This window comes from Nomascus leucogenys, chromosome 25 (genome assembly GCF_006542625.1).
Source record: "Nomascus leucogenys isolate Asia chromosome 25, Asia_NLE_v1, whole genome shotgun sequence".
NCBI classification, from domain to species: Eukaryota; Metazoa; Chordata; class Mammalia; order Primates; family Hylobatidae; genus Nomascus; species Nomascus leucogenys.
In genome coordinates this window covers 12,351,339-12,423,427 of record NC_044405.1, presented here as the reverse complement: position 1 = coordinate 12,423,427, position 72,089 = coordinate 12,351,339, and the positions used below count along the sequence as shown (strand labels likewise).

The 72,089-nt window shown below is 38.2% G+C and overlaps 1 protein-coding gene across 1 annotated transcript; it reads left to right on the top strand.

The window, feature by feature from the left end:
• Positions 1 to 14,951: 14,951 nt before the first annotated feature.
• On the top strand, positions 14,952 to 64,674 carry ADAMTS5 (ADAM metallopeptidase with thrombospondin type 1 motif 5). The gene is made up of 9 exons (XM_003263811.3): positions 14,952 to 14,999; positions 15,308 to 17,155; positions 27,670 to 27,802; positions 38,974 to 39,141; positions 47,841 to 48,124; positions 49,540 to 49,723; positions 50,449 to 50,624; positions 52,557 to 52,732; positions 57,977 to 64,674. Exons 2-9 carry the CDS (start codon positions 16,052 to 16,054, stop codon positions 58,548 to 58,550), a joined length of 2,799 nt encoding a protein of 932 aa, XP_003263859.2. The 5' UTR covers positions 14,952 to 14,999; positions 15,308 to 16,051; the 3' UTR covers positions 58,551 to 64,674.
• Positions 64,675 to 72,089: the final 7,415 nt, after the last annotated feature.

Below are 72,089 nucleotides of genomic sequence, written 5' to 3'. Positions count from 1 at the left end.
CAACTTGTCCAGGAGTTTTCACTTTTTAAAGTTAAATCCTTTCTAGATATTGCCACACATTACTTGACAATTTTCTGTCTCTTCTCTTTTCATTATTAAAGCTTTAAAAGCTCACTAGTTCTTTCTGTCCGTCCAATTGGATCTGAATCAGGCCTTCATTTTCCCTCATTTTATTTTCGTATATTTACATTTCAGTTTCACTAAAAAGCCTTCTGGGCCCCTCATAACTCTCTTTTTATTCCTTCCTAAATTTCCCGCAACATTAGCCACCACCTCCCCCCATTTTCTCAGTGTGATTTTCTCATGATTTGACTAAGGTTTTTAAAAAGGAAGACAGTAGAGATGAAGTGTCATTTTTATCATATCATATGTCGGGTACATACTATCCACATTAATTATCAGTGATGTAGTTAATCTCGATCCCCTGGCAAGGTGGTGTTGGCAGGATTTTTCTATTGCAAAGACACTTTTCTCCCCTTCCACACTGTATTCATTGGAAGCAAGTTATTAAGTGTAACCCATTTTCAAGAGACAGAGAGCTAAGCACTAACTCCTTAAGAAAGGGAGTGTTGACATGTTATGTAGTATTCTTCTGTATGGAAGATTTGTATCCTTTCTTTTATTTGTTTAATAATGTGTTCATATCAATATGGACTTATAGATGTTTATTTATTTTTTGCTTTGAATTACAATCCTATACTACCTCATTTATTTTGCTCTTCAAATTGTTCCATCTTTGGCCATTAGAAGCTTTTTCAGGATAGCTTCTTTATTAAAGCTCATAATTTCTCCCATCTTATTACCTTGAACAAAATAAAAAAAGGCACACAAGCTCGGCTGTTTTACCTTTATGTCAAAATTCAATATATTTATCAACATATTTTATCAATTTTGCATTCATCATCTTCCCTCTGTGCTGACCTTCCTTCTTGCCAAATTTTATTTTTTAAAAATTCCTTTATAAAGGCCTTTTAATTGTTGGTAAAATTTCTTAGTTCTGAAAAATGTTTAAAGAATATTTTGCCTTCATTTTTGAAAAATAATATAGCTGGGTATAAAAATATAAGTTTAAATTTTCAGTCCTTTAAAGATATGAATATACTGTTTTCTGTTATCTACTTTTGCTGACAAAAGAAATTTGCCTAAAATATATTAATCTGGATTTCCCTTCAATCTAGAAGCCACTAAGATAAATGAATTATCCCTCTTTTTAGTAAAATTCAACACAATGAGTCTAAATTAAAATTATTTTTATTCATTTTTCATTCAGAGTAAAGTTTTGATCTAATGAATTCCGGAAAATTATCAAATATTTTCTATTCATATATGCTTTTCTATCATTCCTTTCATTCCCTTATTCTATAGTTACCCTCCTTATTAACCTATACACCTTTTACCTGGCCTTTTGTGTCTCTATTACGAAGAACTTTAGATGAAGGTATCTTCCTCCAAAACACTAATTCCCTTCAACTGTATGCACCATTTATGGAATCCATTAAAATAGTTTTATATTTTTTAAATATATATTTTTTACTTTCAAGATTTCAAGTTTATTCCTTTTTATACTTCCTCTTACTTTTTTTTGTTTGTTTGTTTGTTTGTTTTTGAGACGGAGTCTCACTCTGTCACCCAGGCTGGAGTGCAGTGGCACTATCTCGGCTCACTGCAAGCTCTGCCTCCTGGGTTCATGCCATTCTCCTGCCTCAGCCTCCTGCGTAGCTGGGACTACAGGCACCCGCCACCACGCCCGGCTAATTTTTTGTATTTTTAGTAGAGACAGGGTTTTACCGTGTTAGCCAGGATGGTCTCAATCTCCTGACCTCGTGATCCGCCTGCCTCAGCCTCCCAAAGTGCTGGGATTACAGGCATGAGCCACCACACCTGGCCCTCTTGCTTTTTATTTTACCTTAATTTTACCTAATATTCTATTCTTTTTAATCAAACTTATTTCTTCATTTATCTCTTCAAACATCCTCAGAAACTTAAAATTTTTGTCAACCTCCACTGAAATTATATTTATATTTTGAATTTTGATTTTGTTGGCTGTAATTTTAGCATTTGATTTCTGGGTAATATCATTTGTGCACGTAGATGGGAATTTTTTTTTAATTTTCCTCTGTACTTACCCATCTCTGTTTAGCATTCATTAGCTCTAACAGCCTAATACTTCATGATTTCAGTGTTCCTGCCAGAGGAGACACTAGGGATATCACAGATGTATTCACTAGTGCACCAGGTTTCTTGGTTCAGTTTATGGTTTCTGAGCTTGGTTCTGTTACTGACCCGGACCATAGCTTGCTACCAAACATTGTTGCAGGTAACAGTTAGTTGCCATTTTCCTAAGCCTGCTACTATAATCTAGGGATCAGTAGTAAGATTTAAGTTTGAGCTTTAAGTAATGAGACAGACTTTGGGTCTCCATTTATTGTGATATAGTTGGGTTTTTTTATTTTTTATTCCTTTATTTTTATTTTTTATTTTTATTTTTTTTGCCTCTATTAGCACACAGGGGCCAAACACTTAGATGCCATTGCCTGCTTATCACAGAGTCCAGAAAGCCTCTCACCTCATAACTTTGAGTTTCTGTTTCTGATCTAAAGAGATAGGCTTTAGAGAATGCGTTTTTCTATTTTTCTCTTTTCATATTTTATGTTGCCCATATTCATTGCCTGTTTGAGTAGAGGGATGTAAACATGCATAAATATAAATTTAAAATATAAGTTTATATATTTTTAATTGTAACTTAGATGTAAAAGTATAAACTTTATGTGCTTTGTAGATCCTAGCTGTTAGTATCTAATCTTGTAAAAATATTTACAGTCTATTTCTTTTCAAAGTAAAAGAATAATTGGTCTGGGTACCATGGCTCACACGCATAATCCCAGCAGTTTGGGAGTCCAAGGCAGGAAGATCACTTGAGCCTAGGAGTTCCAAACCAGCTTGGGGCAACATAATGAGACCCCATCTCTACAACAAAATAAAAAAAAAAATAGGCAGATGTGGTGGCATGTGCTTGTAGTCCCAGCTATTCTGGAGGCTAAGGTGGGAGGATCGCTTGAGCCCAGGAGGTCAAAGCTGCAGTGAGCTGTAATTGCACCACTACACTCCAGCCTGAGTAACAGAGTGAGACCTTGTCTCAGAAAAAAAGAAAAAGAATAATTGAACCAATATTAAGTTCTAGACTATTTTTCTACATCCAATAGCAGCATATAATGGGTACATACACTGACTGGGCTAAGCATTGTACAGAAGACATTTGCTAGGTTTAGAGATATGTGGGAATAGTAAATTATCACAGTCTTCTCCCTTTCTGAACCAACTTAGAAACAGGATACAGATCAAAATATAATTGGTAAAGCTTAATTGAAGGATGGCTTTAACTTGATTCTCTATCCTTCTGACTTCCTTGGTTAGCCTTGGGACCTACTATGGGAAGAGCACGACATTTAGCAGGTTTGCTACATGAAACTTTAAGCACAGAGGAACCATCCCACCCTCCATCTACGTCGACACACAAAAAGGCCACATATGCCCAGTGATTTTTGCCAAATTAATTACATTCAACTGGGAACTGTAGGCCAACATTTGTCTACCTTTTCATTCCACCAAAGTGGAAAAAGTTGATCCACCTTTTCCCTGGGGAGAAGTCAGTAAGCAATGAAAACAAAGTGACAGCATCCTTCTATTTACTAATGTATACAATAATTATCTGGAAGTTGTGTGAAACTGCTAATCCACTAGGTCTGGGGTCTAGCTTGAGATTTTGCATTTCTAACCAGCTCTAAGTCATGCAGATGCTGGTTTTGAGTAGCGAGTTTCTAGAGCAAGATTTGTGAAGCTTTTTCAGGAGAGCCCCAAGATTCAAAAAAAAAAAAGTTCTTATAATAATACAAAGATATTACAGTGGAGTTTCCTGGAGAGTACATGTGATTTTAAAATGATTAAATACAGGAGAAGATATTAGAATCTTCTTTAAAGAAACTTGTCAATATGTAAAACAACACCATTTGTTTCACTGATTTTTTTTGTTTTGAAGAATATGATAACTTATCATGAAAATGTTACCTACATTAGCATATAATAGTTGTGATATTGTTAACAAATATTTATTTTTTTAGTTGTAATTTCTATTGTGGTAAATATTAGTAGACAGAACCTACATAAACAAATGTTTTGGGGGTCCTTGAGAATTTTTAAAGGGATAAAAGGGCCCCAAAATATTTGAGATTCACTGCTTTCTAGAGTATGGAAGTTTGTTTCTCCTTGGTCAATAGACATCTAAAGAAAGAGAAAGTATGCTCTTCTACTCTTACAGATACGTAAAGAAAATATTGAGAACTCACATGTTTTAAAATACCACCTTAGCTCAACGTACTTGTGGACATTTTTGAAGGAAAAAAAATTTTTGGCTGTGTCTCATGCAATTTTTAATGGAATGTCAATAAACATTCAGCGAGTTCCTATTCAAGTTCCTTAATATTGGGAAATGGCATCACAGGAAAACAAGTGAGTCTTAATCCCAAAATATGCTGCATTGCCACAAAAGTAGATGAGTCAATTTATCCTTGGCTTCCTTAAATCATCGTGTTTTCTTACCCATCTCATGGGTGAATAGTTGGGAAAGTATTTTCTTCTAACATAGGCCAGTATTTTCTTTATTAAACATATTATTTCTCTTCTATGAGTTTCTTCCCGTCAAGAGAACACATGTGGGGCAGTAAGTCAAATAATGCATTTGTTGACCTCACATGTGGCAAAAACTATAAAATGTTTCTGGAAGTTTAAAAGCAACATTTATTACAGGTGTGCCTAGTTTAGCTGCCTACAACTTGCCTTCACCACCTGTAGCTTTGTTGAAATGTTTGCACTCTTGACTCCCTTTCTTCAACCTCATTTTAATGGAAACTAACAGATGTGTCTTTTCATGTGTAATAACACATTTGGCCATTTTACAGCTTCTCCCAAGCATTTATTGATAAGTGAATTCTGCAACGGATGAACTGCCTGGAGGGGCTATCTCATCTACCACTTTTCTTCTACCTGAGGGCAGCATAATTGAGATTATTCCCTTGGTAGATTTGAGCCATTACTGAATTCCCTTTTTAAATCTATCTGTTCTACTTTCTGTCTTAAAACACAACTGTCTTGCACTTATTTATGTTCTCATCACTTCCACCACCAATAATAACAGCTAACCTTTTTAGGAGGAGCATCTCTCTAAAAGAAACAGAGTTGTGGCTTCAGCTTTTGTTTTAATCTCTTTACCTTAGCTGCTTGCTATGTAACAATGAGTATTCAAACCAAGACAAACAAACCAACAAAACCCAGAACAAGAAATACCATGCAACTGCATAGGCTGATCACATTTCAAATTATGAATTGCTGTGTACTATCCATCTAAGTTCTTCAGGAAACCACTCAGAGATTGAAAATATGAATACCATATACATTAATCCTAAGGGTCAAATATTACTTTATGTGATGGGAAAGATGAGAGTCATTGATTCTTCCCTCAAGTTAAAAGCAACCAATACCATTTGTAACTACCTGTATTAGTCCGTTCTCACACTGCTATAAAGATATTACCTGAGACTGAGTATCTTATGAAGGAAAGAGGTTTAATTGACTCACAGCTCCGCATGGCTGGGGAGGCCTCAGGAAATTTGCAATCACAAGTTTGCAATCACAAGAAGGCCAAGTTGAAGCAAGGCCCATCTTTCATGGCAGCAGGAGAGAGGAACAGCAAAGTAAGCCACACACTTTTAAACCATCAGATCTTCTGAGAACTCACTCACGATCAAAAGAACACCACGAAGGAAACTGCCCCATGATCCAATCACCTCCCACCAAGTCCCTCCCTCAACACATGGGGATTACAATTCGGATTACAATTCAAGATGAGATTTGGATGGGGACACAGCCAAACCATATGATACCTGAGTTTTCTTCGCGGTATGGAGCTCTAGAACACAAAAGTTTCTATTAAACTGCGTTATAGATAGTCATGATTGCTTTCTTAAACTATAATTCTTTTTCTTTAACTTAAACCAAGATTTTTAAAAAATTATACATATATAATATATATGTATATGTATACATGTATATATTATGTATATGTATACGTATACGTATATATTAGGTATACGTATACGTATATATTAGGTATACGTATACGTATATATTAGGTATATGTATACGTATATATTATGTATCTGTATATGTATACGTATATATTACCTATATGTATATGTATATATTACGTATATGTATATGTATATGTATATGTATATGTATACATATATATTATGTATATGTATATATATACACATAGTTTTCTCTCTCCTCACCTAAACTCTATGGGACTATATGAAATTGATTTAATTGAAATCAATTAAGCCAATGTTTGTCAAAAAATTGTAAAGTCTGATGTTGTGCTAGGCACTGGAGGCATGTGTAGATGGAGTCCTCATGCTCTGTGTGATGGCAGCCTGGCATGTGACAGGAGCAACAGAAAAATAAGCACACAAATGGCTTTAACACTATCAGGGACTATAAACACAAAAGGACATGAATGGAAAGGATGCACTGTTTTTTAAAATTCTTCTCTATATGTAGTCCACATGGAAGTTGTGCATCTTTATACACCTTTTTGGATTTTCTACTTATTTGCATCAGACTTTTCTCCAGCCTTAGTAAATGAAATGTCTTAAACTTCTTTATTCCTCACAGCCTTAGTGATTCTCTTCCAAAAACTTCTATCAGAACAAAGTCAGAGGTAATCTCTGAGGCAAATTTAAGTGAAAATGAAAGAGTTAAAACAAAACCCTTAACTGCTATAGTGGGTAATTTAAAATAACAATAATACATTTATTATTTATTTGCCATGTACTAGGTATTTCACACATAATGAAATTCTTCACCTTGCTAACCTTCATAAAAACCCAATGAGGCATGCGTTATAATTGTCACTCTTTTGCAGATGAGGAAAAAAGTACACAAAGTATCTAAATAACTTCCCCAGGATCCCAGATAGTGCCTAGGCTAGAACATAAACTCAGGCCTTCTGGCTGCTTGTTTTGGCAGGGTGTGCTCAACCACACAGAAAATTAGCACATAGTGAATGTTCTCCTTCCATGCCTTGTCGTTTGGTAGAGGAATTTTGTTATGATATTCAGCTAGACAGTTAGCTCTAACTGTGTAAGAGCCACAGTGATTCGTATTTTTCTATACTGCAAGGTCACGCAGTGAGATGAGGAAGGCTAGCCAAACATTTCTTCAGAATAAACACTGGAGGAAGGTTAATGTCCTTACATTCCGGGATTTTACAGATAATTCCGGTATTTAGTAAGACTAAGCAAGCTTAGAATAATAGAATTACAATGGAAGTCTTGGTTTTGATTAATTATGAATGTAAACATTTTGTATTTAGTATACCCACCCAGATAAAAGGCATTGACAATTTTTACATAGACCAGCAGGTAAGTGACATTCATAGGTAAGTGACAGAACAGAAAAACAGGAACCACAATAATAGAATAAATGTTGCACACTTATTAGTTACCTAAGACTACAATTTTCAGGCATAATGTAAGAGATAAGCTTGTTAGTTAACATCACACCAATAACTATACACAGTTTTAACTCAACATCTTAATATTAAGTATTCATTCTTATGCTCTTTGATACCAAAAATATTTAGATTATCTAATATATGCAAAGGACTGAGATAGTGGCTAGACATAACAAGCCAGGACAAAGCAGGATGTTAACCAGGTTATTTCTGTTTTAGGTGACAGAATCCCTGATTACACTTACTTAAACAAAAGTAAGAATTTTAGTAACATTATTGGATTCGAGGATTCTAATGATTTATCTTCCCTTTTTCTCTCCTCTCTTTTTTACTTTCTCCTGCCTTCTCCCTTTCTCATCTCTGTTCAACTTCATTCTTAGACTTTTCCCATTTGGTGGGATCTCTGAGATAAAATGGCAATCAACAGAGACTGGCTAGATGTTTCCCCCTCCTTCTTCTTCTTGGCTCACTACTGGTTTGTATTTTTCAGCTTCCCACTACCATCTTTACATCTGGGTGGGGCCATGGGCTATTACTGCCATATGGACTATATTTCTGCCAATGGACCAGAAGTATGCTACTTCTAGGAAGAGGCAAGCAAGGGAGAGTGTGCCTTCTCTAGTATCTCTCTCTCTCTTTTTTCTCTTTCTGCATCAGCCTTGGAGGTAGCTGAGGGGAAGGACTACAGGATGGAGCAAGCTTGAGCTCTTACTGCATGGATCGCTACTGTGCTGGCCATCAACTCACAAGGGACAGTGACAGGAGCAAAGAATACACTTTATGTGAAACCACTGAGAATTTAAAGGTATTTGTTACAGCAGTTCGACTTTCCTTCTTAATACATGATCCTTAGATTGTCTGATCCCAGAGAAAAAGTGCTTTCAGCTAATGGTTTGAGCAAATGTCCAGTGGGCAGAGTTCTTCCCAGAACCATCAGCTCTGGCCAGATGTACGGGGCACTCTGACTTGTCAGGCTTGGTATCCAGCATCCAGATCTGAAGGAAAGCAGTCAGCTTTATTCAAACGTGTGGATTGACTTTCCTTGGAAAGGTGTGTTTTTATTATCAGAGAAAAGGATGGTAAAGAAGAGCAACAAGAAAAATATCAGTAACCACCCACATACATAAGTTTTAAAAATAGTTAACATATGTGTTTTGCATATTTTACATGTGTCCATGTATGCCTCCAATTTGCTAGCTACTGAAATAGAAACTGGAGATACCATGGTGAGGAAGACAAGCATGGTCCCTGGTTTCACAGAATATACATTCTATTGGAAAGACAGAAAGAAAAAGAGGAAGAAAAGAAAAGAATGTGGAAAGAAGAAAGAGACATTAGCCAAAAATAATTCTGAGACATTATTATCCTTAGCATGCAAAAAGTTTACTCATGTAGGAGGGACCCAACCATTAGCCTCCTGCCAACAATCAAAAGCAAAAATGAAATTTATGATAGAAAAGAGGGGAAAAAAATCTCATAATCTCAAGACATTGTTTTGTATTTTTTGGAAGGTAAACTGATTGGCTGGAAACTAGCAGAGACTCTAATCAGGTTACTTTCCTCTTTAATGCTCTGAAGACTAGCAATTTGTTAAAGTTATTTATGGATTCTCTGAAACGTCTGTGGAGTTTAGCTATACAACATATGTAAGAGGCTTTCTCTGTGTCATACTGGCCAGTTTCCCTATGTTAACACCTCTACCTTTCTTAGATTCAATCTGCACCATTTTCCTCATTTGAATTTTCTAAAAGAAAGGAAGACACCTACTAAGCTAATAGATGAATGAAATAATTGCCTATTTGATTAAGGCTTATCAGAAATAAGTGTGAGTTTGAGCTGCAAAAAAACAAGCTAGAGATTATATAGTTAATTATAAATGTAAATTTAGTAATTTATAGCCAGCTGTCGATAATGAACTCTATAATGTCAAAAATCAGAATAACTTTTTCAGTTGCAGTTCAAAAGTCACCTGAAACATTTGGAACCAAAATAACATGGGCCATGGAGGGTCTGATAAACTTTCTGGGCAGATCTGGTGGGAATTTATCTGAGAAGATGATTTTGAACAAGGGCTTGAGTCTCACAAATGAGGACACTACAGCTGAATCCTTTCCTCTCCACCCCCATTCTGAAAAGATTCTGATGCTCCACCTCCTTGAAGGATGGAGGAGTCTTGTTTTATCACTAACATAAACTGGAAAGGGTATAGATGGATTGGAAGAGGGTCCTGAAATAAGAAAAAGAGAGGAGCAAAAGTGGTAGTCTGGCTCTTGGAAAGAACCACACTAGAAGCTATGGGCAAGAGTTCATTCCCTGAATAGTAAATCAGTCAAGGCCCACTTCCTCTTCTCCTGCTGCCTCAAGCTCACGTGCTCATATTTTCAAAGGTCAGAGGTGGCAATCTTTTTGGGACCCTAGGGCATAGTGATGAAGGAGAAGTTTCCAAAAGGTCCAGGTTGGGCCAGCTGGAAGGAGAAAAGGGGGAGAGTTGATGGTGAGTTCCTGGAAGAGGGTTCCTTCCTGGGACTTAGAATCAAATCTTCATTCAGCCAGTAAGTGACAGAGCATTGTCACTTCCTGTTTCCAACTTGATTTAAAAGAGTAAGAAGCAGAGATGTAGGAATAGCAACACCTCCTAAGTCAAATAAAGTGAGAAAAAACTGTCATGTATTTACTTGAACCCAGGTCTAGGAGTGTAACACAGATAACTGCTCTTCCACTTGTTAGTCCCTGGCTAGGAAAGGTGTGTATGAGAGAGGTATGTAACAGTGTATGGAGAGTCTGAAAAAAGATACTGTATATTTTCTTCCACTGACCACATAAGCAACTTGCAATGACCCCAACATCATGGGTAGGAGATAATTACACTGATCAAGAAGCTACAGTTCCCATTTCCCTACTTGCGAGGGGTGAGACTGTAACCAACTGATATTTATCAGCTTTGTGTGAACTTACTTCTAGTTCTTACCTTAGTTACCAGAAGAATGTATTTAACATGGAGAGACCAAATAGTTTTGAGGAAGACTATAAGATTCTAGAGCTTGAGAAAGGTGATGTTAAGATACAATCTTAACTGTAAATATATATATATATATATATATAATTATAGAACCGAGAAACAACGCCTACTACAATTACAGCTACTACTCATTAAGTAATTTGAAAACTTTGCTTGAAATTTGCCATTATGAAGGAAAGGAAAGAAAACCTCAAATGTTTCAAATTACTTTCTGCTGGAAATTCCTGATTTTCCATGTGTTTCTAGTAAGGTTTGATTTTTGATGATTTTTGGAAAATAAAGAAAAAATAGAACTCAAGTAACTCATAAAAGCAAGTAATATGTGCATAATTGTGTGAGAAAAGCTAAAACAACATTTCACAGCTGGTCAGCATAAAAAATGACTTGTCGGTTTTACTTTACAGATAACACCTGTATGTCTTAAATAATACATATGTATATTATTCATTCGAAGACTTCTATATAGTATAAAAATACTGTATATAAAAAATGAAAATCTGGCTTTTCTAGAAATATATTTTCTATAATATCAAGTAAAACAGATTCTAAAGCATATGTTATCCATCACAATAGACAGATTGTTTTGTAATATGTCCTAATCAGATAGCAGAGAAGATGGTTTCGAGTTTTATCAGGCATTCAGTAAGGTTTCCTGAGGGGGGAAATAAAAGAATCTCTACAATACAGGTCTCTAGAAAGTTTTCTTCATGAAGGCAGAGGATGGTTGGTTTAATCCCCTCTTCTATTATCTGAGATCTAACCAGGATTTCTATCAAGCCATCAGTGCAGCCTAGAGGGAAACATGAGTTCAAGTGAGTATGTGTGTGGCACATGCATGCTGACATGTGTTGTGTGTACTAATGCATATGAGATTGGGTACACATGCATTAGTGCATCAGGGTCCATGTTCTGCCATTGTAAATATCAGAGGGGATGGACAGTGGGAAAAAGAGCTGGGAAAGGAGGGAAGAAGGACTGTCTAAGTGAAGTTTCACCCTCTAAAAATGAAGAGTTCATATCAAAGCTAGAATCACTCCTAAAGTGTAACCTTTGGTTTTGAAGCAAAGCCCTCTAAAAACGATAATTTGCAAAGAGAGTGTCACAAAAGGAAAAAGCTCACCCAGTGTCTTTAAGGCATTCGTTAATGGTCCCACGCAGTAGTGGAGCTTAGTAGTGGAGATCTTGCCCACAGAATCCACACACCCTGCTACCACCAAGGTGCTGATTCTAAAAGGGTTTCCAATTCAGCAGGCCTAGGGTAGGGATCTTGATGTGGGAAAGAAAAACGTAGAGTTGAGAGACTGTAATTCTTCTACATGGGAGGTAGGGAGCAGGTGTTTGGCTGGAAGGGAATATTTTACTGTCAGGTATTTCCTCACTCTTACCATTAAAATCATAGTTTGGGGTGGGGGGTAGGAAATGACACTTTAGCAAATGGAAATTTGAGAAAATACTACTTAAAAGAGTATACAAATTATGGAGTGGAGCTATATTGGAAATACAGGGCTCAGAGCACCTGCAGGAGTAATTCTCTTGCTTTTTCTCCCTCTATATTTGTATTTTCCAGTTTGTATTCTGTGCATCTATTATACAAATGGCTCCATCTCTAAACTGTGAGTTTCCTCCAAACATTACTCATGACTTATTCATCTTCTCATGCCTCCAGAGAGCCTCATAAAGCACTTTGCAGTAGGACCTTGATAGATATTTGTTAAACTGGATACATTGTAAGAAGTGTTGTAGAATGAGCCCAAATTAGGAGCTGGGAGATTTGAGTTTCAGGACATTTGGCCACTAGTGGACTTTTTTATCCACAGACAAGCCATTTTGGCCTCTAGGTCTCAGCTTTTCACTGTTAGATGGAGGAAGTTGCCCTACCTGAGCTCCAAGATAAATTATAACATTCTGGAGTGGTAAGTCAGTCTTCCTTTTGGGAAATGTAAAATCATCTATCAATGGTATTTGTGATCATATACTCTATAAATTCAGTGGAAATTTCTCATTAAATATGCACAAATAAAACTGTTACTTGGAATAAGTAGCAGTTAGTCTGCTTAAACATGATTGCTAATATATTTTTTTTACTGTAAAAATAAAAACTTCAGCTACTTTTATCCAGTGTAAATTACTTCCTTAGAGTGACAGATAGTAATTTTTTCCACAACATAGCAGCTCATCCTAATCCACTAGTGTAATGTTTTAAAAATACTACCAAATGAAGCTTCTGAAGTGTCCAAGTTACTTTCTAAAAAAAAAATTATATCCAAGTAGAAATTTTCTGAGATTTAAGAATTTACTCATTGTATTCATAAGATTTAGTATTTATTTCCTTGTGAATATGTAGCTCTAGTGAATATTCTGTGCTTGATATTCAAGTTTGGAACTTTATCTGTGTCTATCCTGTTCTCCCCATGTATTTTTAAATATTTGAATAAACTGTGTACGAATGTCACTATATAATTAAACTTAAAGGCATAATATTCAGATTCAGGATTCAGCACAGAGTTTGTGAAAGAGGAGAAAAGCTTCATTAAGAAGAAAATTCAAGCTGGCACTGTGTCTCATGCCTGCAATCACAGGTAATCAGGAGGCTGAGGTGGGAGAATCCCTGGAGGTTATGAGTTTAAGACCACCAAAGAAAAGAGAATCTGTTGGAATTTCCTGAAATCCTAAATAACAAATCTGTCTGTGAATGAAAATAATTGCAATGAACAAATTTTAACCACTGTCACCTAAAATGCCTGTCTATTAAAATGATTCTTTGACATGAACAATGACGAAATTGTTAAATTTATTGAATCAAGGTTGTATTAGAAATGGTGTTTAGTGCCAAATATTGGACTCTTTTTCACTGTAACTGGTTAAAAAGATAAAGTTTGCTATTTGTAGGTGCAAAGCAAGGACCACAAAAGAGAATGGCTAAGGCAAGGCTCAAAGGCCTTGGTGGGATAGAGGAGATGGCTGGAACCTCCTATTCTGACCCATCCAGCTGTTAGCATTGGCCTGGGGCAACTGGCCACTGAGAGGCTGAGGCATTGTGGAATTATAAAGCAATGGCCTTCAGCAATAGTAACTTCCTCCCCGGTCCTGATGTATTTCAGAATCCATCAGGGGCTGTTGGGTGTCCCTAAGGCCCCAGTGATCTCTTAATTTATGAGTTAAAACAAGATGTTACATAGGCCCCTCCCAAGACTCCAGAGGGTGTTCCAGGCACAGGGCAATGGGTATTGTTGCTGGGCAATTCTGAAATTCCTTCCAGAGGATTACTGCCACTCTGAGAACCTCCATCCAGCCCTGGACCCTCATGGTTCCCTCCCAGAGAAAGTGATCAGCTTGGGGCCCCATTAAGGCACCCGCCCTGCTATCCCCAGCATAGCCAAAGTGAAACGTAGAAAAAGATGGAAATGTACAAATTACACCACATTCATTTTTCACTGGTGCATTAGTTAATTAGCCTGAAGAATAATTTGGGGATGGAGGGAGCTCTTACCCCTACAGTAGGAGGTAGACCTTCTAACCATAAGTCGTCGGGTTTTCCTTTTCCCTTCTTAGAATGATAATTAGAGGAAACGAAGAGGTCAGAGGAAACGAGTAGCAGTGATAATGTCACCCGCGTACTAATAAGCACCAATCTTCCTTCCGCCAAAAGTATTCTTTTTCTTCTAAAAGGAATTTCTGGGAATGAAGGTAGGTCAAGGCCTATGGCGATAAGTGGTTGCTTTAGAAGAGACAAAAATAGATATAGGAATTTATTATTAAATTATCATTTAAGCAAAAAAATAAAAAATAAAAGTGTGAGCGCGAAATTTTAAAATCTTTCGGAAAAAAAAAAATGAGCGGAATTCCCTTTAAGAGTTAACTCTTTCCCGCCCTGCCTTTTTAGAGCAAAGGAAGTTCTAGAGGGCTGGGATTAAGGGACAGATTGTGGACCCTGACGAAAGGCGTGCTGGCGAAAGCTGGGAGCCCGCCGTTCGCACACAAAGCTGCGGAGTTCCCAAGCGGCGGGCGTTCTCGCCCCGGGGTACCGCAGCGCGCCAGGAAGCGCCCTGGGCTGTCTGGCTGCCCAGCCGCTCTGCTGGTGGCCGGGAGAAGTTAGTCACCCGGAGCCCGAATCCAGCGAGCGTCAAAGCATGAAGAGGCTGAAGAATGGGAAGGGAGGACACCGGGTGCCGGGACGGAGGGGAGGAAGCAAAGGAAACGCGGTGGTTAGGGGACGCACGGGAAGCTGAAAAGCTCTGGCTGGTGGATGGAGTTGCACGGTCTGCGAGGCCAGAGCGCACGGGTGTGCAAAGGGGAAAAACTTGCGGCAGGAACTTCCCACCGAGGGCGAGAAAAGCAGGCAAGAAGGAGGCAGGGAGAGACTTGAAACGTCTCAATAACTTTAACCAAAACACCCGTTCAGGAGATGAGGTAAGCCAAGGTTAGCCAACCCCAATTGGTTGTGAAATATCAGACAGACCCGGAGCCGCTGTGGCTTTAAAAGTGGCCAAGGAAATCTGTTTTTCTTGCCCCATTAGTTTTTTTTTCCCCTCGTCCCCCCTTCCACCTCGCCGGGTCCCAGTCCCTTCCTCCTACTTCGTCTCCCTTTCCTCGATCACCCTCCTCTTTTGCCCTCCCCCATCTGATTAGGCGCGGACTGGGAAGGGTGGGAGTGGTGGGGGAAGCTCTCCCTTTAAGAGGCAGCGTGCAGTGACGAATTGTTGAAATTGCCATTGCAGGATGGCATGCCGCTATAAATTCATTGTTCCACCTCCTCGCATCTTCACAGCGCTCGCGCTGCTCTCGGCGCTCGCAGCGGCCGACTGGGGATGACGGCGGGCAGGAAGACACCGCAGCTGAAGGGACACAGACACGCCGCTTCACCAGCTCGCCTCAGGCTGCCCCCTGCATTTTCGTTTTAATTTTTATGGTTTTTTTCCCCTCTCTTTCTTCCCTTCCTCCTGGTCCCAGCAGAGCCAAGGAAACCCACAAAATAAGAAAGGAAGTGGGCCCCGGAGCTTGGAACCTCCGCAGCCGGCTTGTCCAGCGCAGCGCGGGGGCGGGAGGCTGCGCGCACCAGTTGCCAGCCGGCTGCGCGGTACCTTGCCTTACTTTTCTTGAAACAGCGATCGTGCCTGCATTTGGTGGTCTTTTTGTTTTTGGTTTTTTTCCTTTTCCCGTATTTGCTGAATCTCCACTATCCGACTTTTTTTTAAAATCTTTTCTTTCTTTCTTTTTTTTCCTCCTCCTCTTTCTGGAGCACGAATCCAAACATTTTCCCAAGCAACAAAGAAAAGTTCGCACGCTGGCACCGCAGCCGGGACAGGCTGGCGCTGCTGCCGGGCCCCCCTCCCTCCGACACTTGACTCAATCCTGCAAGCAAGTGTGTGTGTGTCCCCATCCCCCGCCCCGTTAACTTCATAGCAAATAACAAATACCCATAAAGTCCCAGTCGCGCAGCCCCTCCCCGCGGGCAGCGCACTATGCTGCTCGGGTGGGCGTCCCTGCTGCTGTGCGCGTTCCGCCTGCCCCTGGCCGCAGCCGGCCCCGCCGCGGCACCTGCCCAGGATAAAGCCGGGCAGCCTCCGACTGCTGCAGCAGCCGCCCAGCCCCGCCGGCGGCAGGGGGAGGAGGTGCAGGAGCGGGCCGAGCCTCCCGGCCACCCGCACCCCCTGGCGCAGCGGCGCAGGAGCAAGGGGCTCGTGCAGAACATCGACCAACTCTACTCCGGCGGCGGCAAGGTGGGCTACCTCGTCTACGCGGGCGGCCGGAGGTTCCTCTTGGACCTGGAGCGAGATGGTTCGGTGGGCATTGCTGGCTTCGTGCCCGCAGGAGGCGGGACGAGTGCGCCCTGGCGCCACCGGAGCCACTGCTTCTATCGGGGCACAGTGGACGGTAGTCCCCGCTCTCTGGCTGTCTTTGACCTCTGTGGGGGTCTCGACGGCTTCTTCGCGGTCAAGCACGCGCGCTACACCCTAAAGCCGCTGCTGCGCGGACCCTGGGCGGAGGAGGAAACGGGGCGCGTGTATGGGGATGGCTCCGCACGGATCCTGCACGTCTACACCCGCGAGGGCTTCAGCTTCGAGGCCCTGCCGCCGCGCGCCAGCTGCGAAACCCCCGCGTCCACGTCGGAGCCCCACGAGCATCCTCCGGCACACAGCAACCCGAGCGGACGCGCAGCACTGGCCTCACAGCTCTTGGACCAGTCCGCTCTCTCGCCTGCTGGGGGCTCAGGACCGCAGACGTGGTGGCGGCGGCGGCGCCGCTCCATCTCCCGGGCCCGCCAGGTGGAGCTGCTTCTGGTGGCTGACGCGTCCATGGCGCGGTTGTATGGCCGGGGCCTGCAGCATTACTTGCTGACCCTGGCCTCCATCGCCAATAGGCTGTACAGCCATGCTAGCATCGAGAACCACATCCGCCTGGCCGTGGTGAAGGTGGTGGTGCTAGGCGACAAGGACAAGAGCCTGGAGGTGAGCAAGAACGCGGCCACCACACTCAAGAACTTTTGCAAGTGGCAGCACCAACACAACCAGCTGGGAGATGACCATGAGGAGCACTACGACGCGGCTATCCTGTTTACTCGGGAGGTAGGTCCAGCCGGGATGCGGGGGTCCCAGCGCTGGGATCAAGAGGTAGGTGGAAGGGGATCTTGCTGGTGGCTTTGCTTCTCCCTCAAACCTCCTGCAGCTGTGGATGTGTTTAACTACTTCTTGCAGGAAATCCAACCAGCCTTCAACTCTGCTCCTGTATTCACGTTAGCCCCGCAGAAATTTTTGCCTTAAATGCCAAGACTTGCTTAGGTAATGATAAAGACTCAGTAGTGCTGCCTGTCATCTAGTCTGAGGTGTTGTGGCATAGGAACGTAAACATAAGAAGGCACTAGGATGCTTGGGGAAATGATACAGTTAAATGGGGAAAAGAAAGGAAAACAAAGTGGCCTTTGGGATCATGGGTCTTCTTCTTTCCAGTGAAAATAAAATATAACCTTGTCCAACCTAATGGAAAGGGCTGGATGGTTCATTCACGGTAGTCACTGTTATCCGATGACCGTCTTTTGTAAGTGTCCACACCTTTTTACTAGAACCCCTTCTGTTACACAGAGGACGGGACAACTTTCTCAAGGACTCTCTTTTTCCAGGGATTCCTAATGTTCTTACATGTCCACCTTGGAATCTCAGTTCCTAGGAAGGAAGGAATGTGGGCGGGCCAGCAGGGTATAGAGACCCAATCAGATGAGAGGACAAACTTGTGAGGTTCCTTAACAACTCCTTTGCTTAGTAGACCAGTGCGTCGCAAGCACTGCCCAGGCCAACTCCGCCGCCTAGGGAGGGTCACATCCCGTTTGAGTGTTTGGGTTTTGGATGAATATGTTTCCGAAGCCCCAGTGCAGGAGATCTGGGCGAAGAGTCAAGACAGAAGGAAGAAATGTTTTCCCAGCATTTCCCCCTTTTAAGAAAGATGGTTATGGGGAAGGAAAGAAATGGATCTTTAAGGCTCAGAGGCTCTGGGAGGAATGCAGTATCTATTTATACAGTATTTGACCAGCATGTTAGTGTGACATTTACGCAAAAAGTCTGGGTTGGTTTGGGACCTGGCTTGCGCATAGTTCTAAGCCTCAGTTGTCACAACTCGACTCTGATTGGCAGTTTTAAGTTGTGCCTCTTAAATGCCTGGTAAGAATTGACTTCTAAAGCTCATTCTTTAAGTATTTGAGACCCATCCAGAATAGATTAAGGATTACAGGCTTTGAAGTATTATGTAAAATCGTGGTATGAAATGAAGCAAACAGAACAAGGATAGGAAATTAAATGATGGATTGCAGGAGACTTTAGAATCACACAGCTTCACTACCTAATTCTTCTATTTTTACTAAGGCACCCCTGGTATGAAGGAAAAGTGTTGATAAATTTGGAGTAGAGAAACACTTGTGGTTCATAGGGTGGACATTCATGTAAACCACATGTAAACAAAGATGCTGGAGGGTGGCAGTTTAGGGAGAGCCAAGCAGCGCTCAGTGCTGTGCACAATGGAAAACTTTTTTTTTTCCTCATTAAGTGATTTTCTGGAAGCTATCCTTTAATGCCTCTGCACAACATTAGTCTTTGAAGCGGTAGAACATTCATTTGTAGCCTTCTCTGCAAAATGAAGTTCTGTAAAACTATCCATTTCTTGTTTGGTTTCCAAGCTCCTTTTTTTTTTTTTTTTTTTTTTTTTTTTTTTTTTTGGTAAGCAACTTTCCATGTCTGGGGTTCCTTGCTCTGCTACATCACAAGAGGATGCCAAGAAGGAGGCTTTGGAGAGTTTATGGAAGGAGGTTCTCTAAAGCAAGAGGAAGAAATACTTTCGTAAGCATACTGCGCCAAGGAGTGGGTCATTTTAGTAGTTCACTTTCATTTTTAAACACACATCCACATTTCATAATTTTAAAATAAATAAAAATTAATAGAAGGTCTGTTACTTCCTACCTCCTGCCCCATAACGTTCGTAATTGTTTCCCAGAAAACAGGAAACTACTCAGTGCTTCTCAATGATTTGTCAATTACTTTTTCTGAATTTGTTTTTTGTCTGGATAGTTAACTGTCCCTATTTTTCCGAAGCCTGAAACTTAACAGCATATTTTAAATAGATAAAAAGCAAGGGACAAAAAAATTAATGGTCCATCTTAATTTTTGTCGGTATTATAAGGACATGCATTTTTCAAACTAGTCTACACATGGAAAATATTTCACATGGGCCCTCTCTGGTCTCCTTGCCAAGCAGAAGCATACTTTTAGGAAAGCAAATTTCATTTGTGGTTGGCCCTGTAGTATATACATCTAACTTCACAAGAAGCAAATGTTTGAAATGCATGTGTATTTTCAATAGATGCGCCCAATTTAAAAGAGTGTTACTAATTAGGGGGCTGAAAAAAATATTTCAAGGCATTTATGCAGCATTCATTTGAGAGTATTTCACAGTGCAAAGTTAATCTCTGCCTAATACTTCAGAGCACGAAAAAAAAAGAAGGCTGGAGGAGAGATGATCTGAGGTCTTCCATCTCATGAAAATCAGATATCTTAAGGCCTGAAGAAAAACTTGCAGAGCTATTTCCTTTTCAATGAGAAATACCCAGAGTTGGCACCAAGATTCTACTTTTACAACTCTGTTTTGAATGTAAGAAGTGCGTTGCTTAGCAGCCAGACGCCAAGCCATGAAATCCATGTTTTGATGGGCTCTGAGTCCTGTTCAAATTAGGGGAAGTCCAGATGTCTTCTCCTAAATTGCTTGTTTTTTAGGCATGAAGCGAATATATGAGGATATGGTTTATACCTCTGTTTACTAGCTGAGGCCACCTTGAAAGTTGCATCTGGAAGTCAGCAGAATAGAGCTAGTAACCTATTTATCAAACAAACACACTTCACTGTCAGGACTGTACCCAGCACTCCAGTACTATTCTAATTAGAGAGAGTTAGCACCAGTCAATTTCCTGGCATAGAAGCTGTTTTCATTCTGAAATGGCACTAATGCTGGAATTCACACCACTTCTGCCATCAAACAGTAGAAATCCAATCTCCCTAGGATTTAACTTTGCTTTCCAGAATCCATTCCTTATTCTGGGCGTCCTCTTTTATTTCAAGATAATTTCTTCAAAGACAAACTCTTACAGTCGTTTTTTTTAGACCATTTGCTCTTTAGAAACAGCCTACCTGCTTGATAACAAAATAGGAAATTGTTTAATATCCCTCCACCCTTTCATGAAAGCAGCAAAAACCTTACTCTTTCATAGATTGAAACATTGAATTAAAATTGAACCAACTAAGAAATTGTGCAATATAAAAAGCTAATTCCCTTTCATTAACTATCACTATGCCAGTTGATAGATCACTGTCTCAGCTAAAACTCTCTACATTCTGCCTTACATTGCTGGGGCCGGGTCCCCCAACACAGCATTTATCCTTTACCACGTGGCTCCTGGCTTGATTCTGACAACAGGGGGCAGTAGAGGAAGACCAGAAGTTTGGAAGAGGGAGAGGGATGTGCGTTTTCTTATTGGTTTGCCGCCTGGACTAATTCAGTCACATATTTGAGTCGAAATCTCATTTAAAGTCAAAAGTGAACCCTTGTCAAGGAATCAGAGCCTATAGGTCAATCCTAATCAATAAAAGGATAAATAACTCAGAAATGGGGAGACTGGTAGCAGACTAAGCAGCTCTAATTAACATTTTTACAATAAACTGTGAGGGATATTATGAAAAGTCTAAAATCTGTGCAGTATCTGCCTACATGCAGCTCCTATGTGTGAGACTCATGTAGGCAGTTTAAGGTAATACCTGCTCCCTGCCCACTAGGCGTATCCCCAGCAGAGAGGAAACAGATACATGTGGAAATCGCACTAATGTTAGGAAAACTGATAAATCCCATACTGATATATAAACAAAGTCTGTGAAAGGAAAAGGAAGGTAACAGTTAATTCTGCCTATGGGCCTTTCTATAGGTCTCACTGCAAATATAGAATTGAATTGGTCCTCAAAGGATGGATAGATTGGATTTAGATTCAGCCAGCTGTTATTGGGCATTTCTTATGTACAATCCATGGCCACAAACTATTTTACAATTAATCATTTCAACAATCTGTAACCATTGTATAATTATCTTGACAGAATTCATATGAAGAGAAACAAAGATAAACTTCTTAGAGTAACAGCTAACAAACGGCAGACAGAGAAGAGAGTCCTGTCTAGTGCACTCTAAACTAAAAGCATTATCACTAATTTATTCAAACCTTTAATATGCTCCTCGTAGGCAGAGAGGGATTCAGAGATTTAAAAAGTAGCCCCTTACTTAAGAATCTATTCCTGGAAACAGAAAGGGAAGTGGTCATTGCTGCACAGCATGATGACTCTTACAGTAGATGTATTTGTAAGGTATTATGGAAGTGCATTAGAAGATTGCTCACTCCATCTGAGTTCAATTTTGAAGAAAGAGTGGGAGTTAGCCAGATACATGAGGAGGAGATAGGCATTGCAGACATCAGCAAACCATCATGTTCAATGGGAAATGGTAATAGATTAGTTTGGAGAAGATAATAACAACCCAACTATGGAAAAACAAAACTATACACTATGTCTACTAGTCTGCTCAGGCCACCGTAACAGAATATTGTACAATGGGTGGCTTTAACAACCGAAGTATGTCTTCTCACAGTTCTGGAGGCCGGAAAGTCCAAGACCAAGGTTGCAGCCAATTTGATTTCTAGTGAGGGCTCTCTTCCTGCCCTGTAAATGGCCACCCTCTCACTGTGTACTCACAAAGCCTTTCCACTGCCTGCAAGTAGAAACAGAGTGAACACTCTTGGGTATCACTTCTTCTAAGGACACTAATCCTATCTGATTAGAGTCCTGTCCTCATGACCTCATTTAACCTCATTTACCTCCTTATAGGCCCTATCTCCAAATAGATGAACTTGGAGAGGACACGATTCAGTCTACTCCACCATGCCGACAAGTTTTAATTGTAAATTAAGTGCAATGGCAATCATTGAAAAGAACATTAGTAGGAAGACAGCAATGATCAGAGGTGTGTTCTGAAATGAACCTTCTGGTCTAAGTAGTGGAATGGATCCTGGGTGAGCAGGCTGTTTCAGAAATCTTCAAGAGGAGGCTCAAGGTGGTCTAAACTAAAGCAGTGGCACTAGGAATTGAGAGGCATAGATTGGGTCAAGAAATGTTAGGAAGAGGTGGATGTGAGTAAAAATTGTTTGTAGCAGAAGGAATGTCTTGGGCTGAGCTTCCGAGGCCAAAATGTTTATGAGATATGCACAAAATAGTGGACAGAATGGAGCAGGAAGGTACAGTGGAGGCAGACAGAAAGACTGAGGCTGTATTGTGCCAGGTTTTGAATGCCAGGCTAAGGCTGACATGAAGGACTGGAGGAATCTAATAAGATCTGTGCTCTAAGAAGGTGACTGACTGGAGCATATAGATAGGGAAGTTACAGGACGAAAAGGGACCAGTTAGAAGTCTCAGGTTATAATTCAGGCAGGAAGTAACAATGGAAAAAAATGAGAAATAGAAGACAACTACAGTGACTTACAGTGGCTAATGAGATGTGACAGGTGAGAGAAGGAGGTGAGTTAATGATGTCACCAGGTTTCTTATCCAGTGCTTCCATTTTCTTGTTTTCTGGAATGTCTTTCACAGTGTATTTTATATATTTAGTATACCTCTAAATTATCTAGTTTTTCCAACACAGCATAGAGATAAAACCAGGATATTCTGTATTTGCTGCAAGAAAGAAATTTGCTTAACCAAGTGTAGATCATGAATACAAAAGATAAGATTAATGTCAAGAATAACGTATGTGATGATTTAACAAAACCATGCTGAAGTAAGTTCAGGATTCTGAGTGTTTAGATATAGGTTTGAGTTTCATCTTCAGTATGGACAAGCTTGAGATTTGGAGCATTTAATGCCCCTGAGCTTTAATTTCTTTATAAATTGGAATGCTTTTAGTTAATATCAAGACATGCATAGCTGAAACAAACCCTAGAGATGACCTGGACCAAACTCCTGATGTTAATGATGAAGGAACTTTGTCTCAAAGCACGTAAATGATTTACACAGTGCTTCTTACTAACAGCGTTGAATTAAAAAGCAATTTACCTTCCATTCACTCTCTAACCAGCTTCCATTTCTGTTTACCAAAATGACTCCATCAACCATCTAGTCCCCCGCTCCCTGTCTCCAACTTGCTCCGTCTCTTCTTCCCCTTCTTACCTCACATTTGTCAGAGAAAGCTTCCTGACTTGGAACTCTGGGTCCAGACTCTCTTTCCAGCTTCCCTGCTAGCCCTCCGCTCAACAGATCCTGCGTTCCAGCCAAAATAAACTTCTTGTCATTCCCAAAAGACTCTGCCTTTTCCCATTCCATTATGTTTCCACTAGTCTTTCCTTGCCAGAGTATCCTTCCTCCCAGGCTATCAGATGCACTCACTTCCGTGGAGACACCTTTATTGATTCCCTCAAGGAGAATTCATCAATGCCTCTTCTGTTCTCCCTCAACAATCTGTTCATTATGGAAGTCACAGTTTGCTTTGTTCTTGACATAACTGTTTTGCTCCTTAGAGCCTGATGTTCCTTAAAGCTCATGCTCAGATCTTATTTCATCTATTTACCACAGTGTCAGCACTTCCACAGTGTCTGGCAGATTGTGGGCACACAATAATTGTTTTAGGAATAAACATATCTGGATCTCTGGGCCCCTAACCCATCTGGGCTCTGTGTGTTTGGTATCCCTTAGGTGTATCAAGAGACAAGGATAGAGATTGTATAAAATGGGTCATCGTAATGGTTGGCCTAACAGTTCCAATTAATGTAGTCTCTACTGAAGTCTAAAATTAAAACCCCTATTATTGGGGATTGCTGGATAGGTAGCCAGAAAGGCCAAGGACTTCTCAAGAATCAGATCCACAGAACAAATACGCAGGTGTGTGTGTGTGTGTGTGTGTGTATGTGTGGGTGTGTGCGTGGGTGTGTGTAAGTAATACTTATGACTAAAACATGTACCACACCAGATTAATTCTTCTATCACTAATCTCTCTTCAATAAGAATTGTATGGACAGATGGGTAGATATCTGAAACCTAGTTAAACTCTCTTTCATGCTCTTCCCTTGAGCTCCATGCTTGCCCTTACCAAGGGGTAAGATCTATAGAAACAGAAGTTGCTATTATTTAACTCCTGTATAAGGTGTTCTTCCTTAATTTCAGCTGCTGTTGCTGCAGCTGTGATGGTATCTACCTGTATCAGCATTGGTGTTGCCTCTGGCTCCCTCCCTCAGCATATTTGCACTGCATGTGAAAACAATCTCTCAGTCAAGACAAGAAATCCTATGAGTCCTGTGATTTGTCCACCTTAGGACATTTGTGTCTGACTGGTTCATTTTCACCACCCAGTACTGCCCACTGGGATTTTCAAAGTTCACACTATCTTCTGAGCATCTGCTTCTCAAGGCAGCATCCTTTACTGGCTCCCTGTCTCCCATCCCATCCCCAAGAAGTGCCCAGTAGATCTTGGGTATTATTACGGCTTCAAAATTCTGTGATAAATCACAAGCTTGGCCATATTTATAGTCTTCTAAAAGGTCATACCTGGTGAATGGTCACAGTGTCAATGACCTTCCTCTCAAATCTCTGCTGGTGGTGCAGACCACCATGAATACACTTCTGAGTTAGATACAATGTCTCAGTCTTGTATCCTGGCCAGCACCATACCACAAAACCACTAGATAAATCTCTGCAACCTTTGCAACCTTTATATTTTACTAACTCTTCCATTGCATTACTCTCCACACAGTGGTGATAAGATATTGATCCTGCATAAAACAAGCCTGATTTGATATGACAAAGATATCACTTACCTTCAGATCTACACTGAGCAACCAGATAAGCTTTTGTCAGAACTTTTAATTCGTTTACCTCTTACATGGTATTGTATGTGATTCACATCTCTCCAGTATCTCCTGCTTCCAGGTCTGGATTATATCTATCTATCTATCTATCTATCTATAGATACACACACATATACGTGTATCACGTATATGTGTGTATACATACACATATATAATAGCAAATGTGTATATATGTATACACATATACACATATACTATTGCCCCAATAATATCTTTACTCCTGCTCAGAATTTACGAATTTAAGAAAATGTTCTATAAACTTCAAAGAAGGTTACACCTATAAATGTTGTTAGAAATCATCAACAGAAAGTAGACATGAATGTGAGATGCTGTATTCTTAACAATTTGATGCACATTAGTTTTAATTCATTGAAACAAACGTTGTTCACAAAGAAATTCAGATGTTCATTATAAGCCTTGAGGCTGAAACTGTAACTGTTTGCCAAGATTTGAAATTGTGTGAGTGAAACGGAAAGGTTGCCAGTTTACATAATTATAGCTACAGAAATATATAGTGTGGCTGAGTAGTCAAGGAGTTTAATCAGTGTGGTTAAAAAAAATAACAAGTGCTTCTGTTCACAATTTTGTCACATTTCCGTGGCAAAAGGCCAAATGCATTTAATCCCATTCAAGGATGACAAGGAGGGTTGATGGCCTCTAATGAGCAATTGATTAGCAGTAAACAGAGAGATATTAAGAATCTAGTTTACTCTCTATCGAGAACAAGAGGGTCATTTCCCTTTGCTGTGGCTCTTCATCTTAGCTTATTTGTAGGGTAAGAAGGGAAAATATAATTCTTGGATTTTATTATTCAAAGATAAATACCCCAAATTGCGATATAAACATAAATCTTGTTTTAAAAAAATGTATGCAGATATAACCTAGAGTGTCTAGCAGCTCCCTTAAGGCATGACCTAGGTTTTTGGTCCTAGAGATAGTGAAATGATTGTGGGGGAGGGGCTTAATGTCTTGTGCTATATTATTATCTCAAAGACTGATTATTATGCAAAAGTGTGTTCCAATTTCAATTTGAAAAACTACTAATTTGTACTCAACAGCTGTAATTTGGCATCCCATGGGATGACATGTGAGGATATATAGGAAACGTCGGAAGGCTGTTGGTTTTGTGACATGATTAACCAAGGCTACTTGGCTGAGATTTCCAGTGTCTAAAGCTACAGTAACGTGGTGGCCACACTGTAACTAATCTCAGCTGGGAACTCATAATAAACAGAACACAATGAGGACCTGAGCATATAGTAAGAGAAGAGAATACAGCTGAGTTTTTAAATACTCTTCACCTTGGTAGGATTTTTATGCAGCAATATAGCAAAGGGTTAGAAGAGTATGTTGCCATTGAGTATGTAGCATTGGTTATGCAGTCACACTGCCTTGTACTGGTTGTCTGGAGCCTGCTGAGGTCCTGCTGGCATACAGCATATTAAAGATGTGGGAGCACTATAATGTATCTGACTGTAGGTCACAATTCAACTCAATGAAACAAATGTTTGCTGAGTTCCTACTATATAAGCTGGAGAATATGGAAGTTGGGCATATAAAGATGATTGCTGTATAATGGAAACATGTATTATTTTAACTAATAAACAGTTGTCTTTACAATAATTAATATATTTTTAAAACTTTTCCTTTTGGAGTTCCTAACTTACGGCTTACTAGAAACATGATCTTGCTCTTTGGGAATATAAATGAGCACGTTGTTAGTAAATTTTCATGGAAAATTGTGGTCAAGCACAAGAAATGCTAATGTCCATTAATACTCAAATAGCATTTAAAGGGAAAGTTTATCATTATGAATCTGTCAGGTCAAAAAGTTGCAGCTTATATTTTCTCTTTATGTTTCATATCTTAAGAGGCTTGTTGATGTCCCTTTCATCTAAATTGATCATTTTTCACCATTATTGGGGTGGAATCATGTTCCTATTTGAGAATCTCTTAAAAGATTATATGACATCTATGAAAAGCTATGACTTTTTACCAGAAAAATGCATATATTCATGTATACACAATTAATATATGACATATATTTTCTGCAGATTGGTCAGGTTGAGAAATGCTACATTAAATGTTATGAGTAAGAATGTACAGATTTCAGAAGACACAATCTATGAAATTACAGCTCATTTGGGGAGTAAAAGATGACCTTTCCTCAGATTATGAATTAAAATTTAGTTTTCTATCCAAATTTCTAATAAATTTGTACTCTGCTGCAGATGTCTGGCTACAGTTTGCCCCTGTAATAGAAAACAAATTATGAGGCCAGATTTTGATAAATTTAGCATGAATTTCCATCAGAATTTTAGGACTTTCCTAAGCATGACCATATGGGAAAGTGATCGGAGACGTATATGCATTATGGCTTTGTTACAGCTGCGGGTGCTATTGTAATAGACAAGTTAACAGTCCTAAGACATCTTTTTAAATGTAATTGAGTTCCATTATCCTTCTGTGTTTCTGGGTCCCAGAGCAGTTTAGAAGAGTCTCTGCCTTGAGTTTCCCTTTGGAACGTTTCCAGAGAGGAACAGGTGATATCATAAACACATCCCCGTTACCATTTGGGGTAAGCAAGTGGCTCTATGTGGCAGCTCCTGCTGGACGTAAATTGATTGCAATGATTTCTTTCTTTCTCCCGGGCAGGATTTATGTGGGCATCATTCATGTGACACCCTGGGAATGGCAGACGTTGGGACCATATGTTCTCCAGAGCGCAGCTGTGCTGTGATTGAAGACGATGGCCTCCATGCAGCTTTCACTGTGGCTCACGAAATCGGTATGCAGCGCCTTTTCTTTTCCCTCACCAAATCAAACACTTGTAACAGCTGCAATAGGAACCAAAATACTTAGCAATTAATTCCAGATTTCTCCTGGTTCAGATGTACCACGGGGGATTAAATTTGTTTATATTTACACTTTTAAGGTTAACTAATATGAGCGAGAGAGAAGGCAAAGTCAGCAACACGGTGGTGGATGTTTTCTTCTGACGGTGTCATTTAAAAGTTCAAGAGGAATTTGCTACTGCTACTGCCTTCCTTCTATCTTTTTAAGCATCCCTAAATGACCCCTGGATGAAATTTGTCACAGGCAACTTTGGTATGCAGAGATGTCCTTCTTAGAAGTTACTGCAGACAGTATTGGCTCATCCAGGGCTAATCAGTTTGCACAGAAATTTAACATGTTTTACTTCATTGTCAGTGATAATTGTAGGCTCTTGTCAAAGGTCATCAATGGCTTATGGTAAATATTTCTGTCTGGTTCTTAATAGCAAGGAAAGGAAGCCAAGCCTGACACTCAACAGGGTTTGCTTTAAAATGTCACTTACCTAATTTGTTTGTTATAAGAAATACATCTAAATCCTACGTCTATAAATACAGGACTGAGTTGATTGCTAAAAAATATTTCCAAAATAAAGAATATTTGCTTCCTAATGATTGACCTAGGTTACTAGGTGTATGAGAAATTGGCTTAGTACATTTAGGACTAGATGTTGGAATTAGACACAATTTTTTATGTCTAATTTTTTTCTGTCTAATTCCAACATCTAGTCCTAAATAAGCTCAATTTTTGCTAAATTACGTTCTACCTATGTCACATTGGTCTAATTACTTAAACTCACTGAGCTCCAGTTTTCATATCTGAAACATAGGGATAATAGTGCCTATTTCAGGGAGTTGTTTTGGGGAACAAATTGGGTGGAGTTTAGATAGTAGATGTTATTTATATCCACATGTACTTATGTTTTGCTTTTTAGCTAAATAGTTCATTTGCTTTTGAAATGTGTGTATCAACTCAGCATCACCTTTTTGGGAGCAAAGCATGGTTTGATAATTATTGTACCTTTTGCCATCTATAGCAAAAAAGATTTTGATTTAAACAGATTTTGATTTTTAAGGTTAAAATTATAACTTTTAAATGGGAATTAAAACTACTTTTTTACATTCCTAATAGGCAGAGAATATTTTCACAAAGCATCCATTTCTAACTGCTATGTTTTCTTTGGGGAGTTAAATAACTTCTAATCCAAGGTACAGTGTAATTGCATAATTCACAATATTGCCCCAGTAAAACAGAATTCAGTAGTTAAATGTCAATTCTTAAGTATGGCATTAATGTTCCTGACACGTTTCTTACCCCCTAAGCAGAAAAACACAAACATAAAACCTAAACGTAAATAATTATCCAATAGCATCACTGAGAATAATTCAGTGTTTTATTGATTAGGCGTCTTTGGCTTCAGCAGTCAAAGATCTGAGCGGAGTCCCAGCTCTGTCTCTGGGCTCTCTGTTTTATCTCAGACAAGTGATTTAGATACTTTGAGTCTCCACTTCTTCCCTATAATGTGGGCTAATGAGGAGGCATGGCTGTCTTCTCAGCTGCACGAAAAGAACTGGTCAGCCTGAAAGCGTCTTTATAACACATGCCATTTAGGCTGCAGGGTAGGGATTATGTCTCTCATTTATGCCTGTGAATCCTTACTGATAAAAACACAGCCTAATACAGAACCTTAATCAATATTTATTACATATCTATGTATGTGCTTGACTGCATAAGCAGGAGAAATAAACATGAGACTTGCTCAAGGCAACATTCCGATCTGCAGCGGAAACTAAGAGGAATTAGTCCAAATACTCAGGAGGATGTAATTAAATAGAGGAGACTTTTAGAATACACTAGTAATTAATCACCATCATTCAGAGTGAGAGGAGTCCCGTAAGAAAGGTTCTAAGTCCCTGGAAAGGCAGAAGCTGATTCGTCACAGGTCAAGTGGAGAAATTATGGGGAATAAGCAGCAGAGTTGAATGTTGGCATCATCCATCCACAGGATTACGGGCTCCAAATCCTGATCTTCAAAAGGAAAGATTCCACATTCCTTAAAGGAAGGGCAGTTTCTTTCCTTTCTAGTGATTGGTTTTCACACATTGACTGCATCTGGGAGATTTCTTTGTATGTGGCAATAAATGCAGCTTCTTCAGGGCTGCTTTGACCTCAAGTTAACTAGAGTGGAATGAAAAGCCCTGCAGGGTCACCTTTCCCAGCTCTCCTGAATTCCTAAGGCAATCTTGGGTTACAGGGCTGATGCAGCAGCCTGAGAGGCAGGAAGCCAGATGCTGATAAGCACAAACGTTATATTAAAACTAAATATATACGTGTGTGTACACACACAGTAAGAACTTTTCTCAATAGTACAAGAATATTAGACATAGTTATACAAGGAAACAATGTAGGAGAAAGGTGGGCTTCTGTATGAAACCTCAAACCTAAATCTTTGATACATGATTGTGCCCTTCTGTGCACTTAAATTTTTGGTTGGATCATCTTTATTTATTTCTTTGGAAGTCCCTGTAATTCATTGTCCAATCAAACACTCTCTACTTAACTTCCCTTTTGTGTTACATATGCACTAATCTGAGCTATTTAAGGTCTGGAAGTGGAATATGGATTCAATTCTGCTTTCATAAAAGAATCTGGCTTTCATTCAGTTTATTTTCTAATCTCTTTATTATTCTTTCATTTCACTTTTTGCCTAAATATTATGAACATGTGTTATAAAAAATAAGCCTTCAACGTTTAAGAAAGATAGCCTGACAAAAGCTTTCCTGATCGTCTGTGTATTATTACAGTCTTGCCCCTCCAGCCAGTGTGATCTTGGATAATGCAGCTTGCTGGTTTGTTTCCCATGCTGTATTTTTTGGATTGCTGTGTGAAGCTCTCAGTCTGAGCTAACCATGCTCTCGATTCTAATTCTCCTCAATTCCTGCAATCTTCTCTCTTCCTATTTTTTTTTTTTTTTTGAGATGGGGGGTCACTCTTGTTGCCCAGGCTGGAGTGCAATGGCGCAGGCTCAGCTCACTGCAACCTCCGCCTCCCAGGTTCAAGAGATTCTCCTGCCTCAGCCCCCCAGGCAGCTGGGATTATAGGCACCTGCCACCACACCTGGCTAATTTTTGTATTTTTAGTAGAGATGGGGTTTCACCATCCCCCTTCCTTTTTACTAGACATTTGTGACTTTCTAGATTTGGAAGTTGTGTATATGGTCAAAGTATGGCAATGAAAATGGCGTTTTGAATGCTCAGTTTTCCAGTGTTTTAAATTTACTCTAGCCTCATTCCAAAATGTGTAATTTCCTTTATGCAAACAGTGTGAATGTGTTACTGTGCTCAAAACACAAGCTAGGAGAAGATTCTCAGGCTGTTCTCATAATTTTTCTACTTTATTTCTTCTATAAGCAGTAAAAGGATATACTTGAGCAAGAATAACACTTCCATTTACGTACTTACAGGTTCTCCTGGAAATGCACAACTGTTTCCTCTTTCTCTTCATAGTGGTTTAAAATAGAAAGTCATATCTATTTTGTGCATGAAGAAACTGAATCAAAATTTTCTTTTTAGTTCATGAACAGCCTGGGCAACACAGGGAGACCCTGTCTCTACAAAAAATAAAAATAAAAAAATAGCTGGGCATGGTGGTGCATGCCTGTAGTCCCAGCTACTCAGAAGGCTGAGGTGGGAGGATTGCTTGAGCCCAGGAGATAGAGGATAAAATGCGCTATGATTACACTGCTGCACTCCAGCCTGGGTGACAGAGTGAGCCCCCCACCTAAAAAAAAATCTTACCTTAATAATTAACTCATAAGGGAAATAGAGGCAGAGCTGAAGTCTCTATCTGACACCATTTCTATTCATGGCATTAGATTACTTGAAGTCAAAATGACACAAGTTAAAAATGAACAATTACGAAAACTTACTCTATTCATATACCGTTTGATAACTAGAACACTTCTTTTTTTCTGCTAATTTTTTCAAAAAAGCTGCTAGATTTTGAAGGTAACTAATCAACTGATGCCCATACAGACTTCTGGGAGATGGATATTGATTGACATTGACTCTGGATAGGCAGTCATAAAGTGCTTTCCTTCTTGTGTTATATGCATGTAAATGTTGGCTAAATTGTTAAGGCATTTCAGAAAGTCACTTCAAACTATCAAAAACACAGTCCCAATCCATGTTCCTTGAGTGGAGGCAGGAATGTGTTTACAGCCACTTTATAATCCAAATGTGAACTGCGGAAAGTTTTCAAGTTAGTTTAAGTTTACATTTTGAGTTTATATTTTAACTTGTCAAACTTTTATTATTGACTTGTAATAATAAAGATTTCACCTGCTGCACACATGGTTCTTAAAAACAATAATTTTACTGATGTTGGGCCAGCTTCTAATACACTAGGAGGAACAATCTGATTTTATTTAGACAAATGAAATCCATAATTTGCAAACATGCCGAAGCTTTGCTTTATAGTAGTTAATTATAAAATGCACCAAGTGAATCTCTCCACTGTGAAAGACTCCAGTGTGCTTCCTAAGCTAAACTCAGGCAACTTAAAAAGTCAAGACCAAATACTCAGCTGAGACTTAGGAAGTGGTTGAGACACAACAGCAAAGCCGCCTGTGTTTTGGTGTGGTTAAAAGGTGTTCCCTGGTTGTGCTGATCTGTGTGTGACTGCTTCTGTAGATGATTAGATTAAACACGGCCATATTTTGCAAAGCTGCAGAGGTTCTTGAAATACCACAGACCAAATCTAAATACACAGAATCAGATGTCCAGGCTTGTTGTAAGATGCAAAGTTAGAAGGAAACCAGGATTAAACTTGATATTTGCCCACAAACTCATTGCTTTAATCAACAAGCAGTTTGGAGGAAAGCCACACTATGTCTTTCTTGGCCCCCAAATAAAATGTGGGAATAAGTTTTTGCTATATGTTGAGGAATATTGAGAGATTTTGTGTCTATTGTCAGTTTTTTAAAAACTTAATCCCAATTCATGTTTCTCTAGGGAGAAACCTATAGATTATCTGCCACATGTGTGGAAACCAGCAAATTGAAGGTGGCATAAAAAGTAACTCTATCACACACTTGCTGAGTGATGTTTTTTTCTTTTGTTTAGGAAATTTCCTCTTCCCTCCCACATAAAGAGTGTCTAGTAATATCAAAGCTTGTTGGCTGGTGTGTTGGCTCATGCTTGTAATCCCAACAGTTTGAGACAAGCCCTGGCATCATAGTGAGACCCTGTCTCTACAAAAAGTAAAAAAATATAAAAAAATTAATAAATAAATTAGCCAAGGATGGTGGTGTGCACCTGTAGTCCCAGCTAGTCAGAAGGTATGAGGATCATTTGAACCCAGGAGATGGAGGCTGCAGTGGACTTTGATAGCATGACTGCACACCAGCCTGGGTGATACAGCAAGACTCTCTCCTCTCTCTCTCTCTCTCTCCATATATATGTATGTGTGTGTATATATATATATACATATACATATATATATATATATCACTGATTACTAGAATACTCATAAGTAAAAATATATAACAATCCCAGAATATCAATGAGGACAATAAAGTTAGCTAACAATCACTGGTCCTTTGACATATGTCAAGCACATATTCTAATTACTTTGCATGTTTTATATCATTTAATTCTTACAAAATGCCATGAGGTAAGTACCATTAGTGGGTCACCCAAGAGAGAGAATGAAGCTAACACACAGGGTACTTTCTAAACCCGCCTAAGGTCAACAACTAATGTACTGCTAAAGTGAGATTCAAACCCAATCCATCTGGCTCCAGAGCTCAAGATGTTTATACACTTCTAGAATTTTTTTTAAGACAGTTTTTACTTTAAAGGCTTAATTCTGAAATGGATTCAAGAGGATATTGACACAGCTAGTTATAAGGTGAAAAAGTTAGAGTTTCTTCCTTCCAAATTACATAATTGATACCACATTTACCATTCATGTTTAATGTTTTGAAATGGGAGTTTTAAGAGTTTTATCACATCTATGTAAAGATTCATGTTTGAATAAGCATGCATGATCCAATGACTGGAGCTTATGGTTCCCTTCTTCAAGGATTCTAGATTCTGATTCCATGTGAGCAGTTGACTCACTTTTCAACCCCTGGCAAGACCTTGCACCTCCATTATCCCAGCTGGAAAATTAGGTAAAATAAAAACATGACCTCATTAAGAAACAGATGCTTCATCTGAGCAGTGCTTTCCCAAGTAAACACATTACAGAGCTTCTTGTGACATTTTTTTAGGATGTGGTACTGTGTCCCCTTGACCATTGGTCAGTTTGGGATCAGGAGACAAGAGCTTGAAATTCTGTTTAATTTGCAGACCAAAGTTTAGAAAAACAACCAATTTCCTTCCTGAGGTTAATGTTATAAGTCAGCCCTGGTTGTACAGTAATACCTGGGTGGAATAAGAAGCTGAACCAACAGTTTCCTTTAAAGTGATGTGTCTTCATCTGGCTACACATTATCACAGATTTTCTAACACCAGATTCTCTTGTGAATTTAATGAAGCAAGGTGTTCTTAAAATCTGTATTGGGAATATCAAAGATAACATTTATTTTATAAAATGTCACCCCTTTGCCAATTCAAAAAGAGGATTTTCATACCAGAAAAGTTATCAGGTGACGATTTGTTTGCTATTTCTGAGCTAACAATGTAACTCAAACTCTCAACCCTATAGACTTTACTCTGACATAATTTATCATTACATTTATTTTCTTAGATTAATTCAAATAAACTCCTTTCTGATGTTACTTGCTGACAGACACTCAGCATGACTGTTGTACTTAAGACATGATTGAACATCAATTAAGAATAGGTCAACACCATCTAACACAATTTACACCTTAGCTTTTACTAATTATTTCAAACAGTGAAATACAGTTCTGGCTGGGTGTGGTAGCTCACACCTGTAATCCCAGCACTTTGGGAGGCCAAGACAGGTGAATCAACTGAGGTCAGGAGTTCGAGACCAGCCCGGCCAACATGGTGAAACCCTGTCTCTACTGAAAATACAAAAAAATTAGCCAGGAATGGTGGTGTGCACCTGTAATGCCAGTTACTCAGAAGGCTGAGGCAGGAGAATCACTTGAACTCGGGAGGTGGAGATTGCAGTGAGCTGAGATCTTGCCATTGCACTCCAACCTGGACAACAAGAGAGAAACTCCATCTCAAAAAAAAAAAAAAAGAAAAAAAAAAGAAAAAAGGAAAAAAGAAAAAAAAGAAAATAAATATAGTTCTGAGGTATGCACCGCTTGGAAAATATTCGTGGATTAGACAGTTACATTATTCTCTGAATTTCACTCTGGCTTCTATCTCCCCTCCCCAGTTAAAACCTTATTTAGCATATAAATACAGAGGCCATTAACAAGTGCATCTATTACACAAGTGAGTTTGGTCCTTAATTGCCTCAGGGTTTTAGGTGAAAAGCTTCCAATTACATCATCAAGAATTAAAGATAGCCGAGAAAGATAGTATTGTAAACAAAATTGCTCAAGCAAACTGCTTTTTGATCTTTTGCATGTCTGCTGATTATAAATGGTCCTAAACACAAATACTAATTCTTCCCTAAAGCAAGACTTCACTACCTCTGCTTTAAATCCTGACAGCAGATAGTTACCTCGAAACCCACCTCTGCCTTTTCTCTTGCTAGGAGTTTCGCATCCTATTTTAGTGAGGGAGCTTTCTCAAATCTTTGTCAAAGTGGCTTTCAGTCCTCCCCACCCTTCTCTTGCAACATTCTGACTCTCCAAAAAGAACTCTTTCTCTTTTCGAAGGGTAAGGATTGCCATTCTATGTGGATTTCTCGATTCCATCCCCCTGCCTCCTCTAAAACCTCACCCTCAACTAACTCTGTTGCTCTGTATTGCTCTAAAAACTCATCATGTAATACAATTTGATGTAAACAACAAATTACTTTTGGCATTGTACACATTTTCTCCATACTCTTATATTCTTCATGTGCTGTTTTACTCTCTGAGACAGGGATATCTAATCCTATCTGCTGCTAATGCTCCTGGGGTCTGCTTGTCCAAGAAATGCTTTATCTCCAAACCACACCATTCATTTTAAACATCTCTGTGAATGATTTATGAACAAACTCTCCCTGAAAAGGCAGATGTCTTCAAAGCTATTAGCTTTTCCAATTCCCCTTCACAATCCCTACTTGAAATACACAGTTGTCAGCTGTGACATTGTATTTTAAATTCCCCGGATTCTGGATTTTCTCTGGTAGTTAGCTTTTAGTATCATAGCGTGCCATCTTTACTGTGAGCACTCCTTTAAAATTGCTTATACTTGTGTATACTTTTGCTATTTCAAGGCTGATTTCAACTAACAGTAAATGTCTTAGCATAATTGACTGGGGGCTCGAATTAGAAAATACCACTCCTTTTGCTGTTTGCAGCCTTTAGAATGTGTGTCACGTCTTTCCTGAAGAGCATCCAAACATCCCTCACATTGATCTTCCCTTTCATATCCTGTCCAGCTCCTGAAGGGAAGTCACGTGGTTCTCTCGCCATGCCCTGATTCCAGCTACTCTGGAACTGGGCCTGTTACTTTGGGTGCTTAAGTGTTCTTCACATTGCCCAGGACTCTCACTGCCCTTGAGAGAGCATGCCTCTCCCAGACAGCTGACAGGCTTTCTTCATGGAGGACAGAATGTTCATTCGCCCTCAAAAGAGTGGATCTCTTTCAGTTGACTCTAAGCAGGCTGTTTCTGCCTGACTTTTGGAGATCTTACAAAAGTCACATCCCCTTGCTGAGGTGAAGCGAAGATTTGTTCATGCTTGAATGGCAGTCTTTCGCAGTGCAATTTCTTCTATGCATCTTCAGTGGCAATTAAGTTTCAGTGGAAAATGAGTAAATTTGGGGAGCATATAAGTCATAATATTGTATTAACTAGCATTCCAAAAGATTCATAAATGATGCCAAAATATTTCAAAATTAAATTGACTTGCTTACATAATTGAAACCTTTAAAATTATATGCTTCACCTCTCCGTTTGAAAGAAAGAATGAAGGTGCTTTCTCAGGTCCCTCAAAGTGAATTTCGTGTCTGCCATGTGTCCTATATTTTAAATCAGAATTATAAAATCTACCCTCCAAATGAAGTGAAAATCTCTTGATAAAGTAATAAAAAGGCATATGGAAAGTGCTATGTATTTATATAGATTTGGAGGGAAAGGCCATTACTTCATTAAATAAATATAAATACCCTATGAAGTAGAATGTATTCGTCACATTCTTTAAGTAAAAACCTGGATTCAAATAAATATTATGTTGCAGAGGTCACTTGGAGACACTTTTCTTCTATGCCAGAGGAAAAAACTCAAGAGTGAAATGTCCACCATATCCCTCAGTGTTAACTGATAAATCTTCTATCTTGGAAAATTTCAGGAAGTGTAGAGTGCATTATCAACAAGTATTTCATGTACTAAGTAACTTTAAGTCGTTTCTAATAGTACATGAATGAAAGATTCTGTTATTTTTTTTTTTCTGTGAGCTGTGAGTTTCTTGAAAAACTCAACAAACACTCAAAAATTAGATGAGCCCCTGCTAATTTCCTTTGCAAGTTATTTGGGACATACTTTATATATAGACTATAATGCACACTTATGCTACTGACCAAACAAAATGTTAAGTGGTGGTGGGAGAACTTCCCAGAGAAAACTTGTTAGCCTAGTAAATGCTGTCGAAGTAAATATCTGGATAAATAACATAAAAATGTGGAGACTTGGAAGGTCACCGAGCCCTAGCCACTTATTTTCAACCATAACAGCAGTCAGTTGCTCAGCGGACAATTTTGTTATGAGGTGTTGGTGATTTAACAAGTTGGCCCAAAGTAGTTGGAATATAAAGTGAAAGATTTCATTTCTGTTGGGTTTTACTGGTGCACACTGGACTCTTTTGCTAGAATGGCCAAAGTTTTCTGCATTTGGCATTCAAGATCCCAAGGAGAAGGTAGTCATCAGTTTGCTACGGTGTTTCCTACATTCGTTTTAGTGGTTTGTGTATGATTCTAGAAAACTTTGTTAAAAAACACTACTAGGATGATTTGCTGTCTACTTTTTAGAGTTTGTAATTGCTCAAACTACTGTCCTAGATGTTTTAAGTAGCATTGTAAATTTGTTGGGGAATATCATTTTATCCTTAGCCTGCATGAAAATTGATCTTATGTAATAAAAAGCAATTTACTTGGATTATAAGAATGCAATTATGGGCTCTGTGAAATAATATCTAGCTTGACTGGAACTGCAGAGAACATTGTTCGTTGAGAGGCTTAAGCACAAATAACACCTGGCTGAGTGGTTTTGAACACTCACAACAATCACTTGGGAAACCAAGCTGTCCTTTCTTCAAGCTCTCAAACTCCATGTTATTGGTATTTTGACATTTTAAAATGTAAATGGGTATGTTTTCAAAATGAGCTATATGTTCGTGACAATAGTAAACATTTATAACTCACTAAATCACCAAAAGAAAGGAACGGATGAAGCAAGCTCAGTTTTGCATGAAACCGGAAAGTTCCTCATTTCACTTCTCTTTCGTCTCCCCTAGTCCTCCCTTTTATTAGCCACCTATTTACTTGACTAAGAAAATAAGTCACTGACATTCAAAAACCATCTATTAAGTGTTTGCATCTTGCACAGCACTAAGTTCAATACAGAGGTTTCAACAGTATATGGAAGCAAATGCACTTTGATCTCATGGGGCTTGATCAGAGAAGGCAGAAAATTAGACAATAAAAATGATATGTGGTGAGGGCTATGACATAATCCCACAATTGTCTCGCAAACTCTAGATTCTAAATAAGGCTTTGTTTCCACATGTCATTAAGCATATGTGATCCAGATGAATTATGGGAACATCTACTCTTTAGTTTTTCAGTTTCCATCGAAATGTTCACCAAAAGCAACTGCTACACTATCTCCGTGCAACTTTTATTTCCCTGGAGGTCCAGTCTCTGGGTGAGAAAGCAGTTAAAGTGAACTCATCTACAATTAGGGGAAAAAAATCAAGCCCTAGCATAATTGTCATGGAAAAAACAGAAATACACAATCACGGATTATGTGTACTTCCTCTGTTGTCTCCCTTAGGACATCTACTTGGCCTCTCCCATGACGATTCCAAATTCTGTGAAGAGACCTTTGGTTCCACAGAAGATAAGCGCTTAATGTCTTCCATCCTTACCAGCATTGATGCGTCTAAGCCCTGGTCCAAATGCACTTCAGCCACCATCACAGAATTCCTGGATGATGGCCATGGTATGTATCATTTAGGAGAACACAGGCTGAGAAACAAGATTTGGGATTCTTAGGAGTTTGACTTCATTATATCCTCATAATATTCATCTTTCCCTCTAAGACAATAGTTGTTTGGATAGTGTCAGAAGAAAGACCAAGGAAATTGATCATGTGTGGGTATGTACTGCCAACGTCCTTGGTGGCATTTTAGCTATGGTATTTTGGCTTTTGAATTGAAAAAGTTCAAAGGAGAAGCAGTGTGGAAGACCACACAGAATGCCTAGCTAGTGCCCTGAAAGTCTGGCTTTTATTCCTTCTTTTACCACTAGCTTCCTGTGAGAACTTTGGCAGACATCTTGGTTTCCCTGCTATTAATATGACTCCCAGAATTATTTGTTACATGCCTATTATGGGGGTGCAGTTAAGGTGTAGGTGACAATTCTACTGGATTCTCTTTATGGCAACATAAACCCAGAAGAGGAAGCTTTCTAGATTTGCACTGACTAGAAGAATTTGGTTTTATCCTCATAGCAGATTCTCCTGAAAGTAGAGTAAAAACTGCAGAACAGAAATAGAAAAGAAATCTGAATGATGGGAAAACACTTTAAGAACTTCAAAAGAAAATCTTTGGCTTTATCCTTTAAATATAGTTCAAGAGCACAGCATACTTTATTAAATTCTGTAAGACTAGGATTAGTGCTGTAAATTATATTAAAATACTGAAGAACTTACAATTTTTAGAAATAATAAATTCTGACCTCTAAGTAATCTTTGAAACAAGCTGTTGCAAATTTCCTGGCATTCTTTAGTACTTTAAGATAATAAAAACACAGGAGGATAGATGCATTGGCACTGTAAAGAATCTTCAGACATTATGTAGCTTAAATTTCCTATCTTATAGAAATGGACATATCTCATTTATTTTATGTTCTCTTAAAATTTGTGTTTCTAAAACTAATAGTTAAATTGAAATTATTGATCATAATAATTTTCTGTAAAATTATCTCATGATATACGGTTCAAAGTTGAATAATCTATGAAAACTGTCTTTTTCCCACTTCCCCAAAGTTTATGACTTAATGTCCCATAATTTTTTAGTATGTTGACTGTTTTGAACTGTGGCTACATAATACCAGAACAATGGAAAAATTCAAATTATTTCAGACATAAAGAAATTCAGCTGCACAGTTCTCTGATACCATGGAGTCAAAATATGTTCATTAACTCATTCTGGCTCCATTCGTGGTGAACAGGTAAGGCTTTAGCTGCCTGTTACTACATATTTGCAGGTCTCATTTTGAAAAGCAATCTGGGTCCAGCTTGGTTTAAAATATATCTCAATACAGAAAAAAAAGTTCCTTTTTAGTTGAAGAAATATCTCAATAATTTAAAGACTTAGAAACAACAATAAGAATTAATGTATGAAGCTTTTTCTTTAGACCAATAATACTATGGTAATTTTATCTTTAGCTCAGTTTACATTGTGGATTAAATGCAGATAAAGTCCTAAAATGAATGTTACCTTACTATCATCCTATCTACACTCATCAGGACAATATCTCATAAAGTCCTTCTTGGTTGGAATCTTAAGTCTCTACGCATAATATTGCTTTCCTGTTTTACTTCTTTTCAGGTCTTCTGAAAATAAAATAACATTAATATTTTATTTCAAAATCACACGTTACACATTCCAAGAAGTTGAGCTAAACCTTGAATCACTAAATGAATGGATTTAGTTGCTAAGGCAGCAAATACTTATGGCTAAAATGAGACCAAATTTTTTTCCCTGTGCAAGTATTAGGTCAGCTAATTACAATGCTGTGGAGAATTTTGTTCCTAATTTTGAAATGACTCATTTATTTCACGTTTATGGAATTTGTGATCTTAATTTATATGCAGTAAATATGCTTTCAGCATTATCTTCATTTCTAACATTAATTCTATATTTAAAGGAGTCCATGCTCTGATTTTTTAAAGACTTTATAACAAATTTACATATTTTTATATCTCTGTTTCTGTTCCAAAGGGCTCATGATAGAGAACAACTAAGAACATAATTTTAATAGAAATAGATCCTGTTCATTTGCACTAATAAAAAAGTATCTAAATTTCTCATATCTATATTAAATAAATTCAATTATCAAAATTCCTTGAGCAGAATATGCTTACAGTTTACTTATTTAATTTTTTTCATCCAATCAAGACTTTCTCACTTTTGAATATGTTGGTTTGGTTAGGCAGCCTTTTGTTTCAATAAAAATAATCCTATTTTATCAGTAGCTTATAACATGAATAAAGTGATTTCAAAATAACAAAAACCAAAGAAAAGCAGTGTGGCACAATGACAAAGCTCAGTTATGTCTTGCTTCGCTTCAAATGAGCATACTCAGATTCAGAATTGAAACAGTGGTACTCCCTGTAGTGCTATTATTTAAAGATGAATTGAAATAACTTTTAAATTGTAACCAAAAAGCTGACTTAAGTCAATGTAAGTGAAAGTGTGGCCATAGAAACTACTAAACCCACTTTAGAGATGATTGAGGTGCTAACATTTCAACTACAGAGCATGAGACAGAACTAAGAAGACAGTCACAGTCCAAGATGATAGAATAACAAACAGATGCATCTTTGTTAGAAGACTAAACGATGTCACAAAACTATATTATAAAACCTTTTAACTTTACTCATAGAAAGCTACACAGGCTTCCACTCAGAGCCCATTTATTCGTATTTTACAGTTCTACCATTTTTCTGTTCTAATTTTCTAGGACACTCAATTTTTTAAGCAACAAAATAGTCATGATGGATGAGGGTAGGGAGACTTTAGACAGGTAATCTGAGAGCAAGAAATGATATTATTTAACAATAAGAGAAAAGCTATAAATAGCAGCCCAAAAACATGAAAGGCACAGTGGTCTGGTACCATTTTCTAAAGGTCAAAAACCCTATCTCACCAACACGGTCCCTCAAGTTAGTACTATATTTCAGCATGATACAATAATCGACACACAGAAAAAAATGATTTTCAGTTATCTAGGAAAGTTAAACTGTGACCACTATAAAGGCAGAAAAGCAATTGCTATTTTTAAGCAGGTAATCTCACAACACATATACAATTTGTCAATGGTACCTAAAGAGTACGTTATAAATGGGAATTCCATTTATGTCTAATATCTTACCCCACCCCCTCTCACCTTCAGCAATACTGGAGAAATGAGGTCGGAGAGTAAAGTTAAATTCAAAGCATTTGATTTATTTTTAAAATTATTAGCCATAAGTCGCTGGACATTTGTAGCACTCGTCCACTGCCAAATGTAAATTCATTAGTACTGAGTGTTTCCTGATTTAGTTCCAACAAGAAATATGCAGCAATTAGGTTATGGTTGAAAAACCAGTGTGCTCACTCTAAAGTCACTGCATCTGTAGATTTGTGATTCAGAAAAGGAGAAGCCATGTCTCATGGGATCCCCCTACTCCCAACCTTGGCCAAGATACTTGTAGACATTCTGCAGTATTTATACAAGCTAGCTCTAGGCAAGCTGGCTAGGAGTATGATCCTCAAAACTAAAGGTAAGCACTGACAAAGAAATTGTGCAGTGAAAGCAGGTTATTGAATTTCCTTTCTCAAATGCTTACTAACCTTGCGTCCAGAAAAGATAGCTGTGTCTGCTGTATCCCTGAGTCAACAGTGCCAGATGATGAGAAAGGCCATGACTTATGTAGATACAGCTCAAGAACACTCACAACACAGGTTGCTAAGGAAAATCTATAGATGGTTTTGAAAATTCGTCATGTAGTGTAAAGAGCTAAGTTTACAGCCACTTAACTGAACACAGAACTTTGCACATAAAATGATATTGGAAAACCAGTTCTCCGAATCTTTTGTTAAGTATAGACTGTAAAGCTAGCCAGGAGAGCTTAACATCAGTTTTTAAGGTGGCGTTAATAAAATTCAAAGCCAACACTATGGTTGTATCTTGATTTTCATAGTAAATATGCTCTTTAGTAGAGTGTGCAAATAAGACATACAGTTTAAGGCCATGGTGACTTATATTTTTAAAAACATTCCTTTATCCTCTATCACAGGGAATCTTTAATTTAATTTCCTTGCCATTGCATCTGCTAAACTGTATACCTAATGCATCTAACAGTTTCACACCCAGACCCCTCGAACTGCTTTTCGACAATTGTCTGGTTTTTTGAAGTGCTCTTGTTCCTTCTTGTATCACTGGGCCCAAAATGAGTGATCAAAGAGCAGGCAAATGCACCCATTTTTCTTTTAACATTAGACATTCAAGTAAAGACCTAAACGCAGAGGGGCAAAGGCAGTGAGATGAAGAGCAGAAGCAAAGGGAGATTGTAAGCAGTGGTGTTAGGCTTCTTCGTATGAGTTTCGTTAGGAACATTAATTGATTTCTCCTAGATCATGAATATTTGGGTCATGCTTAATTTCATACCTGCATATTGAAAAGAAAGAGAAGATGGAAATAATTTTAGTGCTAGAAATAGGGAAGAAAAAATTGAAAACAATGAAGAACAACAACTTTCAGACCGGGCATGGTGGCTCACGCCCTGTAATCCCTGCATTTTGGCAAGCCAAGGTGGGCAGATCACCTGAGGTCAGGAGTTTGAAACCAGCCTGGCCAACACGGCGAAACACCGTCTCTACTAAAAATACAAAAATCAGCTGGGCATGTTGGCGCATGCCTGTAATCGCAGCTACTCAGGAGGCTGAGGCAGGAAAATCACTTGAATCTGGGAGATGGAAGTTGCAGTGAGCCGAGATTGCACCACTGCATTCCAGCCTGGACAACAGGGCTAGACTCCATCTAAAAGCAAAACAAAACAAAAAAAAACTTTGATAACTTTGGTTAATCATTAACATGAGAGACAAATAGTATTGTAAGTCAGACACATAAAACTAGAGATTTTTCTGTTCCATTTCCTGGAGGCATGGCATTCCTTCCAACACCTTTAGTGGAATTCCGCCAACACATTTTCTTACTGGTTCGTCTCAAATCACAGCATTTTACTTTTTATTTTTTTGCCTCATTTTAAGCATTTCGTTTAACATGAATTGTAAAAACATGTATGCAATATGCACACATTCCTGTTGACTTTCTTTTCTTTTTTTTCTTTTCTTTTTTTTTTTTTTTTTTTTTTTGAGATGGAGTTTCGCTCTTTGCTGCCCAGGCTGGAGCGCAATGGTGCGATCTTGGCTCACTGCAACTTCTGCCTCCCAGGTTCAAGTGATTCTCCTGCCTCAGCCTCCCTCCCGAGTAGCTGGGACTACAGGTGCCCACCACCATGCCCAGCTAATTTTTGTATTTTTAGTAGAGACAGGGTTTCACCATGTTGGCCAGGCTGGTCGCAAACTCTTGACCTCAGGTGATCCACCTGCCTCAGCCTCCCAAAGTGCTGGGATTACAGGTATGAGCCATCGCAACTGGCCTGACTTTATTTTATAGTCTATCCCTTTATATATATACAGTGTTAAAAAAAAGAAAGAAGGAAGGAAAGGGGAAAGGGAGGGAAGGAGGGAAGAAGAAACTTGTCAATTTATAGAACAGACCAAACACAAAATGTTTTCAGCAAGGTCCGGATCAAATTTCAGACTATGATGAATTAGAAAATATGTGAAGTAGATGTGAAGAAGTGGTTGAGGATAAAAGTAAAACAGATTAAGAAAAAAATCAGCAGTAGGTTGGATGCCTCTAGAGGTCATTAGAAATGATACTGAAAGGTTGATCAGTTTCCCCTTTTACTCCTTCCCCAAACTGTATACATTTTTTAAACATATAAAATGTATATCCAATCTGTTATTACTTAGATTGTAAACATTTTATACTGTGAGATTTAGACTTAGGCTCTGTACTGATTTTTGTTATTGTTTCTTGGCACCATTCTGCCATTTGGTAGAGATGCTTGTACCTATTTTGTTGCAAAAGGACATAATTCAATGTAAAAATGAAATCATATATACTTTGGCATAAACAGAAATTGATGCAGCTACAAATCCTAGTACTGAGAACATTGGCATAACACATTAATTGCAATTCTGAAATAAATGTTTTATTTTAAGCAAGAAAAGGTCATCTCTACATGTATGACCTCTAAGGGAAAATTACAGAGCTGATATATCTTGTTTTGAATAGAAAGCTAATGTGTTATTTATTTTTAAAACTTACAGTTCTAAGTTAAGCTTTTTAAAGAGATGCCACATCTTGAAGTCTCCTTGTTGGAAGCCGATTTCAAATTGTTTGCATTACACGTTTCTTTTTCACTTGTCATCTACTAGTGAGGTAGAACAGGTGTCAGTGACTGTGTATGCATAGTCAGGTGGTGAGTTATTTTGACTCCAGAAAAATGAGGTAGATCCATGCCATGTGCATGCACACATGGTAAAGACTTCCTAGCTAATATTTAGTTACCCAGTCTTACGGTCTGTGCTTTTTAGCAAAATTTTTTTAAAGAAACTTTCTTAAAACAGCACTTTTGAAGAATTGGAAAACATTATTGCAGACTCAGAGATTTGTTGACAGTCTTCTAACATCAGCAATCTGCCAAGTATCCCCAGTGTACACAGTACTTCTTTTGTGATTCTGCAGTGAAGATAACATTTTTCGTGGAGTTCTGAAGCCCTAATCGCACTCTGTCTTATAAACAAAGCTTAGTGAGCTTTTACTATCATTCTTTCTTATTGACTTGATGTTCATGTTTTTCTTTTAACTTGGTGTTTTTCTCCCAAAGTTCTCTTTGGCTGGATACTTATTTTTAATGCTTTTTCTGGCTTGCCTTAAGAAGCTTTACCTCTTCAAACGTTCTGGCTCAGAAGTTAAATAGGAACTTTGCTCTTTATTAATTTTCATATAATGCCCCCAACACAGATTGACAAATTCTAAGGTATTCACTTTGAAGAAATTTGAATGTAGTCCTTAAAAAATTTACAGTATACTTAAAATGTGCTGAATATTCTATTTCTCAGTGGCACATGAGGATTTGAATATGACTTTTTTGTTGAATAAAAAGAATAACTGTAATACATCTAAAAGGCTGTTAAATACGCTGGGATAGAACTACCATTGCTTTGTATTTTTCTGGTCACCCTTAGTATCTTTGTTAGCTAATTTCACATTTACAGTATCACAGTGAGAAGAGAAGCATTATGCAGATCTTGAAAATAAATTAGGGAGAGGTTAGCTAACTTAGCCAAGTAGCACTCAACCTTTTAGTATTTCACCAGAGCAAGACTTCAGACTGGGTGTTTCTTCCATTAAGCTCAATATCCACCACTTAAAGGATCCTTACACATGGCTGCCCTTCAGCAATACAATCAGGCAGCTACTCACATGCTAACAGAAGCCATATGGCGTCAGAAGAGAAGGGCAGGCTCTGAGCATGAAACCATAACAGCTGTGTGACCTTGGGTAACTGGTCTGCCTCCTGTGGGCCTCAGTTTCCTTATCTGTAGGATAAATAAAATATGCACTAGAATCTGCCTGATGGGGTTGTGGTGAGGATTAAATGAGCTCATGTATATGTATAGAACGGAGAATAGTGTGTGTAACAAATATTTGTTATTTTATTGCTATTATAATAATTGTGTAAATCCTAAAATCAAGTAAACAGAAAAATACAGAAACAGATGGGCAATATGCATGCACATGTGGGTGACAAAAGAAAATTAATGATGTTAACTCACTGGCCAGGGATTCTTAGGGAAGCTTTTGCGGGGAGGGGAAGGAGAGGACGAGGAAGCAAATTTAAGGTTTTGGATCCTCATCATCCATGTTCCAGCTTCTGTGGATTCCCCATCTCACCCCTCTGCCTGTACACTCTCATATATGATGCAGTGAGATGCCTACCTTGTTTCGGCAGATAGATCCAAATACTCAACAAACACCAATTCCATTAAATAGACATAAAGCAAAGAGTATAAAGACTAACCTAATCCTAAATTATCAAAGACTATTTTTTCTTTTTTCACTGCTCCTTTGTTCTGTGAATCTGGAAAACTTTTTATTAAAATTTTATCTGTCTGAGAGAAATACTTTATCTCCTTGACTTTATTGGAAGGCCTTCAAAGGTAGATCTGGGTCATTTTTCTGTATTTCAGATACCTAGTGTATTTTCTAGAACATCGTAGGTGCTGAGCAAATGCTTGTCGAGTGACTGTAAGAATGAATGAGGAGCCAGCTTGGCTATTATTTATGGAATTACTGGAAAGGAGACGTGATAGGCACATGGGGAAGGGGTGAGCTAGAAATGGGTAACGGGTTATACAGATAGAGTGCCAAGGACAAACTCTGTTTCTCAAAGTGGTAGAGTAAATGCTTCCTTATCATTATTATTATTATTGTTAAAATTCACCATCTGATTTCCTCTAGGTCCATCCCAATTTTGTTTAGTGCCTTAGCACAAGGGTTGTTTTCACAACTAATCATTACAAAATCATTTTATTCCATCACACCCCTGCCAACCTCACCTCTATTGTTACAGACACTCTGGAGCATATCACCCCCGAGAACCCTGGAGGGTATCGTGCGTCCGAGGAGGCACCCAGCCTCGTCCCCACGGAGTCCCTCTCCAGAGCATTACACTGCAGATTCATGGGTGCCTCATGCTCTAACACCAGCCGGGGCATTTCGTCTTTAGATCCATGATTTTAGCAGTTTGAAACCTAAACACAGAGCCGTGGTGAATCTCTGTTATTCTTGTAGGTAACTGTTTGCTGGACCTACCACGAAAGCAGATCCTGGGCCCCGAAGAACTCCCAGGACAGACCTACGATGCCACCCAGCAGTGCAACCTGACATTCGGGCCCGAGTACTCCGTGTGTCCCGGCATGGATGTCTGCGCTCGCCTGTGGTGTGCCGTGGTACGCCAGGGCCAGATGGTCTGTCTGACCAAGAAGCTGCCTGCCGTGGAAGGGACGCCTTGTGGAAAGGGGAGAATCTGCCTGCAGGGCAAATGTGTGGACAAAACCAAGAAAAAATATTATTCAGTAAGTGATTTTCTCATCAGTCAGTGCCTGGAGGCCCAAGAAGTGAAGTTCATTCTTGTGACGGATATGGGCACTGTCCTCAGAAGGCTTTATTTTCTAATTTAAAAACTTTTCATTTTGAGGTTCATTTACAGCTGCTTCTTTTACCCGCAGTAGCCATTCTCAGTGATCCGAGATTTACTGGGGAAAATGCAGATACTAGGAATTTATTTGCAGTTTACATCTTTTAAGGAATACTTATGTAACTCAGATTCTATCTAATGGAGACCCCAGGTAGGACCCTATTAATTGCTTTTGGGAAGTTTACTTTCAAGCTTCTCTTGCTAAAGTTATCAGAATATAAGTATTTAAATTCAGTAAGGAGGTAATAGCAGAGCTGATACATGTGGTCCTTGTACATATTTGGTGAGCTCCGAATGGTCACTTTTTTCCCCTTGACAATAAGTTAATCTAAATTTAGGAGCTAAAGTAACTTATGGCTGCTCCGGGGAAACATGTCTGCCACTATATACACAGTCCAGCTTCAAGTCAGCAACTGCCCTATTAATTTTCAAGGCCTGAGTAAAATATGTGCTCGCTTTCAACCCACAAGATTTGCAAAGTCTCTAGAAGAGAATTATCATGTGCCCATTGCCTGTGTCTTCCCAGCGTATCACCCAACCATGCATCATCAGATAACCCGACACAGTCAGCCAGAGGCAATTCACAGATTCCCTCAGCAAAGCAGCTGATCATATTCTTCCTTTCAGAATCTCTAAGCTCCCTCCCGGAATGTTTCCAGAGAAATAGACTTAGGTTGCCATAAAAGGGCTCTTCCTTCCCTAAGGGGTGTGTCTGCATGTATGGCATGAGTGCATTTCAGTATCTGTCACATCTAATTAGTAATTAAGCCAAGTTGGGTCTGGTACATTTATGAACGTCATGGAGTCGGTCACAGACGGGATGCGGGATGTCAACAAAGGGACTGCAGAGTTTTACTGCTAAAGAGATGCAAACACAATTAAATAATGCCCAGTGCCATGCAGATTCTTCAGCATTATACATTTCAATAAAGACCCAAGATCAGAGTGGACAAAAAGTTACCATGGTTCAGTGATATTAACAGAGATGGACCATGTTAGAAGACATAATTTACAATGGTCCATAGAAACCGGGAGGTGATAATCTTTGTGGTGTGCTCAGTACTTAGGATGATGCTTTCAGATCTTCTAGTGCTGGAGTTGGGAGCGTGGAAAAGATGAATTGCTTAGCACTGGAAATGTGTTGCATTTCCAAAGCATGATCATGTTAAATTCAGTGAAAATATAACTGTATCTGTGACAAAGTTTCCACTTTGTCATTAAATGCAAGTGATTTCCAAATACACAATGTTTTTCTCTCACCGGAGTTAAACTATATTCTACTTTCTATTTCAGACGTCAAGCCATGGCAACTGGGGATCTTGGGGATCCTGGGGCCAGTGTTCTCGCTCATGTGGAGGAGGAGTGCAGTTTGCCTATCGTCACTGTAATAACCCCGCTCCCAGAAACAACGGACGCTACTGCACAGGGAAGAGGGCCATCTACCGCTCCTGCAGTCTCATGCCCTGCCCACCTAATGGTACGCTGCTCCCAAGTGTCAGCAACCATCATATGCTACGTGTCATTTTTATTCTAGCAATAATGAATAAGGGAAGCTGCGGAAATAATATTAATCTTATACTGCACAGTTCAACGAATATGCAGATCAATAACAAACACGTGTGTGTGTGTGTGTGTGTGTGTGTGTGTGTGTGTGTGTGTGTGTTTTGAGACGGAGTCTCACACTGTTGCCCAGGCTGGAGTGCAATGGCACGATCTTGGCTCACTACAACCTCCACCTCATGGGTTCACGTGATTCTCCTGCCTCAGCCTCCTGAGTAGCTGGGATTACAGGTGCACACCACCACACTTGGCTATTTTTTTTTTTTTTTTGTATTTTTAGTAGAGGCGGGGTTTCACCATGTTGGCCAGACTGGTCTCGAACTCCTGACCTCGTGATTTTCCCACCTCTGCCTCCTAAAGTGCTGGGATTATAGGCATGAGCCACCACACCCGGCCACATATGTGATTTTTAAGTTATTATTATAAGCAATATTCAGAGAATTGGAACAAATAATCACCATTTTGAACTCTATGTATAGATAAAATCCATCAGCACTGGTCAGTAAAGAGACTGTGCAAAAAACAACAACAACAACAAAACAACCTTTGCATCTTCCCCTTAAAATTAACTATTTAAACCCACAAGAATACATCTAAGTTTCCGAACTGATAAGGTAATACTGTAACATGTTTGTTTTCTAGGTAAATCATTTCGTCATGAACAGTGTGAGGCCAAAAATGGCTATCAGTCTGATGCAAAAGGAGTCAAAACTTTTGTGGAATGGGTTCCCAAATATGCAGGCGTCCTGCCAGCGGATGTGTGCAAGCTGACCTGCAGAGCCAAGGGCACTGGCTACTATGTGGTATTTTCTCCAAAGGTAACTACACACCAACTGTCCAGAAGCAGTAGGCGTTCTGGTGGAAATTATTTGGTAGAATGAAGCCTGCGGACACCAGATGTAAACAGTTATTAGTTTGGGGTCAGTTAGATTTTGGAAGGTTTTTATTTTCATCTCTATAACTTCTGTATTTTCAAACTTTACACAATGAATAAAAATTATTTCATAAACAGAACAAGCAAATGTTTTAAAAGCTATATTTAAAAGGTGTAACTCACTGTCAAGGAAGGCAAAGTGTGACCTTAACTTTAAAGTAACCATGAAAACAACTAGTACGTCCTAAGCACCATTTTAAAGGAGACTGCAAAGCAAGAAAACTTTTTCTATTTTTCTATGGTTTACTTAAGAATTCCTTTGATGAGCCATGGTGATGGGTTTCAGGATCATATACCTCTGACTCAGGCTTTTGAATAAGTCAAGAACCCTTAATATGAATCAATGTCCCTCTAGTTATATGTAATATTTGTGTATGTGTATAATATTTGTATATGGAACATGCCTTATTTTTCACAAGTGAGCATTTTCTAAATCTGTAGCAGAGTTTTATTCTTATGGTCAGTGTTATAGAGCAATTTACAAATTTGTAAACAGTTACTACATTTAAAATCACCTATGGCTGGGCGCAATGGCTCACACCTGTAATCCCAGCACTTTGGGAAGCTGAGGCAGGCAGATCGCAAGGTCAGGAGATCAAGACCATCCTCACCAACATGGTGAAACCCTGATTCTACTAAAAATACAAAAATTAGCTGGGTGTGGTGGCTCACGCCTGTAATCCCAGCTACTCGGGAGGCTGAGGCAGGAGAATCGTTTGAATCCAGGAGGCAGAGATTGCAGTGAGCCGAGATCGCGCCACTGCACTCCAGCCTGGTGACAGAGCGAGACTGTCTCAAAAAAAAGTTATCTGAAACTTGGCCTTCAGATATTTATAACATGTTATTGAAAAACAAGCTAATGTCCAATTTATGTAATTTTTTAAAGATCCTGTTTTTGTTAGAAAATAATGCATTTTCATTTAAAAATATTACACAGAAGTAAAAACATAAAAATCACCTGAAAATACCACCATCTACAGAGCTATTAACCTGATGAAGTATATTCTACTTCAATTCACACACACACACATATTCACAACATACTCATACACATGCATAAAAAGTTTTCTATATACATAAACATAAAATTTACAAGCTTATTTATATATATGAGTGTATATATATTATATATACTCACATTCACAAGCCACAATCTATATACACACTGTTTTATAACTAGCTTTTAAACTATACACTAATCCGTTTATTCAAAAGATATTCAGTCTCTTCCAGTAAGTCCGCTCATCTAACTTCCCCAGACTCCTTTTTCAGTACTAATTTGGTTGTGTCTGTTTCAGTGTCTGACAGTTCAACACACAATAGGGAATGCTCTCCAACCATGACATAGTTTTGAATGTCAAGCTTAGATTTTCAAATTTGTCATTATAATAACAACTATGCAACAAAGAAGGATCTTTGCATTCTCAAGCCTGCTCATATTCAGTTCTGCACACAAATCATAGTCCAAAACACTAAATGAAAAGATTACTTCCATTGTAAAAAGCCAAGATTGTACCGTGAGAATGTATTATGCATACAAAAACGAAGATGAGTACCTTGTGTCTCTTAACACATTCAGAGGTAAGCTTAAGAGAGACAATGTGTAACCTAGGCTTATCCAAAATCTGCTTTCTGGCAATATGCCAAGGATTTTTCAGTTAGATACTTCTGGAAACTATGTTTTTTGGCTTTTTTTCAATGGACTGTCTATACCAATCAAACTCAAAAAATCACAAATGAGAACTTACTAGTTGACCAAAGGAGCAAATAACTGACGCACACATTTCCCACTGCTAATGCTTTTGCCATGATTCAGGTGACCGATGGCACTGAATGTAGGCCATACAGTAATTCCGTCTGCGTCCGGGGGAAGTGTGTGAGAACTGGCTGTGACGGCATCATTGGCTCAAAGCTGCAGTATGACAAGTGCGGAGTATGTGGAGGAGACAACTCCAGCTGTACAAAGATTGTTGGAACCTTTAATAAGAAAAGGTAATATGATAGAACCTTTGTCTTTATGTAAATTGAACAAAGCTTTAGACTCTTGCAAAATTGATACAGGAGGATTCATATTACATCATAAGCTATCTGTACAAGGAGGTCTAACGTGGCTCTAGAAACACATTTTAAATATGAGAAGGAAGAGACAGGAGATGAATAAAACTCTGGTTGCTCAGGGAAAACTCATGGCGCCTCTGGAAGCAGATAAACTGCAGTAGCCATGGGAATCAATAGCTTGTAGAGTCAGAAAACTGAAAAGAAAAAGTGGGGGACATTCCGCTTTAGTGATATCTTGCAGATCTATTGTTATTCCTAAAACATAATTTAGGGAAGGTTGGTTGGTTTCGATCTTAACTATATTTTTAAAAACAAATTCTCCTTACACTGTGTGTTCCTTAAGAAAATATTTCTCCTTGCAAAATGTAAGTTCATTGCAGTGGTGTGGGCAACAATCCTAGTGAAGTATCCTGGTTTATATCTACTCTCTAAAGAAATATATACAGCAGTGTCTGTCTCCTGCTTCCTCTTGTGATCCTAGATTTTTGCTTTAAATATTCAAGTTTATAAGTACCAATTTCTGGCATAAAATATGCTATCAAGTAGGATGACTGAGTTGACTAGAGTCTGGTAAAATTCAGGCTTGCTTTTCTTCCCAAACCACTCTTAGGCTGAGTGTTATTAGTCAAATGTATCTGTATTGATGTACGTCCTGTGTTGTCTGTAACTTGAGAGTAATATGCAAACCAAATTAACAATAGGATTTATTAAAATAATTAAACATGTTAATGTAAAAAACTATAAATTTTCTCTGATGTGATTTGAAAATATATGGCTGAAAAATTTATTCTGAGTTAAAATATGCATTACTAATTCTATTTGCTAATGAAATAATTATTCACCTAATTGTGTTAGACCATCTATGTCAAAAACCCTGCATGCCCAATTATATCCTGCATTTTTATATGTTTCAAAGGTATAAAACACCTTGGAGATGATCAGTCCAACCTTCTGTTTTAAAAATGAGATGGACTCTGAAAATATAGGAGTTAGCCAATTCTCCATGGCTGATGAATGCCAGAGAAGAGCAGACACCATAACTGAAATCCTAGAATACACAGATCACTTTGAAAAAAAAAGAAGAAAGAGAGAAAGAAAGAAAGAAAGAAAGACAAAGAGAAAGAAAGAGGAAGGAAGGAAGGAAGGAAAGAAGGCAGGCAAGGCAAGGCAAGGCAGGGCAGCGCAGCGCAGGGCAGGGCAGGGCAGGGCAGGGCAGGGCAGGGCAAGGCAAGGCAAGGCGAGAATTCAGGAATCAAATTAGAAACAAAATTACTTTTAAAAAGTAATACCTTATACACTTTATGGTACATATTCTCTTCTATATAAAGTTATAAACCACTTTTCAAATTGCTAAATTTAGCATTTTAAGTATTTTTGTGTTGACAACTAATATCTGCACATTTTTCACATGAAAAGATGAAGAAATTCATTATAGCAACAAGTGGCATGCAATGTAACCACTTGAAAATTGGTTTGTCCAAGATTCTACTATGGTACAAATGACATGTTTGAGTAGTTCAAATTAATTACTTAGGGAGGCCATAGTAATTTATATGATTTATAAAAAAGAACATTGATCTCATACTGGAATATTTGTAATCAAGCTCTGGCTCAATGATTCCTTAGACATGTGATCTTTGAATTGTCACCTAATTTCTTTACCATGAGATTTCTCAAAAGTAAAGTGGAAATAGTAGTAATTATTATCATACAGTTAATAAAACTGTTGTGAAGGTGAAATGAGGTAATACATATTAAAATATTTCATCAAGTTTAAGCCCATTCACAATATGACCCTAATCTTAACTCACTCCTCCCTCAGTTTTCCTCATCTCAGTAAATGGCAACTCAGCCTTTCTGCTATTGAGGCCAAAACTTTGGAGTCATGGTTCACCTCTCATTTTCTCTCACACCCCACATCCATCCATCAGCAGATCCTGTCAGTTCTATTTCCACCACATCTTCAGAATCCCCTCACCACCGTGACCACTCCCACCGCAATCCAAGTGTTCATCACATCTTGCCTGGACTAACACTGCAGTCTTCTCACTGACTTCTGGATCCTTTGCTCCTCAATCTTGTCTTACCAAGCCGGGGAAGCCATAGCTATTACCTAAACCAGATCATTGCATTCCTTTGATCAATAGCCTCCAATGGCTTCCATCTTACTTAGAGTCAATACCCAAGACTGTTTGTAATCTCTAAGGTGCTAAAAGATCTGGCCCCTTCCCTCCTCTATGTCTTTTCTACACTGTCCCTTTCTCGTGCTCTGCTCTGACCAGAATGCACTTTCTGGCACTTCAAAAACATGACACCAGGTATGAGAATGCTGTTTCCTCTGCCTGGAATGCTTTCTGCTATTAATGAGCAGTACACCTTCCAGAATCTTTTAGGTCTCTGTCAAATGTCACCTCCCCAGATGGTGGCTATCATAAATGAACAAGAGGACATCTCCTTCACTCCCGCCACTACTGTGCAACTTCTTACCTCACTCTGTTTCTTCACAGCTCTTATGAATTGATATCACCACGTATTTTGTTTGCTGGGAGCAGACTAAAACATCCCTTCCCTGAGAGTATGCTTGAATATAAATGAATATATTTCTTCATGACAGACATTGCCCTTGGTACTGTGCAGATAGCTCTGAACAAAACAAGATTCCTTTGCCCTGCCAGCCATACTTTGTAAGAGTTCTATGAAAATTGCATTCATGTACGGTAGTCAGGAAAGCTGGTTAGTGTCTGGAGTTTAAATGATACCAAGCATGATGTAAAGAAAAGGAATCAGGAATATCAAGAGAATCATCTTTTACTAAGGCACTAAAAAATCAGGGCACTAATACTCAGGTTTACCAGTGCTTGTGAAACTCAGTTTGAAGACCTGCAGCAATACTGACCATCGTGCTAATTCTCATCAAGATGAGACAAGCTCTAAGGAACGAGGGTAAACACCCAAAAAAGCTTTTCTTACCCTTTATTCTTTATTTTACTTACTCCTTACTGGGCATCATTTAAACTGTGGACATAACCAGAATTTAATTTCATTTAACTGCTATAACATATGGCTGGCAGGGGTCAGGATTTTATGCCTGGGGACATAGGGAAAAAGAGCACTAATTGGGAGTCAAGAGCCTGGCCTTTTTTTTTTCTTTCTTTCTTTCTTTAAGACAGAGTCTCACTCTGTTGCCCAGGCTGGAGTGCAATGGCACAATCTTGGCTCACTACAACCTCTGCCTCCCAGGTTCAAGTGATTCTCCTGCCTCAGCCTCCAGAATAGCTGGGATTAGAGGCATGGGCCACTATGCCCAGCTACTTTTTGTATTTTTAGTAGAAACGGGGTTTCACCATGTTTGCCAGGCTGGTCAGGAACTCCTGTTCTCAGGTGATCCCCCTGCCTCGGCCTCCCAAAGTGCTGGGATTACAGGTGTGAGCCACAGCATCAAGCCAAACCTGGCTTTTAAGCCTAACACTGCCACTAATCAGCTCTAAAGTGAACTTGTTCAAATACTGTCATATATCCCCATTTCATACTCATTTTGTGTAAGATGATATATTTATCTCCAACTACCTTCTGTTTAGACAGGATCTCATTCTGTTACTCGGGCTGGAGTGCAGTGGTGCAATGGTGCAGTGGTGCAATGGTGCAGTGGTGCAATGCGCCACCATCCCTGGCTAACTTTTTTACTTTTTATAGAGACAAGGTCTCCCCTGTATTTCACAGGCTGCTCTTAAACTCCTGGCCTCAAGGAATTCTCCAACATCCCTTTTGACTTTCTTTGAAGCCACTATAGTTTCATGGATTATTTATTAATATTAGGTACTACAAAACACATCTGTAACAAAATCTGATCTGTAATGTACTACAAAAATAAAAATAATCAATCGAGTTAGACAGAATAAGGAACACTCTGAGCATTGCATCATCTCTCTTCAACACTGTAGGAAGCTTTGTCACCTGTCTGGCTGTCACTGTAGAACAGATTGCCCTGCAGACGGGGCTTCCTTGGCGATAAGCTTCCTTTCCAGTTCAGAGGAAACTCTGGAGTAAGGGAAACACACTTGGATTTTTAGCATGTGAATGAGAACTGGAAATGAGACAGTTCAGCTCCACACGTCAGTCAAACTGCTCAAGCCAATAGTATTCCTGTTTAAATAACTAGGAAAATGAAGGGACCCTATTATGAAATTACTTAAAAAGGCAAAAATGTGGACAAAAGTTGATTCCTCATTTCACCCTTAGTGCTTAATTAGCATTTCCATCCTAGCATTCCTCACAGGTTTATTGGTATTAAAGATATTTATGTCTTTCCCCATTTTTTTGTCTAGATGATGGCTCTTTGAAGACTTACATGTCACTCACCATAAAGCCTTTCTCAATCTATCGTATCTTATGGGCACTAAGAATTCAGAAAAATTTTCTAAGTCATTTTAAAAAATTCCCATTTTATGATGGTATTAGTAATATCATTACCCAATTTCACAATTGCATGCTTCATTTAGTGGCCTGTCCCACAAAATCCAGAATTTTAGTAGAAAGGAATGCAGAGACTCTACTCACCTCTAGTCCAAAAACTAATTAATTCTGTGTTCCCAAGTTGTTCTCACATTGGAACAATGTGAGAAGTTTCAAAAGTGCTTTTGACTGTGCCCGACCCTGGAAGATGGGGATTTAATTGATCTGAGGTGTGGGTAGGCTCTGAAAGATTTAAAAGATCCCCACGTGATTCTAACGTGGAAGCAATCTGAGAAACATTAAAGAATTATGTGAGATTAAGTGAAGGCATATTTTTGTCAGTTTGTGTTTAAATATATCCCATTTTGTGCCAGAAAGAATGTAAAGTAGATTTGTAAAGATGATAGGATCTGTTAAGGATGAAAATGGTTGTATAAATCTTGAAAGTTAGCATAAATGTTTTAAATGAAGGCAGGTTGCTAGCATCATCCTAATTTTGAACACCTCAGTTAAAGTGTATACAATACTGTCGTCTAATTGCAATTCTGTAATAAAAAATAATTTTTAAACCCAATTTTAAACTAATCTCTTAAATACATTAAAACTTTGTGTTAAGAGAAGACTTTTTAGAGAACTTCTGTTTATTTATTTGTTAAGTGTTTACCTATTTTTTCTCCTTTTTTTTAACCACCTCCCCCCACTTCCTGTGAACATTCCTACTTCCAGTAAGGGTTACACTGACGTGGTGAGGATTCCTGAAGGGGCAACCCACATAAAAGTTCGACAGTTCAAAGCCAAAGACCAGACTAGATTCACTGCCTATTTAGCCCTGAAAAAGAAAAACGGTGAGTACCTTATCAATGGAAAGTACATGATCTCCACTTCAGAGACTATCATTGACATCAATGGAACAGTCATGAACTACAGCGGTTGGAGCCACAGGGATGACTTCCTGCATGGCATGGGCTACTCTGCCACGAAGGAAATTCTAATAGTGCAGATTCTTGCAACAGACCCCACTAAACCATTAGATGTCCGTTATAGCTTTTTTGTTCCCAAGAAGTCCACTCCAAAAGTAAACTCTGTCACTAGTCATGGCAGCAATAAAGTGGGATCACACACTTCGCAGCCGCAGCCGCAGTGGGTCACGGGCCCATGGCTCGCCTGCTCTAGGACCTGTGACACAGGTTGGCACACCAGGACGGTGCAGTGCCAGGATGGAAACCGGAAGTTAGCGAAAGGATGTCCTCTCTCCCAAAGGCCTTCTGCATTTAAGCAATGCTTGTTGAAGAAATGTTAGCCTGTGGTTATGATCTTATGCACAAAGATAACTGGAGGATTCAGCACCGATGCAGTCATGGTGAACAGGAAGTCTACCTAACGCACAGAAAGTCATGCTTCAGTGACATTGTCAAGAGGAGTCCAATTATGGGCAGAATCTGCTCTCTGTGACCAAAAGAGGATGTGCACTGCTTCACGTGACAGTGGTGACCTTGCAATATAGAAAAACTTGGGAGTTATTGAACACCCCCTGGGCTTACAAGAAACACTGATGAATGTCAAATCAGGGGACATTTGAAGATGGCAGAACCCTCTCCCCCTTGTCACCTACCTCTTACAGAATGTCTTTAATGGCATCATAATCATTTTCACCCATAATACACAGTAGCTTCTTTTTACTGTTTGTAAATACATTCTCCCTTGGTATGTCACTTTATATCCCCTGGTTCTATTAAAATATCCATATATATTTCTATAAAAAAAGTGTTTGACCAAAGTAGGTCTGCAGCTATTTCAACTTCCTTCCGTTTCCAGAAAGAGCTGTGGATATTTTACTGGAAATTAAGAACTTGCTGCTGTTTTAATAAGATTTAGTATATTTTCTGACTTCAGGAGATAAAATTTCAGTCAAAAAACCATTTTGACAGCAAGTATCTTCTGAGAAATTTTGAAAAGTAAATAGATCTTAGTGTATCTAGTCACTTAAATACATACACGGGTTCATTTACTTAAACCTTTGACTGCCTGTATTTTTTTCAGGTAGCTAGCCAAATTAATGCATAATTTCAGATGTAGAAGTAGGGTTTGCGTGTGTGTGTGTGTGATCAGTACTTAAGAGTCTAAAAACTAGTTTCCTTGTGTCGGAAATTTAAAAGGAAAACAATCGTATTTCACTGTGTTCTCAATTTGTATTTTCACAATTACTTTCTCTCTCCAGAGCTTTCATCTGGTATCTCACAATGTATGATATACGTACAAAACACACAGCAAGTTTTCTATCATGTCCAACACCTTCAACACTGGTATACCTCTTACCAGCAAGCCTTTAAAATGCATTTGTGTTCGCTTATTTGTTTTGTTCAAGGGTTCAGTAAGACCTGCAATGTTTTGTATTTCTTGACTTAGTTTATTAGAAACATTAAAGATCACTTGGTAGTTAGCCACATTGAGAAGTGGTTATCATTGTTAATGTGGTTAATGCCAAAAAGTGGTTAATATTAATAAGACTGTTTCCACACCATAGGCAATAATTTCTTAATTTAAAAAATCTAAGTAAATTCCTATTGTACTAAATATTTTTCCCAACTGGAAAGCACTTGGTTGTACCCGTAAGTGTCTGAGTGATGAAATGTGATGATTCTCAGAAAGTTGTTGTTTTTGTTTCCATAGCCTGTTTAGGTAGGTTGTGAGTTTGAATAGTTAGACATGGAAATTATTTTATAAGCACACACCTAAAGATATCTTTTTAGATGATAAAATGTACACCCTCCCCATCACCAACCTCACAACTTAGAAAATCTAAGTTGTTTCATTTCATTGGGATTTCTTTTGTTGTGAAACACTGCAAAGCCAATTTTTCTTTATAAAAATTCATAGTAATCATGCCAAATGTGTCTATTGTTAAAGATTTGCATGTGAAGATCTTAGGGAGCCATTGTTTGAGTTCTACAAGCTCGAGAGTTTATTTTTATTATAAGATATTTTTAACATAAAAGAATTATGTAACTGATCACTATGTCACATCATTTCAGTGGGCCAGGAAAATAGATGTCTCGCTGTTTTCAGTATTTTCTTAAGAAATTGCTTTTAAAACAAATAATTGTTTTACAAAACCAATAATCATCCTTTGAATTTTCATAGACTGACTTTGCTTTCAATGTAGAATTTTTTTTTCTTAATAAGTTATCAGTTTGAGAAATGAGGCCTGTACAAGGCTGATAACCTATATTTGATGGAGATCACCCAATGCCAAGGGCAGAAAGCAATCCTAGTCAAATAGGTGGGAAAAAAAGATAATAATCCCAGTGTCATTTGTCTGTGCAAAGAGATTTAGGAGAGAGGCTAATGTTACTTTTTTCCATTTTGGAAATAATTTTAATCAAGTAACTCAAATGTGACAAAATTTATTTTTATTTTTTGTGGTTATATTCCCAACAACATTAAAAAATACTTGAGGCATAAATGTAGTTGTCTCCTACTCTGCTTCTCTTACTATACTCATACATTTTTAATGTGGTTTACCAATGATTCATGTTTCCCTCAAATAGTGATCGTTTACACCTGTCATGGAAACAATCCTAGAGAGCTCAGAGCAAATAAACCACTATTCCATGCTTTTAAGTAATTTTCTCCACCTTTTTCTTATGAGTCTCACTAGACTGACTGAGGAATGTATGTCTAAATTCCTAGAGAAGATGATATGGACTGGAAGCTGGAATTCAGAGAAATGGAGTGTTCAATAGATACCAAGAATTATGAACAAAGGGAAAATTCTATACAACTCAACCTAAGTCAGTCCACCTTGACTTCATACTGTCTTTCCCCTTTCCATTGTTGCATCTTGAATTTTTTAAAATGTCTAGAATTCAGGATGCTAGGGGCTCCTTCTTTAAAAAAAAAAAAGAATTCATCTGAAAACGCTCAGGTTTGTAAGAATCTAATCTCACTTACATAACTAAGCACTCCATAATAAGTTTTATTAAGTACAAAGGGAGCCAGAAAAAAATGACATTTATTTCTTCTAGATCAGAAAAATTTAAATTAAGCCCTGCCTTGCTGTTTAGAAATATAAGGGCATTGTTATAATTTATTCAATAAATTTATCTTCCTTTGCCTTCCTGTGGAAACAGTTTTATCCCACTAAACTAGGAATTAGGGGATAAATCACAAACAAAAAAAAAGTTGCAGCACTGAAAAAAAGTAATTTATTATTTTTGCAACTGGTATGTGAATTTGTGTGATAAAATTATTTATTCTTATTTAACAAAAATATGTTCAAATTTTTCTATATTTAAAATGTTTTGCTGTTGTCCTACTTTTTAATTTATGCTTCATGTTTGTGTATAAAGTACACTTTTACACTTTGTGAGTTTACGTAATATACAGCACTGGTTGCTTTTGTATTTTTTTACAGAAAGCTTTCTGTGTGAAGCAGGTGTGTATGTATATATTCCTCATGTATTCTTATTCTGATACTATCATTTTTCTTTCCAAGGAAATTTTAATCTGTCACGACTAATAGTGTTCATTACTTGTACCTATGATAATAGGTCTTTTACATCACATTAACACTAATTTTTCCAAGTCACAAATAAGAAAAACACTTTTTCAATGAAACAAGGTGCAAGTTTTAAATTTGGGTACACAAATAGCCTAGAAGCTTCCTACAGACGCTAAGACACAGCCAATAATCAGATCCTTTCACTTCATCGAGAAACTTGGACAAGTCGATATTGATGTATTAGATACTGAAGGATACAAATGATAATAAAACCAAGTGTTGTCTTTTTCTCCTTTAGAAACACCTCCTAAAATTAATATCATTTAGTCTCTAGTGTCTGTAGGATTCTACAGATGAGCACAAATAGATTGGGTTTGTATAACAAATGCTAATAGTCATAACTGTTTCTACAAATATGGGGTGTCCATTAAGAGAATGTGATGTTTTCCTACTACTGTTGAATCCCCTGGGGTGATTATAGGACTTGAAATAGGCAGCGTCACCTCTGATGACATCAGCTTGCCTCCGTGATTTCACAGTCTGATCCTGGCAATAAGACAAAGCACCCTTGGACACATAGCCAATCTCTGGTTGTGATATTTCCCCATTGATTCCTTCCTTGTTAACAAGGTCATTGTAATGGTTCAGGTGAGGACAGCAGCCAGATTCAAAGTCTAGAACTTGTGCTGTTAGTTAGAGTTCACACTGTAAAACAACATTGAGTTTAATAATGATCAAATTTTTCTAGTAGTCTGTGGCAGAGTATATAATCTCATTGGCATGATTGGTGAATATTATTAATCTCTTTATAATGAAATGATGCTCTACAAATACCTTATATTTGCTAACATTTCAAAACTATTAAAGAAATGAAATAGCCATGTGTACAGAAATGGTCATCAAAAGCTTTAATAGAACCAAATTCAAGACAATGTATCATTTAGACACACAGAAAAGGAACTTGTGTGTTTTCCCTATTATTTTTCTCATTTGCCAACAATCTATAGTTGTAGATTATCAAACAGATAGATCAACTTAACTGGCCAGTACATTGAAAAAAATCTTGCTGAGAATCCTTTGTTAGCATAATCTATCGAGATAATTTCTCAAATTATATTATCATGATGCATATAAACTCTATAATGTATAATTGTGTTTCATTTATTTAATGTATGAGAACATATTGAAATACAAAACCATGCATTAGCCAAAAAATTGGAATACAGGCAGTGTTCAGATCAGCAAAACATTCAATCTGGTAAATGCCTGCCTGGGGCCATGGTATCATTCTCAATGCAGGTTTTATGGGAAAACTAAAAGAATATGTTGTTAGATGATGTTGGTTTTGAAAAAAAATAAGACATTAACATACACATTAGTTAGCCCAGTTAATTGCATTCTACTAATATAGTTGCACTTTAGCAATAATTTTGCTGTCTCTGGTCTTTATTTTGTGGCTTCAACTAACTGGACCATGTGGACTGTAAAGGTCAAATGGAAAAAAATGAGCAGTGGCCCCTCATCCTATAAGGTACTGCTACATCAGAGTGACCTAAAAGTCTAACACTGTGAGGAAAACTGTGATTTGTAGGGAAAAAACAAAGAAACAAAAAACAGGGCAGGCTTTTTAATTTTTTTTCCACTTTCCTTTGGCACATCCAATGAACAATTCTAATTTTTATTGAGGTGCTAACATCTTTCATGACCAACTGTCAAATGTGGTATTTCTGAGTTACTATTTGTCTGCATGATTTTACAGTTTGCAAGAAAGACCTCTAAGCTTTGTGTCACGGTAGGGCACAAATTGATACTCAAAATTTGAAAAATAAGCACGTCCAATGATTGTTTTGACCAACAGTGGTCAGTGACATAAACTGCATGTGCATCTGAGGACATTTAAGGGGTCATTAAAACTTGAGGAGCATCAGGCCAGAGTAGCAGACTTTTAGATGAGTCATATTTCAGCATTCACTAAGTCCTCAGCATTCCATTCAAACTGTCGTGTATATTTGGCCTGACTTTTTTTTTTCAAGCTTTGCAATAGTTTGTTATTAGTAAACACTTGGTGACTATATCTCAGCCTTTTCTTTAAGAACACACAATATATTAGAAACACGTCTACCTATACTGAGAGTATATTTACAATAGAAGACCATACTGTATGTGACTTTGCAAAGCTAGACTTTTGATTAAGAAATATATAATCTCTGGATGGTATTTTTGCATTATACACTCAGGTACAAAGTAAACATTGATGTTTCATCTTGCTAAAATTAGGAGTTGAAAAACACTACTTACGTATTTGTATGACCTATTAGTCAGAGGAAATCATACATATGCTTTGTAAATAGACTTTGCAGATAACTAAATAGACTGAAGAAATATGTTGCATTTGATAGAAGCAATGGCATAAATATTTGGTTTCTATATTAGAGTCTGTGAGTAAAGTCAAATAATAAACCTAAGTAGGTATAACTGAGATTTTTAAACCTTGAAACTTGCTTTGATGGTAGAGAAAATCATTGAAGATTTACATACTGTATATAAGATGTAAAATGTAAGCTGCTTATTACCCTCAATTTTCCAGAAGCAATGGTATATAATGCAGTTGAAAAACCAAAAATCTTGGAAAACTAAGACGGGTCTTGTTTAAAATGTCTCTCAGCTTTGGCAACCTTCAAATCTTAACCAACTATTTAAAGCATTACTGTGTCTTGTAGCCTGCATTCCACAACAGCTCTGTTATTCAGGTAAAAGACTTGAACTGAGCCGTTTGGGGCCTATACTGTAATATTTTCATTGAGGAACAATATCCTATTTTGTAAAGCACTTCCCTATGTGTGACTTTAAACTGTAAAATTAAACACTGCTTTTGTGGGTTCAGTGGGCATAATAAATATAAATTGTAAACTAGGTTAAAGTATGTACTGCATATAATATGTTTTAGAGTTGGAAACTATTGTTCATTTATTTTTCATTTTCTCATAACAGTGGTAGCACCAAGCTGGGTCTCAGGGAAGCCCTAGGCTCTTTATAATTTCTATCATTGCTCACCCTCTTTGGCATAGACAATTAATACTTTATCTTAGTTAAAGTTCTATGAAACTATTGCTTCAAGTTCTTTTTACCAGACTATCAACCCCTGAAGATTGCATACTATTAAAGTTCTGGTGTTAAATTAGAAACAGCAAGCAACATAATCTACTGCTTCATTTTTATTTTTTGTGTCTAAACTTAGTCCAGATATAAAGAGTTGAGATAATAATGCAAGCATAGAAATTTTAAAAAAACCTGAAATTGACTAGCAAAAGTCTATTTTATAACATTTATAACATTAAGCTTCCTAGGAGCATTAATTCTTTTTAAACCTGGAATCATTACTTTTTAGCGTACATTTCAAACACTGAATTTCCCTCTCATATCAAATAATATTGTAGAATGGCAGTACTTTAAATTTTCTTCTTAGGAGGATGTATGCTTTTAAAGAAATTATTTAAAACATCTATATTTTTTAAAAGATGGTATAATATATACATACACACTAGCTATCAAAATATAGCTAAGATTTGTTCAACATCTCATTGAGTTAGGCCCTGTGGTAATCACCCCACAAACTTTCTACCACAAATTTCTCTCCATGCCTTTTGGCTCTTGTGATACAAGTATTAAGATTCCATGTTACAGATAACAGTCACAATATAATAGCCATTAATTATTAGCTATTCGGTTGGTGCAAAAGTGAATCTGAGCGAGAGATTGCAGGGTGGTTGAAGGATTGACTGTGAGAGATTAGAGAAATGGAGGGAAGTGTTTATGCCTAATGTGTAGGCCCCCTGAGTAAAAGCAAAAACGTTCCTAAAATTCCAATGAAAATGGTAAGGAAACTATGAAGAATTAGGCAAGCAGTAAGGATACAGTCAGGAGCTGAAGGTGGCATGGAAGATTGTTGTTTAAGGAAAGAGGAGAGATAATTTGATTTAGAAAACTAAGAAATTGCTGGTAAGAGTTTTTCAAAAAAGAGTTTGGTATTTTACCTTACAAACTCCTTCACAGCTGGAAATGAGTTGGGTCAGACAAGGTCAAAGGCATAAAAGTGGTAATGGGGATAGCTTTTGGATTAGGAGTAGAATGAACAAAGGGGATGCTTAGAAATGGAACTCTAGATGTTTGTGAAGTCCAAATCATCTCTATTTCTCAGATTCTGTTGGGTCTTTTCTGATATATTATTGATATATCATTGATTGATATATATTGATTATCTGATATATTATCTGTTCAATTAAATTCATGTTTTCCCACAAAATAAATGATTATATGTCATTATGTAGACAAAGGTGAGGGAGTGTAGTAAAATAGCCCTGCTTTTTCTAGTTCCCTTCCATGTCTGTCACATAAGGAGACACGATGCCAGAATGATTAACCATCTGGGGCAGTACCTAGCCCAAGACCTCACTCCAACGTACATTCATAAGATTTTCTGTAATATAAATTCTCCTTCTACTTCCAGCTACCTACATTGCTTTGTCTCCCTACTAAGCCTCCATTGGGATTTGCTTTGAATTGGAATTACGGACTTTTTATTGTTGTTATTTACTATAAGAAGCATCTAAATCTTGGAAAGCATGGAAAAATATTTTTTAATCATTTATAAGTAGACTGCTTCCAAAAATAGTGGCTCAGCCAGTTTTAGATTTCAAAAAGAGTATTTTATCTACAAAAATTTGAGAAGCATTAACCTCTTCATCTTCCAAATATGTCTGGTACCTACTAGACATTGTAAAGAGTCCACCTAGATTGTTTCTTTACTGTCAAGCTCTTTACCACCCCTCTGCCTGTTCAAAGATGTTGCTTTGAACACTCAAAGGAAGTGCCTGACTATGACCAGCTGTAGGAGTGTCAGACCGAATATTAGTATATAAGAACAAGCAATAGATGTCTCTTTTTTTAAGATTATGTTAAGACCAGCCAGTTCATAGCTCCTACACTGCTACCACTTGAGTAGAATCCTTCAATCTTTTCTATCCTGAACAACAGCAAATGCCTCTTTATGGGACTTCTTGCTGCCTTCAGCAGCTAGACTAATAATGAAAAACCTTAAGTGAGATCATTTAAATCCTCTGCCAAATATTCTCCAACACCTTACTAACTCACCGAAAGTAAGAAACAATCTTCTTTCCACAGGCTTCAAGGCCCCACAGGATCTGATACCATCGACCTGTCTGATTTTCCCTCTTTTTCTCACCCCTCGGTTCACTCCCTAGCTACTTTGCCTCTCTGCTACTCTTTACGTCTTCAAGTTTAAGCCTTTTCCAGAATCTTTTGCCTAAAACACTCTTCTCCAGATATATACTGGCTCCCTGTCTTCCTTCAAGTCTCTACTTAAATGTTATCCCTCAGAGAGTCCATCCCTGAGCCCCCTAAATTAAATAGACACATTTCTCCTTCAATTTTGTTCATGTCACTTATAAGTTCCTGAAATTTCACCATATCCTCGTTTGTGTAAGTCTGTTATCCCTATCATATAACCAGATGTAGAAATGTACATACTTTGAGAGCATACTATTTTGTATCATTGCTGTATTACCAGTTCCTAAGAAGGTACCTGGCATATATTAAGAGTTCAATAAGTACTTGTTGAATAAATGACTGAATCAATAAATTGATGGCAACCCAGTCAAATAATAATTATTAAAGCGTTCAGGAAATGGTTGATGATGTCTCTGCAAAATGGGCAAAATGTGGGTATATAAATATTTTTAACAAGTAATGCTGTTAAAAAAAACATTTTAGAAAAAAATCAAGCCAAGTTTAGGCCCAAGAAGTAGAGGAGCCATGGTAGATGGGTGGTAGCAAGAACCTGGCTACTTGATTCAAAGACAGATCTTCAGTTCCTGGTATGACACCAACTTGGAAGACAGAATTCTAAACATGTGCCCCCATAGTTCCTGTCCCTTGGTCATTCAATCAAACACAAATTGAGGTACTGCCATGAAAATATTGTGGATATGGAATTAATGTTAATAACCAACAAATCTTAAAATAGGAAGATTAGTCTGGATTAATTTGAGAGCCCAGTTTAATCACATGAACTCTTAAAAGCAGCAGAGAAAGGCAGAAGGGAAAGTTAGAGGAATTCCAAGCATGAGAAAGAGTCCCTGCTCCATTGCTGGCTAGGAAGATGAAGAAAGGGATCAACAGGCTAAAGGATTCAGGCAGTATCTAGAAAGCTGAGAATGACACCTGGCCAATGGGACAGCCAGCAGGGAAATGAGAACCTCAGTTCTACAACTTCAAAACAAATGAATTCTAGCTAAAACATGAAGGAGTTTGTTGGAATCAGATTCATCCTCAGATCTTCTAGAAAGGAATGCAGCCCTGCTGATACCTTGGTTCCAGCCTTGTAATCCCAGAGCAGAGGCCCAGCTGAGCTCTGCTGAGCTTAGATATCTACGAACTGTGATATTATAAATAGGTTTGGTAAAGATGCTGAATGATTGGCATTTGTTATGGTATTAATAGAAAATGAATGTACACATGAAAACAAGGAATAATCTCAATCTAGAGTGGATTATTAGAAAGGCTATCATGTTAGGCCCATAAGCAGAATGAACAAGATTACAATCCAGTTATTGGGGTTGATGCAGGATTTTTTTCTGCTCCTTAGCTCAGCTAGGTATGGATTCTTGTCTCATGACCAGGAAGAATTAGGCACACAGACACCAGAGAGTGAGTAGAGTAGAATGTATTAAATGAAAGGAAAGCTCTCAGCAAAGAGAAAGCATGGGGGGTGGGGTGCTTCCCCTACCTAAAAGCAGGTAAGTCCCCCAATATGGCTGAGCCTGGAGCTTTTATGGACTCAGAATGGGGAGTGCATGCTGATTGGTTTGTGAGTATGCAAAAAAGTTTGAAGCGAAAACACCACTCAAAGGTGGGCACCACAGTGTAGAAAAACAATTAGGAAAGGGTAGGTATATGTAAAATGGGCTAAGGGTGGTGATCAGTCAGAGGAAAGCATGCCAAGCAGGAAGACAAGTTCTTAATCTGGTGTGAAGATTTAAATTGTAGCTTGGCTTTCAGGCTTTAAACTGTCTTTGGATAGGACCTGCCCCATCAACCTAGGCATTTGGTAGCCTCCTGTCACTATCAGGCTTACAGGACAAGGTGGAAACAAGAAAAATTCAAACTCAGAGTTACCAGATCAGACACAAAATCTTGGAACAAGACCATCAGCTAATCTAATTTTGCTATCAAGTCACTTGAGCTGTTAACAAGGGCTGCATATATACACACTGACTCCAGGACAGGATTAGTTAAAAATGTGATGTAGAGTAGCAATCTGTAGTCACAGTGATAAAAACCAGCAAACACAAGGCAGAAAACAGGGGCAAGAAAAATGGAAATTGATGGATATGGAGATTTATTGCCTGGAAAAATGTTTTCCAAAATGCAGCTACAAATTCTTTGTTGGAAATCAATAAATGCGTAATGGTTTTAATCAAATGAGTCAAAAATTTGACAAATGTGTTTTGGTTATATATTGCTGTTAATACAATTTCCCAAAATGGAGTGGTTTAAAGCAACACTTTATTGAATATTATGATTTTGTGAGTCAGGGCTCTCAGCTGGGTGATACTTCTGCTCCACACACTAACTGGACATGACTGGAAGGTCCAAGACAGGTTTAATCACATGCCTCATGTCTTGGATGGGACAGCTAGATAATCAGTCTCAGCTGGGTTCCCCTCGCTCTCCAGGTATTCTCAAGGCCTTTCGGTGTGGCCTCTTCAACAGGGTATTCACTCTTCTTACAAAGTGGCTCAGGGTTCTAAGAATCTCTAAGATGTTTTATGCTCAAGCCTTGGAAGTGCCAGAGTATTCCTTTGTAACACAACTAATTAAAAATTTCACAATGCATGAATCAACAACACTCAAAGATACTTCCTTGATTCTTCTAGAAATGGAAAAATTATAAAATATGCCGCTTTATACTCTGGTTACCAACCTTTTAAAGTAAATTTTTCATTATTAACATGTCTTTCCTACACGCAAAAAAAACTGAGGCTTTTCTTTCAGAAACAACAATATTTAGAATTACAAAGGCATAATAGTTATCAATGAGGAGGAGATTACTACCCTTTGTATCCATTCAAGTATAAAATACTACACTTGCTCTTAGCCAAAAGGCTGAGAAGCGATCAAGTATAAAATAAGCAAACTGCAGACAAGAAGTCACAGTCTTGTAATTAACTTAATGCTCTGACTGGGGAAGCTTCCCGTTGAGGGTGGAGAGGATGAATTGATTCTTTTGCTTGTTTGTTTGTTTGTCTCCCAATCTAAATGCCTTACCCTGAAAAAAAAAATTCAACATTTCTGAAAGGTGTTGTTACTCTGTGAACCAGAGGTATTCAGACATAAGGTAGGCAGGAAGTAAGGGGACCATTCTGTGGATCAGGATGTAAGCAGGCCCCAAATATATTTTCCGGTTGGAAAGAAAGTTTTTATCTGTTCTACATGTAAAGTTGGACAAGACATCTTCATTTTACAAAATTGATTAAGCCAGACGTGTACAAGAGTATAATGAATTGTTCAGGCATCTGCTGGGTCATTTCATGAGCAACTGAAACCCCTCTAATGAGGAAAATGAAGACGGGAAATGTGATATTTAGAAAATGTAGCTAGCCTTAGTTTGGATCTATTTAATGAAGCTACAATTAAGTTCCAGCTCCATTCCAGTGATACAGCTCACTCCTAAGTCCTGCGTGTTCCTCTGCCATTGCTCCTACGGGGCTGATCAGAGATTATGGATGAATTATATAAATCCATCAACACAGACTTTAAAAGGCACCTACTGCTAAAAATGGGTCAGGAAACTACAGAAAGGACAGGTTGTATGTTGCACCCTCCTCATACTGAAAGAATGAAACTATTTTAATATTGATTGTTTCTGGAGTCCATTATCGTTATTTTTCCAATCCATTAGAATCAGACTCCTAAGCCATTTCCAAAATTTTTGCATTGACTGGTCCCCATTATGTGAGCTCAGTGACAGAATTAGACATAAAATCCAGAATTGTCGTTGTAGATTTTTTTTTTTTTTTACTTTGGGGTCATAGGAGGAAACAGAAATCTCTCTAAAATAGGCCCCAGCTGGCTGTCACATTTTCTTGAAAATAAGTGTTCTCTCGAAGTCCTTTAACTTTGATCTTTCATTTATCCTTTTCCAAAAAAATCTGTATTGTATAGGAACTTAACATGTGATGCAGGGGAACAAATGCTTCTTTAAGAAACTTATTAAAGCTGTAGTTTACTTAATAAGTGAGCATGCACACAAAATATTATGTACAACTTTGAGAGAATTTATATACCTCCAGAAGCTAAATAAGAAAATCCAATGTAACATAAACAAAAAGAAATGTGCTGTAAATGGAAATTTTCTAAGAAGTAACTTCTTGCAAGTGAGAATTTTGCTCCTAAAATTAGAACATATTTAGTATTCATTGATGTTTTAAACAATTCTTGAGCACATATATAATATGACCCAGAAAAATACAGGGATGTGATCACAAATAAGACTCGGTTTCAATATTCAACAAGCAAAAGCCAAGGGGGTGCATATATAAGAAATTACATTGCAGTGGAATAGCTTCTATGATACACATAAATACAGTATCAATCATGTAATACAATACCCAGAGAAGCAACGAGGCTCTTACAGTGCATTAATATAGTTATAGATGGTGATGCTCTTCCTAGTCTGCATTAATAAGGGATGTTGCAGATTCTGACAATGCTAACTTCCATTCCACCTGCTTTTTTTGCTCCACGCTAACATCTGCTCAGCTAGAGACTAGGTCTTTGAGCAGTTGAACAAATATCAACAATTAACCATCCCTGGAATTTTTGTTATGTAAGAACTTTTTTTGTTAAAGGATTAAATCACTGCAGGATATTCTGAATTTTGTAGACAAAAGCATTTCTAACTGATTCAGTTTCTCATGGGAATTAGGATTCTCAACCTTGGGAATCTTAATAATAATATAAACAGATTGAAGCTCCGTTTAGAGAAAGGTTAGAAAGATGGAGGATCTAAAACTATGTCTTATTTTGTATAACAAAATAAAGTTTGGAAAATGGACCTCAGAACAAAACAGCATGTGCTTTCAAATAGTTGAAAGGCTATCATGAAAAAGAAAAGTTATAATTATTTTACATAAGCCAAAGTGTACAATGAAAACCAATGAGTTGGTCAAAGTAAGAACCAGTGTAGAAAAAAGTTTCTACCATTCTCACATTTCATTTTTTCTTCCAAACACAGTTGCTTCAGAAGTGTCATAACTG

Coding starts and splice junctions, on each gene's coding strand:
- ADAMTS5 (XM_003263811.3), top strand. CDS start 16,052: ATGCTGCTCGGGTGGGCGTCCCTGCTGCTGTGCGCGTTCCGCCTGCCC. Junction 27,803..38,973: donor CACTGTGGCTCACGAAATCG/GTATGCAGCGCC, acceptor TGTCTCCCTTAG/GACATCTACTTGGCCTCTCC. Junction 39,142..47,840: donor ATTCCTGGATGATGGCCATG/GTATGTATCATT, acceptor TTATTCTTGTAG/GTAACTGTTTGCTGGACCTA.